Here is a 72,089-nt window from a genome sequence, read left to right as displayed (position 1 = left end):
AGTCAACCGGAAAGTCAACCCGAGAGGGTGAAAAGTGGCCCGAGAAGCCGGAAAGTGAAAAAGGCACGCAAGTCAAGAGAAACTTGAGGGGAATAAATTCCAAAAGGTGGAAATGGCAAAGGAAGCACTGAAATGAAGAAATATTCGGATGAAAGTGTTCGAAACGCGAAGATATACGCGAATCGAACGACGAAACGGGCGTGAAACGCAAAGAAATGGAGAAAAGAAGAGAGAAAAACGCTCTAGAGAGAGAGGGAATGGATTTTCGGCTAAAGGAGGATGTGTAAAATAGGGTTTTGAACCCTATTTTAAAAGACCCGAGGTGAAAAGTCAAATTTGCCCCGATTCAGGCATTTTTGGCCGGTCGGCTACATTTTTGGCCGGTGGAATGTATTGATGGCCGATGGATAGCCGGTGGCCTCCTCTTCCGGCCGGTGAGCCTCCTGCATCCTTGTTTGGGTCAGATCTATAGTTTTGGGTCTTCATAGCTCAAAGAAGTACAAGAAAGTGCATCTCCGACACTCAACCGGCCTCCGTTTTGACATCGGGTCGTGTCTTCTATGCGTGGCACTCGAATTCGTGCAAGGTGTATCCTTTCCGTATCCTTTTGGCTTTTACGAAACTCAAAAGTTTCCCCCATGTGCATCACATGTCAATCGCGCTATCTTGCGCATCTCATTGTATTTTGCATGGATTTCAATCGCGCTATTTTGCGCATCTCATTGCATTTTTCATGCATTCAATCACGCTATCTTGCGTAGACCGCATGTTTTACTTGCGTAGACCGCATGTTTGTTCAATTTCATTAATTGCGTAGACCGCATGTTTGTTCAATTTCATTACTTGCGTAGACCGCATGTTTGTTCAATTTCATTACTTGCGTGGACCGCGTGTTTGTTCAATTTCATTACTTGCGTAGACCGCATGTTTTGCTTGCGTAGACCGCATGTTTGTTCAATTTCATTACTTGCGTAGACCGCATGTTTTGCTTGCGTAGATCGCATATTTGTTCAAATTCATTACTTACGTAGACCGCATGTTTTGCTTGCGTGGACCGCATGTTTGTTCAAATTCCTTACTTGCATAGACCGCATGTTTTGCTTGCATGGACCGCATGTTTGTTGAATTTCATTACTTGCGTAGACCGCATGTTTTGCTTGCGTGGACCGCTTGTTTGTTCAATTTCATTACTTGCGTAGACCGCATGTTTTGCTTGCGTAGACCGCATGTTTGTTCAATTTCGTTACTTGCGTAGACCGCATGTTTTGCTTGCGTAGACCGCATGTTTGTAATCAATTCCCTTACTTGCGTAGACCGCATGTTCTGCTTGCGTAGACCGCATTCTTATGTTCCATTTCATCGCTTGTGTAGACCGCATGCTTATGATCAATTTCGTTGCCTGTGTAGCCCGCGTGCTCCACTTACATCACTGTGCCTCCACGGCATTGTTATGCTTCCCACTTGCTTTGCGTTGTCACGCATCTTCAAGTACGTTAACGTACGCGTATTGTTAATAACATCGTACCTGTTAAGTTGTTTTCTTTGCAGGCACGATATTGTATGTACGGCTCATTTAAGGCTGGTGCAACCAGACGAACCGCATAGGTATGATATACTCCGAGTGAGACATATCGAGAATATTGACGGTCTAGGAGACCTTAAATCCTTGGAAGGTGCAAGACCTTTGACGGTCTAGGAAACCTTAAATCCTTGGAAGGTACAAGACCTTTGGCGCATTGATGTTTACGGTTCGTTTGCATTGTCATGCATGTCTTAAGCCACACATTTTTGCGCATTTCAAGTTCACTTGCATTATTATGCATTTCTCATGAATTTTATTACGGTCTAGGAGACCTTAAATCCTCGGAAGGTGCAAGACCTTTGGCGCATTGATATGCGCAGTCCATTTATATTGTCATATATCTTAAAAGCCGCGCGTTGTCACGCACTTCGAAGTCATGCATTATCATGCATTTGCATTTCAAAAAATAAAAATAAAACAAAAAAATATAATTGCATTGTCATGCATCACCGTAAATAGTTGCATTGTCATGCACCATCGTAAATAGTTGCATTGTCATGCATCATTGTAATATAGTGTACATTGCATTGTAGCTTGCATGCATTCACTGCATCACTTCCATCTATGGCTCGCGCCTTTCCATGATTGAGCTTGGTCTGGTATGTGCCCATACTTTTTACGTTGAAACATAGTTCAGTAGACCGTCCTATGTTAGACACGGCTTGTATGTGTACATGCCTTTCCTAGGCAAGATTTGGTTTGGCCCGCAGGCCATATCCATTGTATCTATTTCCATTCCATTGCATATTTGTAGATATTGCATTGCAATTTGCATGCATTCACTACATCACTTCCATCTATGGCTCGCGCCTTTCCATGATTGAGCTTGGTCTGGTATGTACCCATACTTTTTACGTCGAAACATAGTTCAGTAGACCGTCCTATGTTAGACACGGCTTGTATGTGTACATGCCTTTCCTAGGCAAGATTTGGTTTGGCCCGCAGGCCATATCCATTGTATCTATTTTCATTCCATTGCATATTTGTAGATATTGCATTGTAATTTGCATGCATTCACTGCATCGCCTTTCATCTATGGCTTGCGCCTTTCCATGATTGAGCTTGGTCCGGTATTTACCCATACTTCTCGTGTCGAAGCATAGTTCAGTAGACCGTTCTATGTTAGACGCGGCTTGTACGTGTACATGCCCTTCCTAGGCAAAGATTTGGTTTGGCCTGCGTGCCTTATCCATCGTATCTTTTCCATCCCAGTGCACATTGCATTGTAATTTGCGTGCATTCACTGCATCGCCTTTCATCTATGGCTTGTGCCTTTCCATGTTGAGCTTGGTCCGTTATATGCCCATACTTCTCGTGTCGAAGCATAGTTCAGTGGACCGTTCTATGTTAGACGTGGCTTGTATGCGTGCATGCTTTGCCTAGGCAAGATTTGGTTTGGCTCGCGTGCCATATCCATTGCCATTTCCCCAGCATTTTCATTATATATTACATTGTAGTGTAATTGTTGCATCCAACATTAGGATCGTAGTCCTTTCCTCAGCGGGTCGTTTCCCTACCTTTGTCACCCCCTCAATACTTGTTCTTGTGTCCGTCTACATTACTCATAGTTCAGTTGACCGTTCTATGGTAGACAGACTTGTTACCTCCATCGATCTATTTGACATAGGTGTGGTTTTGAACCGCTCATGATTGGATCATGATTCAATTGCTTTGCATATAGTTTGCATTGTTTCAATTACATCGCATCCCCATTTGCATTGTTTATACATAGTTTTGTATATATTACATATCATCTTGCATTCATTTTGCATGTTATGCATGTTGCTAATAACATCGTACCTGTTGAGTTGTTTTCTTTACAGGCACGATATTGTATGTACGGTTCATTTGAGACTGGTGCAACCAGACGAGCCGCACAAGTATTGTATCCTCCGAGTGAGACGTATCGAGAATTGCATGATTCTCTTACATCCTTTCTGCATTATAGTGTAGTTCGGTGTATGCCAACTTAAAACTGTTGCATGTGTGCTTCATTACAACTTTTCTTTGCATGATCATAAGTTATGCTCGGCTTCGTGCATTGTCTTGCATTTTGCCCCTGCCTTCGAGCGCATACCTTATTTGTCTTGCATGTTTGTCTAAGTCTTCGGCCTTGTCAAAAATGGGTCGTCTCTGGGCTTTGACATTCACTCCCGTCATTGTTATGACTTTCGAGTTCTGTCAAAGAGGGGCAACTGTAGACACCCCATTTTTAACTGTCCTCAAGACTTGGACGTCACCGTTTGAACACCCAGTGATCATCCATGTTTGTGTTCGTTTCGAGTTCCCGGAGGTCTCGGCCACGTGCCTTGCCTCAGGATCTCCGAACTTGACTATTTAGTGTCTGGTTTTGCACCAAACACTTGTGTTTTGCCTTGGAGGGGCAGGGAATACCTTGTGAGGCATCCCCCCATATCACCGGCCATGGCCAGAGGCCACCGGCTGGTGTTTTGTTGCCATCGGCAATGTATATTGCCGGTCGGCATTCTTTGTTGCCGGTCGGTAGTCCATTTTGTCAAAATGGCAATTTTGAGCAGCCGACTACTGTTCATCTGCTTTTGTAGATATTTTAATACAGCTGTCTTGCATTTGGCTCCCCTCCATACACGTGTATGGAGGGATCTCTCTCTTTAGAAGCTTGTCTTGTAAGCTTTACAAGACAAAAAGCTCTATAAAGAGAGGTCTTCTCTCTTGTTGAAGAGGTTAGACATTTTAGACAGCCATTTTAGGGTTTGAGTTCTAGGGTTAGGGTTTGTCTATATCCTAGCTCTATATCTCTCTTCCTCTTGTGTTTAGTGTGTGTGTTTAGGCTCACTATTGCACACAAACACAGAGTGTTACACCTTTTCTTGGTTCTGAAGGACTAGAGGTCTATTCTTGGAGTTTTGGTGCTGGTTTAAGCTCAAGGAAGCAGCTGGTCCACCATTTGTAAAGAAGGTCTTCAAGGGTAAGAAGTTTGTCCCTTTATTCTCCATTTTTGCATTGTATTTTTACCTACCTTGTAACTATTTTTCGGCTTTACATATAACACATAAAAGTTCTGTTTTTAGGCCCTCTAAATAGTTTGTTTAGAGTGTTTTGTGGTTTGAGGTTGTTTGACCCCTTTTAAGCCTTGTAAGGCTCCATTTTGTGCCATTTTGTGTGAGCTCCGAGACCTTGGTGTTTGGGCCTCCTCACCACTGAAATCTTGAGGGATTTCAGAGGTGAGAATGGTGCCTTGAGGTCCCAAGAAGGAGAGGGCCACCTCCTCTCCTTATTGTCCTTGAAAAGGGCCATTTTTGCCTCTTTAATGAGCACCTAGCTAATCCTCATGTTGACCATGCCTTGGCTGTCATTTATGCTTATTTTTCCATGAAATAGCATTGTTGTATGTTGGTTTTGGTACACCATGCATGCTTAGCATACCTACCTTGTAATGCCATGTTTAGGCCTTAACATGCCTTAGGTTGTAAACTATTGTTCTAGCATGTTTTAGGCCTAGCTTTGTGAAGCTTTCTTGTTTATTTTGCCATGTTAAAGGTCTATCCTTAGCCATTTTGGTCGACCATGGCATGCATTATATACCCCCTTTACATTTTTGGCTTGTTGGCCTTAAGTGTGTGCGTGTGTAGCATGCATTACTTGCTTTATTTCAGTGGTTTGACACCATTTGTAGCATCATTTCAGTCCCTTTGACATGCTTGTATGCTTGGCTTGGACACCTCTTTAATGCTTTGAAAGCTTGTGTTATATGCTACATGTTTTGGTCATTGTGTATGCTTTTGAATTCAAGCCATTTAGATGCCATCTAAGTGCTCTTTTGGGCTTTGTTTTACGTGCTAAAACTCTATTTTTGGTCATTTAAGTCTTGCCATGTGTGGTCATATCAAGTGTAGTTCAATACTTCATTAGCTTGCCTTGAATGCTTGGGCCATTTGTTGCATGTTTAGCCTATCTTGTTTGCTTGGTTTGGCACCATGTTCTTGCATGATTTTCAGAGCTTAATGCATGCCCCATGTCCATGATTACTCCCTTTTAACTGTGCTTAAAAGATGCCCTTTGATGCTTAAGTGTTTAGGCCTTAATAAGTGCATGTGTGTATGTGTGTTTGGTCCCATCTTCTTAAGCTTTGGCTACTGTTTTGGACCTAACTTAGAGCCGTCCAATTAGTGTAAGTCTATCCTTTGTATGCCATTCAAGTGCTATTACATTATCTCATGTTTGCATGCTTTGGTTGCATGTGTTGCATGCTTGAAATCATTTGCATTTGGAATGCATTCCCTTGGTCAAATTACTAGCATGTTGCATGATTAGATTACATCTTGCATGCTCTAAGTAGTTTGCATAGTTGTGGCATGCTTGTTTGCCTTGTTGCTTAGGTTGTGTACCTAATGTGCATTTCATGTTTGCATGCTCCCTTTTATACCATGTTGCATGTTAGTTAACATGCTTAGGTTGCATTGAACATGCATGCCTTGTCCCTTGATTTAGTGATAGGGATTGGGCCCTTATGTGTTTGCGTGCATTACATTTGAAATCAAAGTGCACACTTGATTCTTTGGGCCATCACGCATTGAAATGCGCGATTGATGGTCCGAGAACCAAGGACCATATCCCTTTGAGTCGTACACATGATGAGGGATAGGATTGGTGCATACATTGCTTGAATTGCATTGCCATGCTATGCTTTGCCCTCTGCTGCTGTCAATTGCAGGTTCTGCAGACATTATTTGCCGACCGGCAGTGTTCAGTGCCGACCGGCAATCCGTTGGTGGCCGATAGCTTCACCAACAGCCGATGATTACACACTACTGTCGGTGGTCATTCTACTCAGCCGGTGGTGTTCCCAATGTCCAGGGAAGCAATTCTGAGACTTTGGCAGTCTTCAAAGAGGCAGAGCAGGGAAAACAGAGGCAGCCTATGCATGGCAGTGCACTTCCAAGCAAGACCCGAGCATGCGCGCATCGGACCCTCTCCCCGAGGCCCCCCTTTTATTGCTTTTCTTATGCTTAGTTAATTTGTTAATTAATTAGGTGATTTGTAATAATTAATTAGCTTGCGAGTTAGTTAATTTGTATTATTCTTTTGGTCCCTCCGGGGGAGGGCGAATTTCTAATATGTGTGGGTGCATGTATGCATATCTTCCAATCCCATGTCTTTCCTCCCTTTTATTTACCTGCTTATGATGGTAGACTAGGGTATATTTAAATTAGCATAACAGCATGACAGCATGCGTGCATCCATGCATTTGTCTTACACGCACCGGGCTTGGCGCATCACGCTAACTGCATTAGCATTTCAAATCTAACTTGAACACATGATGTTGGTGCATTTCACATGCCACTTCTAAATTAGCCGAGCCTATTCTAGTGACATTTTGTATGCGTTGCATTAGACACTTAACATGGACTTGGGTCGTACATTGATTTGTTAACGAGTTCCCTATTTTGCCTTGGAGTACCTTGTAAGTATTTATGCTTTAGCATACCACATGCGTGTGAGTGTTGCCATAACAGCATGATTACCATGAGGCTAGCTGCTTATGTGATATAAACTGCTTGAATGCCTGTGAATGAAGGTCGGATTGCCTGAGTTGGAATGGCTCATTGAAATCCGTGTTTTAGCCTACTTGCAAATAGCAAATTCCAAAACATTTCTTCAAAACAAACGGATATGCAATGCTTGTTCCCAAATTAGGCAATCTAGTCTATACTTGTTTGCTGTGCGCATAACATAGTAATTCTAGGCTAATAATTGGAATAAGAACACCTAACGTTTTCAAAAACGGATATCACGGTTAGTAGAGGCCGATCTTCGGATCGGGCGAGAGGGGGTGCTCATAGCTGACCTTCCCCAATCGTACCCAAGTTCCCGAGCCGAGGCAACTTTGGTGATGACGGACACGTGGCCTTTGGCACCGAGTCAAGGTTTCCTAAATTCCCCCAAAATAAAATATTTAGGTGGCGACTCTGTATCTGGCAAAGCAGTCCATGTTTGGCACTTCTTTTCAAAAATCTGTTTCTCAAAACGATTTGCCAGATTTGGACTCTTTGGTTCAGATTAAGAACCGTGACACAAATCGAGTCCGAACTATAGCGCGGGGTCCCTCACGGGCGCGTGTCTACAAGCGCGAGCGATTTGTCGCTTTCTTAAAAATTTTCAAAAACAAAATGTTTTACGCGGTCTTGCGAAGACCTGTGTGGAATCGCTCTTGAGATTGTGCAGCTTAGGATCGCTCTCAGCCTCGAGACTTGACTTCTCATTTTCAAACCTTGGACTAGAACTAAAAAAGTTCAAAGGTCAACTACAATGTAAGGCCTGCGTGGCCGGATCCAGAGCAGCTCATGAATTAGAGGCAACAAAGTCAGATCAAGAAGGTTGCGAAGCTAGATCAGGAACACCCCCCGAACTAGGGGCGAAAATGTCCGATGTACTCGAAGAGCCGAAGATGGATCCTTCTGCAAATCGATACAACAGCCACTCTCTTGGATACGGATGGCTTCGAGATCCTAAAACCATTTGGCATGGACTTGTTATACTTTTACCCTTTGAGAGGCTCGCTGGGCCGAAAACCCGGAAAGGGCGACCCAGGCAAAAGTTAGAGCAAGAAAAGTTATATACGAAAAGCAAAAAAAAAAAAAAAAAAAAAAAAAAAGAAAAAACAAAGAAGAAAAGCAAAAAAAAAAAAAAGAAAAAAAAATAAGAAAAGCAAAAAAAGAGAAAAAGAAGAAAAGAGAAAAAAAAAAAAGAAAGAAAAAAGAGAAGAAAAGAAATGAAAAAGAAAGAAGAACAAAGCTCGCAAGGTCGAAAACCCGCGACGGGCGCCTTGGCAAAAGTTAGAGCCTAAAAAGGAAAGGTTAATACCCGAGTGTACCTTAACCCCGAACTACGTGAGGCTTGATTCCCATCTTTGGGATACGTAGGCAAATTCATTCTGAAGTCCAGCCGTAAAACACTTCAAATTCGATTGTGTCCATGCGATGGTTTTGGTCATCTTTGTCTTCTCTGTATCTGAGAGTCTGGTTGTGTTCGTCGCTCTGAGGACTGACTGCAATGCACTGCGGTGCTATCTAAACAAGGGGCAACTTTCCGTTGCCATTCAAAACGCCGCAGTGTCATTTCAAACAAGGGGCAACTTTCCGTTGCCATGCAGTGTCCTTCAGACAAGGGACAATTTTCCATTGCTATGGGTCCGAGGTTATGCATCTCAAGAGTAGGTTCTGTGCTCGTTGAGCAGTGGTCGTTTACAAAAATAGTTTTTGAGAATTTTTACTGAGGTTGACTAATACTCTCGAAAAGTACTCCATTTTTCAAAACTGGACCATTTCTTGGACCCAAAAAAGGAAAACTCTCAGTGCTCATAGCCTAACTTGCATGATTTTAAATTAGAAAATCGAACAAGTGCGTTAATCTAACTCTCATGTTGGTCAAAACTGTTTTAGTAAAAAGCAAAACACAAAAAATGGTCGAAATGATGAACTAGGGGCATAGTTGAGTCAGGTGTTCTGTCTTTTCCCCATTGTCAACATACTTGCCAGAAAGGGCACCATACTTGCCAAGAAGGGCACCATACCTGCCAGAAAAGGGCACCACTGAAGCTATCTGCAAAAGGGCAGAAAGCTCTCGCATCCTCCAAGCAACGAGGTGTCAAGCCAAGTGCGAAGCACGAACTGGAATGGATCAAGATATTCCACTCCCTCATCTGGACAGATCTGATCACGTCCCAAACTCCCCAGCAGAGCATCGTCAACCGATGTCAGCTGCAGATTTGCTACACAGCCAGTTGTAGCACAGCCCCTCTGCGAGAGAAACTCACTAGCCGCGTGCAGAAGAAGAAGAATCTAGCAGAATGCTAGGGGCACAAGCCCACAATTTGCTATTTATCCATCAACCACCCAGGGGAGGGATGAAAAATGAGAGATTGAAGAATAGAGAGATGTGCGCTGAGAGAAAAAGTGAGGAAAGGGCTTTTTCAGAAAAACAGAGCTTGAGGGCCGAGTGATATGAGAATCACAAATAAGAAAAGGGTGGGAAATGATACCTGGAGAAACTGGCTCCTCGCGTACGGAGAGGTCTCTCGTCTTTGTAACACGTCTGTGTGTCGTGTCTCTTGTTTTGTTTGTCTCGATTCTTGCTTTGAGTCGTTCCGAGCGTGTCTCGATGTGTTTAGGTTGTTTTACCTTGTTTTTCCTTTGTTGAGTGGTGTTTAGGTTGTTTACCTTTTGTTTTCTATTGTTGAGTCGTAGTGCGCTGTGTTCAATCATAGGCTCAATACCCCTGTCAAAAACTCATCTCTCAATTTCAAAAATAAAATAGTTTTGTGCTCAAAGTGCTGTGCCATTCTTCACGTTGGTGCAAAACAAGATTCGTTCTTTCATAAAACCGCACGGTTCAACCCAGGTCATGTGAGAACAGTAAAACCAGGACCTATCTGAAGCTATATGGGTTCCAGACTGCAAAGCAAAAGAAAAGAGGGAAAATCGAAGCATCTGAGTGTGTTTCACCTTCAGCAAATTCCGTGATTGTACTCCGTATGTATCTCCTCAGGCCTTGTCACTACTCTGAAGCATGAGTGTATCTCGGCCCCAAGCTTAAGCCTATTCCAAGTCAGAATGGCAATTAAAGCAGCAGCAGATGTTTTCTCTCTCTGGTATGAACAGGGTGTGCCCCTTTTTTGAGCTGAGTGTGTTGTAAACCCCTCCGAAAGGTAAATCAGAGGTCGCGTTTGAATTTGGTCTCGTTAAGGCTTGTATTCCCTTATTCGGCATTTTGTTTTAAATATGCGTTGTCACCCACTTCACTTGCATCGTGATGCACGTTCCAATTGCATTGTTATGCACCCATTTCACTAGCATTGTTATACCTATTCATTGCATTGATTATGCACATCTATCTCGCATTGTTATGCTCTTTCATTGCATTGTTATGCACCAATTCACTTGCAATTATCATTCTTTCTCCTCGCGCATGCGACGGCTTAGACCTCCTTTGGTTTAGAACATATGGAACACATTCCAATGCCCGCATCTTTTATTCTGAAACACCGGGATACGTCCCTACATTTCTCCTTCCTTCCTAAACACTCGGATACGTCCCTATGTTTCTCCCTTCTTTCGAAATACCGGGATTCGTCCCTACGTTTCCCTTTCTCCTTTCTTTCTGAAACACTGGGATAGGTCCCTATGTTTCTCCTTTCTTTCCGAAACACTGGGATACGTCCCTATGTTTCTCCTTTCTTTCCGAAACTCCGGGATACGTCCCTACGTTTCTCTCTTTTCCGAAACACCGGGATACGTCCCTACGTTTCTCTCTTTCTGAAACACCGGGATACGTCCCTATGTTTCTCTTTCCATTCCGAAACAATGGGATATGTCCCTATGTTTCTCCTCCTCTCCAAAACACCGGGATACGTCCCTATGTTTCTTCCCCTTTGTCGAAACACCGGGATACGTCCCTATGTTTCTCCACTTTGTTCGTAACACTAGGATACGTCCCTAATCTTTGGGATACGTCCGTAATCTCCGGGATACGTCCCTAATCTTTGGGATACATCCCTAACCTTTGGGATACGTCCCTAACCCTTGGGATACGTCCTTAACCTTTGGGATACGTCCCTATGTTTCTCCCTCTTCGGTTAAAAGCGTTCGGAATACGTTCCAATGCTCACACCATTCCGAAACACCGGGATACGTCCCTATGTTTCTCCCTCTTCGGTTAAAAATGTTCGGAATACGTTCCAATACTCACGCCATTCTGAAACACCGGGATACATCCCTATGTTTCTCCCTCTTCGGTTAAAAGCGTTTGGAATACGTTCCAATGCTCACACCATTCCGAAACACCGGGATACGTCCCTAGGTTTCTCCCTCTTCGGTTAAAAGTGTTCGGAATTCGTTCCAATGCTCACACCATTCTGAAACACCAGGATACGTCCCTATGTTTCTCCTCCTTCAGTTAAAAGCGTTCAGAATACGTTCCAATGCTTATACCATTCCGAAACACTGGGATAAGTCCCTATGTTTCTCTCTTTGTCCCCTTCCTCACACGATTTCAGCGTGTCTGGAATTTATCTTAGGATGCATGGAGCGCGCTCCTGATTAATTTTCTTTATTCTTCCTCCACTCACGAGTCCAACGTGGTTGGAGTATGTTATCATTTTGCATCTATTGTACTCTCTGTTGCATCGCATCTATCATCTATTATATCCTTTGCACCATATCTGTTTTATCATTCGGTCTAAGGAGACCTTAAATCCTACATCATCATTCGCGTTGTTTTGCGCATCGCACTCGCATTTCTTCGCACTATCTTGTGCACTTGCGGTCTAGGAGACCTTAAATCCTCTAAAGCTGCAATTCCTTTGGTGTTTGTCGTGCCCGAACGACTTCTGGTGGTCTGGTATAGCCACCTGCCTATGCTTGCGGTGAGTTCCTAGGAGACCAACTGAGACGGTGGAAACTAGAGTTCGAATGGCTCTTGCCTAGAACACAAAGGTTCGGGATTTCCGAGACTAAAGTCTGGTTTAAATACCCAGGGGTATATCCTCGGCTTGAAATCTGTATGGCAGCCCCATAGACTGAGATAGCATCTGTATGCACCTCAATTCTGGATACTGATCCAACCTAGTCTGTCACCCTGTTGGAGAATAGGGAAAACTGCGACCGTAGTCAGGGAGAAAAGTAGTACCTACGGTTCAACCAAGGAGAAGCGAAAGATCCCCAGCAGCATGAGGTAAGTCATTGCCAATTGCCCCTGTAAGGTACCTTTACCTCTTAGCTATTACATTGCATTTTAGCCACTACATTACAGTGCATTACATGAATCCTCAATTATCAAACCGGCTTCGCGTAGCGTATAAGTCCAATCTTCAAAATATTTCTGCATATCATTTTGCATCCTGCCCCTGAACTACGCTAGTTTGATTCCTTGCAAAGGGGTACGTAGGCAGCCTGCGGGCGCAACCATTGTTTTGTCTGTACTTTGTTTGTTTGTCCAAAGTCTTCAGCCTTGTCAAAAATGGGTCATCTCTAGGCTTTAACATTCACTCCCGTCACTTCTTAACTTCCGAGTTCTGTCAAAGAAGGACAACTGTAGACACCCCATTTTTGACCGCCTTTAAGACTTGGACGCGACTGATGGTTTTGAAAGATGTGCAGGGCAAAGGTTCAATTTCTTCGGCAAGGAGATAGTCAAAGCTCAACTTCATACCCCTTTTTAGACCAAAACAGTCTTGATCAAAAGATTTTAAATCTTGAAACCCTCTCTTTCAAAAACGTTTTTGAAATAAAGTTTTTACGATGTTCCGAGGCTCGCATTTTGTCAAATGTTGCGCTTTTCGGTAAACCGAGCAAGGAAAAAGTGGAAATGAATGAAAGAGAGATGAAATCTTTAAAAAATCTTTCAAAACACCTTACTTAGGGGTTTGGAGTTGAAGAAAAGAGGAGAAGAGGGAAGAAATCCAGTTGGGGGAGAAAATGGGCATGGACCGTTAAGAAAGAGTCGAACAGCCCTCGCCGAATCAGGCCTATTCATTTGCATACTTGGAATCAAGCTATAAGGCCACCACCGTTGGAAATAAGACTTCCGGAGCTTCATTTTTCACTCAAGAATCTCCTAAATCCAATTCCGGACGGGGGAGATATAGTTGATTGAAGTAGGGCATCACTCCGGTTGGACCGAAATCTGCGCGGCTTCACTGAAAAGGGCATAACTTTTTCCACAGGAGGATATTTAATGTAAGGTTTGTGCCATTGGAAATCTAACTTCCGGGGCTTCAATTTGGACACTTGAACGGCCACCATTGGACCTCCCTACCATTGACCGGCCACCTTTTTTTCTGGCAGACCCATTTTTTGTCCTGAAAAGTAGCAGGCCGGCCAGAAAATGTAGCAGGCCGGCCACTTACCTAGTTGGATGACCTTTTTTTCCCTTTTGAGCTGGCCGGCCATGACCCCCTCCCCAAGTGTGTTCTAGATGTGCAATTTGTTTTCCCCTAGGCCTTATGCCCGAGGGTCAACCTTTTGGGGGGAAATTTGAATTGTTTCCCCCCCCCCCATTTTTCCCCCCTTTCCTTCAATCCTTTGTCTACAAAACCAGCAGCTCCAGCTGCATTTGAAGGGGTTAGAAAAATTGGTCATGAGCCTTATACACAACTCTCCCTCTCCCTCTCTCCCACACCCTTCAAACCCTAAGCCCCTTACACCATTTCTACACTAACCCATAGCACCACTCCTCCTCACTCCATTCTAGTAGATTCAAGGCCATTTCCAGAGGTCAAGGGCTCCCAAACTTGGTCCAAGAGTTGTTGAAGCATTGGTCTTCAACGGTAAGTCTTCTATCCCTCTCTTTGGCCCTATTTTTGCTCAATATATTAGCTCCTCTTGCTTGCATATTTGGGCTCTGACCCTAACTGAAAATAGCATTATTTTGAGTTCCTTTTCATGTTTGTTTAAGGGCCTCTCCATGTTTGAGGCTTCGTTTTTACATTTTCTTCTTTACCTCTCTTGTATACCTCTTTCTTGCATAGTATTTTAGGCCTTTTTTTAAACTATTTTGAGCTTAGTTATAAACTACAAAGTGGCTTATTTTGAGCCCTTATTCAACATTGTTCAAGGGCTCTTCACTGTTTGAGGCTTCCATCTGTCACTTGCCTCTTTATCTCTCTTTTGGCCATATTTTTGCATGCTTTTTTAGCTCCTTGTGCTTGTATTTTTGGGCTCTGGGCCAAACTGTAAATATCCATATTTTGACCCACTCTTCATGTTTAATCAAGGGTATTTCACTGTTTGAGGCTTCCATCTGTCACTTGCCTCTTTATCTCTCTTTTGGCCATATTTTTGCATGCTTATTTAGCTCCTTGTGCTTGTATTTTTGGGCTCTTATCTGAACTGTAAATAGCCATATTTTGACCCACTATTCATGTTTGATCATGGTTCTTTCACTGTTTGAGGCTTCCTTTTTTCTCTTTGTGTTAAAGCTCTCTTTTAGGCCTTATTTTGTATAGTATTTTAAGCTTGCTTATGCACTGTTTTGGGTTTGATCATAAACTGTAAAATACCATGTTTTGGGCTCCTCTTCAACTTTGTTGAAGAGACCTCCTCCATTTAGGGCCAGCAGCTGCTACTTGCTTCTTTATCTCTCTTTCGAGGCCTTTTTTGCATGTTGGTTTAGCCCCATTTGTGCTCACCTTTCGGCCTTGCTTAAAACTGGAAATGTGCTTGTTTTGGGGCTTTCTTGATTCTGTATTCATACTTCATGTTCAAATAATGCATGCTTTGCATAGCCATAGGTCATTCCATGTACCTCATTTCATGTTTCGGGATTCATTTCATGCATCGGGTGCCATGTTTCCATGTTTCGGGGCTGTTTTGTGTCATATTTTAGCGCTGAAATTTTCATGTTTGCATATCATGTTCCATGCCTCGCCATGCTTTGGTAGAGTGGCATTCGTGCCTTAGGTTCAGTCCTCGGTTTGCGTGCACGTGTGCACGCATTTCGAGTATCTCATTTTCATCTAATGGCCTCTTAAGTGAGTGTGGCCGAGGTCCACTCATGTTGGTGTAAGTCCATTATGCATTGTGTATGCCATTTCATTTCATAGCATTGCGTATGCTAGGTTGTATGTTGGCGCATTGTATATGCCATGTTATCTCGTGCATCGTGTATGCCATTTCATAGCATTGTGTATGTTAGGTTGTATCTTAGTTGCATTTCATGCATATCATGCATATTGCATCGTGCTTGGGATAGGAGTTAGCCCGAGCACGGGAAACGAGAGACGTTTCGTACTTCGAGTGACGGAACGTGTCTCAATTCCCTGTCACCGACACTCCGGATTATCCATGATGGAGTTTAGGTCTTGTCGTGTTTTCATGTGCATTCATTTCATATTGAGTCGTGCAATTCGACTCCCCAGCCATCATGCATCGAGATGCGTGATTGGTGGCACGAGGATCGAGGACTACACTTCCTGAAGGGTAGTCATGCATACATATGTGAAAATACTTTGCCATGCCCCTTTCTTGCTCTCTGTTACAGCAAATCAAGAGTCAGCAGCCTTCCGGAGCTTGGCACGCATCCCAAGAACAATTGCAAACAAAGGCTAATTGGGGCATCACAATGGATTTCCGTGCAAGGCAACCCGAACACGCATTATTCATCATCTGAAGAAGAGTCAAGGCAGTCCCTGGCTTACATGCCAGTTTATTGTTTTCTTAGTTAATTTGGTAATTAATTAGGATTTTTGTACATATTTGGACTGTATTATTTATTCGGATTGTATTATTTGGGACTGTATATTATTTTATTCGGACCCTCTGCGCGAGGGCACAACTGTAATAAGTGTGCGTGTGTGTGATGTATGTCTTCCAACCCCACGTCTTTCTCCCTTTTATTTACCCGCTTATGATGGTTAGATTAGGGCATGTTTCAATTAGCATACAGTATGATAGCATGTTTGCATTCATTCATCTGTCTTGCATGCACCGGGCTCAGCGCATCATACTAACTGCATCGTATTTTCAATTCCAAGTTGAATACATGTTAGCTGTAGCATTTCATATGCCATGTTTAGAATAGCCGAGCCTGCTATAGTTGCATTTTTGCATGTGTTGCATTAGGCATTTCTGTATAGTTCGGATCATGCATGGATTTCTAACTTAGCTTCTGTTTTGGCTTGGAGTACTCGGTAAGTTCTTATGCTTTAGCATCCTTGCATGTGTGTGAGTGACTGCCATGATAGCATGCTTACCATGAGGCTAATTGCTTATGTGATATAACTGCCTGAATGCCTGTGGGTGATGGTTGGGTTATTTGGATTGGAACAATTCATCAAATGTGTGTTTTAAGCCCACTAGATAGTGGCAAAATCATGTTTTTCTAAGCCCACCCGAGGGTGGCAAATCCACGTCTTAGCCTACTTGCGGGTAGCACCATCAAACCATTTTCAAAATAAACAAACATGAAATGTTTTGTTCCAATTCAGACGATCCAGTCTATACTTGTATGCTGTGCGCATCACATAGTAAATCTAGGCTAATAACCGAAATAAGAACGCATAAAGTTTTCAAAACTAGATATCATGGTTAGTAGAGGCCGATCTTTGATCGGGCGAGCGGGGGTGCTCACGAAGTGACCTTCCCCAATCGTACCCAAGTTCCCGAGCCGAGGCAACTTTGGTAATGACGGACACATGGCCTTAGGCAAACGAGCCAGGGTTTCCTAAATTTCCCCAAAATAAAATATTTAGGTGGCGACTCTGTATCTGGCAAAGCAGTCCATGTTTGGCACTTCTTTCAAAAATCTGTTTTCTCAAAACGATTTGCCGGATTTGGACTCTTTGGTTCAAACTTAGAACCGTGACAATTTTAGAGTCCTGAACTGTAGTGAGACCAATATCGAACGGAACGGGGGACTCATCCCTCCCGGGGGCGTTCGGGGACGTCTACATATGTATGTTGTTTTGTTTATCGAGTTATATGTTGTTTCGTTTATTGAGTGGTATGTATGTTGTGTTGTTTATCGAGTTATATATTGCATTGTTTGTATTTCAGCTGTTGGTCGATTCGTTACCCGATTAAGATTTTGTTTCAATCAAGAGTGCTCTTGGCCAATTCGATTCCATGTCCATTTCATGCTATATGGTACTCATGATGCAAAATACAACACTTTTTCATAAAAACTGCTTTTATTCCGATCATGGTTGTTTTTACAAAAAAGATGAGGGCAAGTTTTTAAAAACAAATAAAACTTGTCTGACGCAAATAAAACAAGTTTTTAAAAACAAATACAATGTGCTAATGCTACCAATAAAAAGAAACTAAGAAAAAGTACAAAAAATTAGCACCAGTAGTCTTCGGCTCGAGAGGCCCTCTTCGTCCTCTTCCTCGAAGTAGAGGACTCTGGGGCACTGTCTCCATCAGCGCGGCTGTCTGAATCTGTCCCAGAACCCGAGCCAGCATCATCTCCGCTCTCTGCCTCAGAGCTTGCCTCGGCATCGCCTCTACTCTCGGAACTCGAGTCGACGTCATCATCTCCACTATTAGATGACTCTGAATGCTGACTCGCTGCCTCCTCATAGTTGCTCGTCTCAGCATCATTATCACTCAGAATGGGCTCTGAAGGACCGCTCTCGACTCGAGTGCCCCTAGCTCTGCCTCGGCCGCGTACTGGAGCATGTCTCTCTCTCTCTCTCGCTCCTTCTCTCTCTCTCTCTCCCCCCTCCCTGCTACTGGAGGAGGTACGACTGGTGCTGCAGCTATCGCTGGTGCCATTGGTAAAGGAGGATCTGAAAAAACAATTGTCACATATTAGTTACAGTATGTGTATTAGATGCAAGCATGATGTGTAGAATGAGTGTATGCAGAAATCAGATATAGTGTATGAATATAGTGTGTGAGTGCAGTGTGTCAGATGCAGTGTATCAGTGCAGTTTGGTAAGTTTTCAGTTGAAATGTTAGTGTTAGTGTGTTAGTGGAAATTTGATGTCTGGAGTGCAAACTAAAGAACTTATCGGGATACTGTGGAGACTGAGTAGCGTCTCCCTCCTCTGTACCATCCCCATCAACAAGGCTGTCAACTCGAGAGAGCGCCTCCTGTGTACTCGATGGAGGCCTGCAAATGTATTTGGATGATTAGTAGCTGCAATGAACATATCTGAAATGAAATGTGGGGTGCGAAATGTAAAGTGTGGTTCATACCTGAGTCTGGCTTCTAACCCCGACAAGCTCGTATTCAGCCGCTGCAGGCTCAATCAGGACCTGGTAAGCCTTCCTGGTATGCCTTCAGCATGTCAACGCAGTCAGAAGCTCTGGCCAACCGGTCCTCTGCCCCTCTCGAGAAGTCCCTCTACCACGAGCCCTGCTCGCCCGGGTCACTCTAGGTCTCTCTCTCACAGCAGGAGCTCTCATCTCCTCACCTCCACGAACACCGGTCAGGGACGGCATCAGATGTGTTTGGATGAAGGCCGCATAATCACCCTCTACTCAGAAATAGTCAATATCCAGACCTACCATAAACTCGATGACCTCCTCAATAGATTGGCCATCTGCTGATTGGATGGACTATGGCAGAGCCATCGGGATGATCGGGTTAGGCAGGCCCATAATCTAGCGCACGAAGCGCTCGCCTAAGAATCAGGCCCGGCAGACTAGGCCCTTGAGTAGAATGCAGTAGCGGGAGGGGCCTAGGCTCCAGCATACTCGTCCCGAATCCCCGTTGGCATCACGGCCCATGGCTGCCACATGATCTACAAATAGAATTTGTATAGATTATTAGTTGTTGTCAGTTGCTAAATATGTGAATCAGAACAGTTTTAAAGCAAAAATGACTGTGCCTTAGGTTACCTCATGGGTAGCCACCATGTCGAAGTAATGCCTGAAGAATGTGAAGGGCTCACGGGTTCTACGATCGAGCTGGCCGTCATATCTCCGTGAGTAGGGGACTGAAGATGAACATCAGAAAGCCCTTTGCATACTACTCTGTCTCATTTATTGTCTCGGGCTCGGTCCCTCTAAATCGCTCTGCAAACCAGGTGTATCTGACCATGTCTATCCAATATATAGGTGGATGTGCTCCTAGCAGCTCGAACCAGGCCACCGTCTACTCTTCCATGTTTGTATCGAGACGGATCGGATCGTCCCTTACGTCTAAGCCGATGATCATGGCAAAGTGTAGGGAGTCATCGTCATCTCCCATGTGGTGGAAAAGTGGAAGGAGTTGGTGGTGTCCCACCACCTCTCCATGAGCGCTCCTAGGAAAGGACGGCTTGCAACAACCCGAGTCAGGCCAAAGCAAAAAAGGCTAAAGCCAACCTCGTCAATGATGTCGCGAACTCCAACGGGGAACTCGTCGTACCAGACCTGGGCGATCATAGCACTTTACCCTCTGAAGGAGCAAGACTCACCATGTGGCAGAGAACAGATGCAATAGTGATGAAAGAATAAATGGATTAGATAAAGCAATGATGATAGTATAGTCGAACAAAAGGCAGTGCAAGAAATACAACTAAAGAAAGGCAGAAATGCATGAAAACAATGTCCATACCTCAACGGCAATGGTTGACAGGTGAGAAGCCAGCTCCCTCAGCAAGAGATCATTTGGTGCACCGCGAGCAAACTCAGTGAAGCGTCTAATGCCTCCAGCAGGCAATATATGTGTTTGGGGGTGATATCTCCCTGGATCGAAAGGTCGTACCCTCAGCGGTAGCAACTCTGGCTTGGCCTCAGGCTTGAACTCTGCTTCAAGGTCAGCCTCAAGGTCAGCTGCTGGCTCTACTACCTCGGAAATGGGTGGAGATGCAGGTGGAACCTCCGGAGGAGCTCCGTCATGAGGAATCTCTTCCGCCATCTGAAAATGGGTGCGAAGTAGGTGAAAAAGTGAAGAAAAATGCCGAAAAGAGGGTAAACTTGGAAAAAGTAAACCCTAGGAGAGAGAAAATGGAAGAAAAAGTCAAAGCTCAGGAAAAGGCACAAAACCCAAGAGAAACTCGAGGGGAACAAGCCTCAAGTGGTGAAACTCTAACAAAAAGCATCGAAATCAAATTTCAATCTGTTCAAAGTGATGGAAACAAAGAGGGTTTAGCGAATCAACTTTGCGTGAGGCATTGGAAAACGAGTAGAAAGCGCGGATCTAGAGAGAAGAAGTGCCTAGAGAGAGAAGGGGAGTAATTTCGAGCATGAGGAAGTGAGGAAATGAAGTGTGGAGGTGTGTATTTAAAGACCCAAGCCAAACGGTCAAATTTGCCCCGCACGACCATTGATGGCCGGTATGGGGCCGACAAGGCTCACCAATGGCTGGCACCTGGCCAGCAGCCTCCTCTTGTGGCTGGCCGGTGGCTGGTGGCCTTCCTTGGGGTCCTGATGCTGTTTTGTATCCTTGGTTTCCAAGAAGTGTAGGGATAGTTCATTGTTTGGTTCAGATTGTCTCTACAGAAGTTCAAAACTGTGTTTTCAATGCACGATGTTCGTCACTTTTCAACATGAACGAAGTGTATCCTTTAACCATATGGTAACTCTTTCAAGAGGTAAATCGGAAGTTGCCGTTGAATTTGTTTCTGTCAAATTATGCTTTTGTACCTTGCGTAGAATATGCATTTCACATACGTTGTTGCATAAGAAATGCATTTCACATATATTGCATGCGTGTCTTGCATTCGTTATGAATCATGCATAGAATATGCTTCCGCTCTTGAATCATGCATAGAATATGCTTTTGTTTTTGTTTCTCGCATAGAACATGCCATTAACATTGTATCTCGGTTGTTTGTTTTGCATAGAACATGCATTCTTAATGTATCACACTTGTTAAGTTTCTTTTTTATACAAGCAAACGATATTCTATGTACGGTTCATTCAGAGGAGTTCCGGATAAAATCATTCGTGCCATATTCAGATCACATCCATTTTACAACTGGATTGAAACACAGTGTGTTGAGCCCATTGTTCTAACACATTGGCATTGTTTTGATTTCGCGTGTCTTTGAGTAGAATCCTTGTTTTGACTCCTACTTTTGCGATTTGTTTGTTCTTGGTCAATCGCCAATCCCTTCCTCTTCTCGCGTGTGATGTGTTAGGATTGCAAATCGGTTAAAAACATTCGGGTGCGCCCGGTGTTCACACCACCCTTCCTCCTCTTGCATGTGATGCGTTAGGATTCCAAATTGGTTAAATACATTTGGGTGCGCCTGGTGTTCACACCACTCTTTCTCCTCTCGCGTGTGATGCGTTAGGATTGCAAATCGGTTAAAAACATTCAGGTGCGCCCGGTGTTCACACCACCCTTCCTTCTCTCGCGTGTGACACGTTAGGATTGCAAATCAGTTAAAAACATTCAGGTCCGCCCGGTGTTCACACCACCCCTTCCTCCTCTCGCGTGTGACGCGTTAGGATTGCAAATCGGTTAAAAACATTCGGGTCCGCCCGGTGTTCACACCACCCCTTCCTCCTCTCGCGTGTGACGCGTTAGGATTGAAAATCGGTTAAAAACATTCGGGTGCGCCCGATGTTCACACCATCGTTCCTCCTCTCGCGTGTGATGCGTTAGGATTGCAAATCGATTAAAAACGTTCGGGTGCGCTCGGTGTTCACACCATCCTTCCTCTTCTCACCTGTGACACGTTAGGAATGCAAATCAGTTAAAAACATTCGGGTGCGCCCAGTGTTCACACCACCCTTCCTCCTCTCGCGTGTGACGCTTTAGGATTGTAAATTGGTTAAAAACATTTGGGTGCGCCCGGTGTTCACATCACCCTTCCCCCTCTCATGTGTGATACGTTAGGATTGCAAATCAGTTAAAAACATTCGGGTGCGCCCGGTGTTCACACCACCCTTTCCTCCTCGCGCATGCAACGCATTAGGATCTCGGTTGAGACCTTGGGTGCACCCAATGGTTCCGTCACCATTTGCCTTTCCTGCACGGTGCGTAGTTAAGCTTGCATAATTTTCTTGCATCCTTTCTGCGTGAAATGTGGTTTGGCTCGTGATTCCCATGCATGGCATGTCTATTTACTTACTTCATTGCATTTGCATTCAAATGTTTCATTGCACAACCTCATTGCATGATCATAAGTTATGCTCTTGCATTATGCATATCATTTGCATTTTGCCCCAAAATTGCGTTGGTTTGATTCCTTGCAAGGGGATATGTAGGCAACCTGTGGGCGCAACCATTCTGTTTTCTATTTTGATTTTTTGTCCAAGTCTTACGGCCTTGTCAAAATGGGTCGTCTTCGGCCTTTGACATTCACTCACGTCATTTCATGACTCCGAGTTCTGTCAAAGAGGAGCAACTGTAGACACCCCATTTTTGACTGTCCTTACGACTTGGACGTTGTTTCAGGTACACCTGGCGATGAGTCTGTTTGCTCGCCAAGTGCTCGAGGTCCTTGGCGAAACACCATAACTTTGAGCCTTTCCAACCCTGCATCCTTTTTCTCTCATTTTTGGACCATGCCTTGGTCTTTCCAGCCTATAACCTCTAATGGCCTACCGGCCATCCCTAGAGGCTATCAGCCATCACTTTTAGGCTGCCGGCCACTAGTTTATTTTGCAGATATTTTATGCCAACTGTTTGCACAAATGCATGCATCTGTCCACATGTGGAGGGCTCGATCTCCTTGAGGACATTTCATGTTTTCTATATATAGAGACCCCCTCTCCCTTGTAGCAACGTTAGAAAAATTTGAACTCAAAAATTTTCCTCTCTCTCTACAAATTCTCTACACTTTTGCCTACAATTCCTACACTTTTGTTTACACCTCCTTAACCAAAGTTGATCACCTTTGAGCTGAGGTTCCTGGAGGCCTTCTTGGAGCTCTTGAAGTTGGTTTTGGCTTGAATTGTTGCTTGGAATTACTCTTTGCTTCAAGAGGTATAATACTTGCCTTATTAGCTTACTTTGCATACTTGTTTTTTCTATCTTTTCCCATTGTTTTTGGGTTGTTTTTGCGCTATAAAAAATCTGTCCTTGTGGGCTGAAATTTGTGGTTTTCGGCCATTTAAAGGTAGGGGTGATTCACCATTCTTTGTACTTTACTTGTAAGGCCTTTCCACTTTTGTTTCCCACTTTCAAACTATCTTTTTTAGGGCTTTTGAACATTGAATTCCAGAGTATTTTCAGTGGTAAAAATCAAGTTTTGAAGTCCAAATTTGGAAGGATTAGCCTCCCCTCCTTGTGTCTTGTTTGCTATCCTAGTTGGTGCCATGTGTTAGCTTATTTTTTTAGCTTGTTGTAGCTTAATTCCAGTATGTTTTAGGCTCTATTTTGGACTATTTTAACTCTATTTTGGGTTGTTTAGGTCATTTGAATATTGTATTGCATACTTGTGGTGTAAGTGTCGTCACAAGTTTGGTGTTTTAGGCCTTTAGACACCACTTGTTTGAGTTGATTGCATGTTTTTAGTGCTTTTCATGCTTAATTTCAATACTAATCATCTCTGTAACCTCCCTCCATTCTTGACTTTTTGCTTTCTTTGAGGGTTGTTTAAGCTTGAGATTGAAGGTCATGCTTAATGGTTTAATCCTCTTTTGAGGGTTCATTATCAATGGCATTACACTTCTCTCTTGCCTTAAACTACCCCTTGTTTGACACTTCCTTCTCTTTTAGAGGACTTACTCACCCACAAACTTAACTGGATTAAAGAATGGTTGGTAAAGTAAAATGAGTAACTAAAAATTTGGGACTAAAAGTGAGCAAGATAATGTTTGGTTGTGTTCAATCGGACGTTAATTGAACACATGGAACTTGGACCATTTCATACTTGCTAGTGATGAAATGATCCAAGCCTCCAAGGTCTACTCCTTCCCTTGATCATTCATGAAAGAGATGAGGCTTGTGTCTTGTTTTGCATTTATTGAGCTTGCACATCTTAAGTCACAAGTCATCATACAATGAAATTGTTTGAATTGGTGGTTTGTAGCTTAAGTTTCATCACTCCTTGGATTTTCTCATGAAAATGAGGGGTGAGTTGTGCAAACAATCCTTGAAAATACCATATATATGCTCTGTTTGTCCTCTGTTGCAGCAAGATGAACCTGTGCATCAGTGGCCGGCAGGCCACTTTCCACAGTCGACAGGTGGTCGGTAGACCACTATCCATGGCCGGCAGGTAGCCAGCCATCTTTACCAGTGGCCGGCTGGCCACTGATGAAAATCTCAGCAGAATGTTGGTAAGGTAGAGCAAAATTGTTTTGGAAGTGTTCAATTGTGCAAACAGAGACATTCGGGAGCCAAACAGTGGTCTTTTTGGGTAGAAATTGAGCATGTGCATGCATATCTCTCATTTCCTGATGAAAAGTAGATAATTGCTTAGTTTAATTTAGTTTACTTTCACTTGTGTTGTAATTATTTAATTAGTTAGCTTATTAGCTAGTTAATTCAAGTGTTGTAATAATTAGTTAATTAGTTTAGCTATTTATTCGGTTTGTAATAATTAGCTTAATTAGCTTAACTTAGTTAGCTAGTTAGTTTATTCATTCGGACTCTCCGTCTTGAGAGCGTAATGTAATAATGTGTACGTCTTCCAACCCCACGTCTTTCTTCCTTTTATTTACTTGCCTACGATGGTTAGTTTAGGAGCATCACGTTTCAATTAGCATACCTTATGCTTCCATCTATTCATCTTATATTGTATGCACCAAGGCTCGGTTCATCATTCAAACTACATTGCCGTTTCAATAATTCTTTAAATACGTGTTTAACCACATGTTATTAAATCGATTCATATGCCATATTAGTAGCCGAGCCTATTAACTACATTCTTTGTATGTGTTACATTAGTCATCTTGCATAGTTAGGAATCATGCATTTTTCTAACTCTTTTGTTTTATCTTAGCTTGGAGTACTAGGTGAGTTTTAGTTCTTTAGCATACTTGCATGAGTGTGAGTGATTGCCATGACTAGCATGCTTACCATAAGGCTAAGTGCTTACTCGCTATAATTGCATGAATGCCTGTGGATGAAGGCTTGTTGTTTGAATTGGAATGATTCAACAAATGTACATTTAAGCCCACTATGTCTAGTGGCAAATTTGCAAACTTGAAGCCCACTCTGTTAAGTGGCAAAATCAAACTCTTTTTGAAAAACAAACATGAAATTGAATTGTTCCAATTCGGGCAAACTAGTCTATTCCTTGTGTGCGCATATCACATAGTAATGCTAGCCTAATAAATCGGAACAAGAGCATATAATGTTGATAAAAATCATATCATGATTAGTAGAGACCGATCTTTGATCGGCCAAGCGGGGGTACTCAAATGTATTCATGACCTTTCCCTCTCGTACCCAAGTTCCCGAGCCGAGGCAACTTTGATGATGACGGACACGTGGCCTTTGGCACAAGTCATGGGTTTCCTAGATTTTCCCAAAACAAAAATATTTAGGTGGCGACTCTGTATCTGGCAAAGCAGTGCAATTTTGGCATTTTTTATTCAAAATTGATTTTTCAAAAGATTTGTCAAATTTGGACTCTTTGGTGTTTATCAATTTCACATTGTACTTGTGAAATTAGATTCAGAACCGCGGGAGTCCGAACTGTAGGGCTTCTTCCGAGATTCCGAAAGAGGGCGCGAAAAAGCCGAACTACAACTTTTAAAAATATTCCTTGTGGCAAAATGTTTCATTAATTTTCTTATTAGTTTCATTTATTTAAAGAAAAAACCTTTGACCAAAATATTATTGATTTTCTTATTGGTTATTAAAAAATATTATACTTACAATCTATCTCTGAGTATTTGTTCAAAATCAAATAACATAACGTTAGAAAATTTTAAATTTTTAATACATATTTAAAAATATATATATATATATATATATATATATATATAAAAGTGTGTAAGAATATGTAAAATGTGTATTAAAATTTTAATTTTTGACCATTATTTAATTTTTAACAATTCGTAGCCTAGTTTTTTTTTTTATTAAATATAACCAATAAGAAAATCAATAATAATTTGGAGAAAGTTTTTTGGAGAAATTATTTTAAAAAAAAATCCTAGGATTTGATCCTTATAATAAAATCATAATATTTTGATTTGTTTTCAATCTAAACAGTTTATCTATCTACATTAAGTAAAACTAAACTGTTTATCTATTGATATTTTAAATATTTTATGTATACCTACATCAAGTTTAATCACTAAAATACACTTTTTATGTCAGTTTTATTTAATAAAAATAGACAAATAATTTATATTAAAAAAATAATGGTTTAAATTAAAAAAAAAAACCACAAGATTTATTTTATTACCATGGTCAAACTCTAAGGTTTTTTTTTTTTCTTTTTGTGATTTCTCCAATTTTGTTTTTTTAAACTGCAACCAAACTTTGTCCCAAGAGATATTTTTAAAAGTCCAATACCATTCTATACACACACACACACACACACAAAAACAAAACAAAACAAAACAAAACAAACCAAAGACTCAAAGTAGTGCACTACACTTGAAATTTGGGGAAAAACTCAAAAAAAGAGGGAAGAAGGGTGGGTGGGTGAATAGGTGAATAGGTGAAAAGACTAAAAAAATGAGAGAAAGAGAGAGAGATATATTTTGGAGGGAAAAACAAAAGTAAAGAAATCATCTTGACCCTTCAATTGTTAGATGAAATAATCTGAACCGTTGATTCAAAATGTATCTCTAATACATTTTGAGACATTTTTAAAAACCGTCCTGCCATATTATATAGATTGTATCGGCAAAATATGGACTAATTTTTTTGTAATATTTTTGTCTTTTCTTAGTTCAATATGTTTTGAATGTTAAAATGACTCTACAGTGTGAATTTGAATTTGAATTTGTGTGAGCCCGCACAATAACAACATCGAACAATCGAAAATTTCTCTCTAGAAAATGACCGTTGCTAAAGCTCTCCGATCTGACGAAGAATGCGATGATGGCTACTCAACGAAGGAGTCTGATCTCCTCAACCACAACAAGAAGAAGATTAAAAGTGCAACACAGTAGCTAGTTGATGATAACATGGCTAAAAGTCAATTGGAGAAGGGTTCAGAGGATGTTCAAAATCCCATTCAGTGTGAGCAACAGTCGAATGAAGACCCATCTAACCCACCAGGTGAAGATCCACCCACAGTTCAGATGGAAATTATGGAGGTAAACAGGGAATCAACTAGATCTTTCAAGCAAGCACTCCTCCGTTCGAGATTCAACGAAAACCGAAATAAAAAAATTTTTGATTGCGATGTAGAGGAGCTCTTCTTCAACGAGGAGGATGCAACTACCGATCAGAGGTTGGAGCAAGATAATGAGGTTATGGAGGAAGCCAGAGATGGGATACCCAAAGTAAAGATACCACCAAGCCTCCTGAAGAAAGTGCGTGAGCCATGGAAAAAGTGCTTAATCGTGAGGCTATTGGGGAAAACCATAGGGTACAAATTGTTCATGACCAAGATGACCAAGATTTGGGGGCTCCAAGCGGACTTTAAAGTCATAGACATTGGGAACGGATTCTTCATAGTTAAGTTTGACATGGCTGATGACTACACCAAGGTATACACTAGAGGACCATGGATTGTAATGGATCACTATGTCACATTGCGGAAATGGCAACAAGATTTCAAATCGGACGAAGCGAAAGAGGATACTACCGTGATATGGGTGAGATTTCCTAATCTCCCCATTGAGTACTACAATGAGAAAATCCTCTACCACATCGCAAAAGTTATTGGAGTTCCACTCAAGATCGATATTAACACAGCCATGGCAGCGAGAGGCAAATATGCACAAGTTTGCATCGAAATGGACCTAAAAAAGCCCCTAATCTCTCACTTCTCTATAGGTAAACACACTTATGGAGTTGAATATGAACATTTACACTCACTATGTTTTTCTTGTGGCAGGATTGGTCACCAGAGAGAGGCATGCAGTGATAAACCTATTCCGGCGACGGTGCAAGAAGGCCAGACACTGAATGGAGTTAGAGTTGGAAGCCAAAGCAATGAAAGCCCAATCAGTTCTGGACCAAACCCAAGTGGGAAAGAGCATAAAGATAAGGTAGGCCCAGGGAATTATGGGCCATGGATGACTGTTCCAAGCCAACGAAGAAAATCAAAAGGCCCAATTGTGCATAGAGGTGCTAATACCCAACAACATAATAGATTTGAGATTCTACGTGAGGAAGGGGACCAGCCAGGCCCCAAAGCCTAAGTTAGCAAGGAAAAAGGAAAAGGAAAAGTCTATGTAGATGGGGACTTTCGGTATAAGGCCAGAACACCAGCAAAAAGACTGAGATAATTTGCCTTGGTATGGCTACTGAAAAGAAAGGTGAGGAAGCTTGAATGGGAAATATAGGTGGCACTGACATGAAGATACAAGATCAAGCAACAGCAAGGGGAGAGTGTGAGACATCAAATCCACAGAGCAGTAAACACCATTTCTCTACCACCACAAACCACCCACCCACTCACCTAACCAACCTTACCTCACATTCCATAAATTTTGCTACTCAAATAAACTCTAGAACCAAATTCTGAGTTCCCCCTGATAAAAATGAAGGAGGAATGAGAGAACTACCCTACGAAGAAGCACATGCTATATCATAATAGAGTCTTGGTGTGCCTATCCCCAGGGAAAGAAGTGTTTCACCTCATCACCTCAGAATGGTGGAACGAGGCAGTAAAGTTGAGTCTTCAACTATGGAGATAGGTGGATGCAAACCAGGATATGCATTACCTATCAATGACACCACAAAAGTCGATGGAAGATAGTTTCAAAGCCATCAGAGGCTACTTGGCATTAGATAGCCAAGCACCTTTACCACAAACAAACTATACCATCTATGGATTTACTCAGTTGGAATTGCAGAGGAGCGGGGAACAAAAAGTTTAAAAGGAGTATGAGGGATTTAGTTCAGATCCATAAACCAAACCCGGTTGTCCTTATGGAAACTAAAGTCGAGTTCAAGGCTATGGGTTTGTTCTTCAATGGTATGGGCTTTACAACTTCAACTTATGTAGACCCAATTGGCTGTAGTAGGGGTATTTGGATGATTTGGAACCCAAACATAGTAAATGTTAGAGTGGTGGAAGCCAGCTCCTAGCAAATCGCTGTTACCATCTCTAGGTAGGACTACCCAGACTGGCTACTCTCAACTGTATATGCAAGTCCAAACAGCAGCCTGAGAGAAGAGTTATGGGATCACTTGGAGGAAGTTGCTCGTCATATGACTCAACCTTGGTTAGTTGCTGGTGACTTTAATGACTTCACCACACCTAATGAAGAACGAAGTCTATAAGGTAACCTGAACTAGTCCTTGAGTCAAGATCAAAGAAGGAGCAGGAAATTCAATGCAAGGGTTAATAATTGCAAGCTCATGGATCTGGGGTGTTCAGGTCCTAGGCTGACTTGGTCTAACAACAGAAAAGGCTGGGCAAATACTATGGTAAGGTTGGATAGAGCTTTGTGCAATATAGAGTGGAGAACCAGTTTCCCAGATGGAGCAGTTCAGAATCTCCCTCGCACCTACTCAGACCACTCCCCTATGATGGTGTTTACTCAAGGTAAGTTTCCCTTTAATCTCACTTGTAAACCTTTTAAATTCATGGTGGCTTGGATTACTCATGAGGATTTCGTAAATGTTATTGATAATAGTTGGACCAAGAATCATGTCTCCCTGAGTAATAACCTCTAGAACCTAGCTCAAGCAGCTAGTGTTTGGAACAAATAGGTCTTTGGCAATATCTTTAAAAGGAAGAGATGGTTACTTAGGAGGATATAAGGCATTCAAAAATCCCAGGCCAACATCTATTCTCATAATCATCATGCTCTTGAGCTAGATCTTATCGATAAATATAATAAAGTGCTTTACTAGGAAGAGCATCTGTGGTTTCAAAAATCTAGATCTAACTGGATTACGCAAGGTGAGAGGAACACAAAATTTTTCCAGCTTACCACTATCACCAAAAGGAAAAAGAGAAAGATTGAAATGCAAAGAAATGATAGTGGGGGTTGGTGTGATCAACCTAACCAACTCAAGAATCTGATTGCCAGTTATTTTGTTAATCTTTTTAGCTATTCCCCTACCACCTCTCTTGATCACTGGAATAATTTGGTGGTTTGCAAGGTGACTCAGGAGTTCAACTCCAAACTTACTAAAAGTATTACTAATGAGGAGGTTTGGCAGGCAGTGAAGAGTATTCATGCTTTTAAGGCCCCTGGGAGCCTCTGATATTTACAAAACTCTTATTGCTTTGATTCCTAAAATTGACAACTCTGAGAGAATTCAACAATTTAGACCCATCAGCCTTTGCAATGTGTCTTACAAAATTATTTCCAAAATCATTGTGAGTAGGATTAGACCCTTTTTGAATAACATTGTTAGACCTAACCAATGTATCTTTATCCCTGGTAGAAGTACTAGTGACAACATAATTATTTTCCAAGAGATCATCCATACTTTGAATCACAAAAAGGATAAGAAGGGGGGTATGATTTTTAAAATTGATTTGGAAAAAGCTTATGATAACATCTCTTGGGATTTCCTCAAACAAGCCCTTTTTGAATTTAATTTTGATGTTAACCTTATTGATCTCGTCATGAGTTGTGTTACTAGTGTTAGCACTACTATTATTTGGGATGGTGAACCTCTTCAAGAATTTAAACCTCACAGAGGTTTGCGGCAATGAGATCCTCTCTCTCCTTACCTTTTTGTGTTGTGTATGGAGAAGCTATCCAATATGATTAGCCTCCAAGCTGAGAACAAGCTTTGGAAAGGGATTGAGGTCACTAGAGGTGGTCCTTCAATCACTCACCTTTTCTTTGCTGATGACCTCATGCTTTTTGGGCAGGCTACTATGTCAAATTGCAACACTATAATGAAAATTATAGATCAGTCTTGTGAAATCTCTGGATTGAAAATTAATTCCCATAAGTCCAAGCTGTATGTTTCACCTAACATTGAGAGCAGGACAGCCAGAGATTTGAGTAATAAATGTAGCATTCCTCTCACTACTGAATTAGGGAAATACTTGGGTGTTCCCCTAATTCATGGGAGGGTTACCATGAGACACTTTAATGATCTCCTTGGCAAAATGCAAAGAAGATTGGCTAGGTGGCAGGCTAATGTGTTATCTTTGGCTAGTAGAGCCACAATGATTCAGCCAGTGACTTCTGCTATTCCTTCTTACACTATGCAAACTATGCTTGTTCCTAAAAATGTGAGCAATGAAATTGATAAGTGAACCGGAATTTCCTTTGGGGTGATACCTTGGAAAAGAAAAAAATTCATCTTGTTAATTGGGATATGGTGTGCAGAATGAAAAGGAATGGGTGTCTTGGTATAAAAAAATCTAGAGACCAAAATTTAGCCCTACTTTCTAAGTTGGGATGGAATATGGTCAGCAGACAGGAAGGCTTGTGGTGTGAGGTTCTTAGAAAAAAAATATCTTAAAAATACTTCTTTGCGGGATTGACCTAAAGGGAGGCAAGCATCTCATCTTTGGAAAGGCATCATGTGTACTAAAAACACTCTCAGAAAAGGTATTAAATGGTCTGTAGGTGATGGCCAAACTGTTATGTGGAAAGATTGGTGGTATGGTGACAGATCCTTTGAAGAATCTATTTCCAGCCCTAACCTTGCTAGTTCCACTGACGATCCTAGGTGTGCTAAGATTAGAAAACTAATGGGAGATGATGAAACTTGGGATGATCAGTATGTTGACAGCATACTACCATCTTCCATTGTTTCTCTAATTCTAAACACTATCCCTCCTGATAGCTCCTGTTTGGATTCTCCTATGTGGACAGGGGCCCCTGATGGGTGTTTACAGTTTCCTCTACCTATGATCTTATTCAAGGGCATCCTCATATGGATGAAGATTGGACATGGGTGTGGAAGCTTAGGCTCCCACAAAAACTTAAAGCTTTCTTATGGACTTTACTCCATGGAAAGTTGCTTACTAACCATATGAGAATGAAGAGAGGCCTTACCAATGATCCTACTTGTCCCTACTGTAGTGGGTCTAAGGACATTAGTCACCTGTTTGGGGACTGCTATAAAGCTAAGGAAGTGTGGTTTACTACTTTTGGCAAGAAGTGGTATTTGAGTATGGTTGGGAAACTTTGGAGGGATTGGCTCATGAGTAATGCTAAAAACAAATCTCATTTCACTACAGACATCTCTTCGTACACTGTTTTTATTGTGGCTTTATGAAAAATTTGGAAAAATAGAAATTCTTTTGTGTTTGATAGTAAATCTACTTCTAACCAAGAGAGTGTCAAGTTCATTTTAGATTACTCTACAGAGATCCACCAAGCTTTCCTCAACTCAATCCTTAATCCTAGACCCTCTTACGGACTTATTCGTTGGTGTTTACCTCCTGCATGTCGGATTAAATTAAATACAGATGGCTGTAGGAAAGCTGGAGGAGAAGGAGGCTTTGGAGGTCTACTGTGGGACGAACGAGGAGCTTGGGTTTGCGGCTATTACGGCAGACTGCAAATGGGAACCAGCCTTGAAGCGGAATTACGGGTAGTGTATAAAGGCCTCAGTGTTATTTTACAAAAAGGATTATCCAATGTTCTGATAGAAACAGATGCAACACAAGTTGTGAAGCTACTGGAGGAAGAAACTGTGGCCAATTGCCCCTTCAGAAATTTAGTGGATGATGCAAAAATTCTGATAAGAGGCTGCGAATGCACAATCCAACACATTTGGAAAGAAGGTAATCTCTGTGCGGATGCACTAGCCAAATTCGGAGTAGAACAACCTGAAGATATGCTGGTGGTGAATGAACCACCAGCTGAAATTAGAAGTTTGCTAGTGAGGGACATGATTGGTTTATCCTCTAAACGGGCTTAGCCCTTTGTTTGTGTTTTTCCCTTCCGATGTAACCAAAAAAAAAAAAATTGTGCAAGTTAAATTTTGATGTGGTGATTTTGCTATGAGAGAAAAATAAATAAATAAATAACCCTTACAGTTTAAACAAAATATTCTTTTGTTGAAAATTTCATTTAACGTAAAATTTTAAACTAATAATCAATGTGGAAACAACAGAACATGAAGTTGTACTTTTAGCAGTTGTATTAAAAAACGCAACTATAAAGCAGGATGTCGTTTTTTGAAAATGTCGACAAAAAACTGGTATTAGCAACTATTAAATGTCAGAAACTTATGACGATGGTTTTAAAGCGTTTTAAGAAATGTCACTATAAGTTTTTTCAGCATTTTGAACTGTTTGTAAAGCCAAATTTTTCTATAGTTAAATATGATTAAATAATTAATTTTTCTTTTAATTCCATGCTTTTCCGTCAGTGTGCTTATAATTAAGGTACAAACCAAGTCTATCGATATTAACTAATCCTCACAAAACAAAAACAAAAACAAAAACAAAAACAAAAAAAAAAGGGATTGTTGTTGTTTCGACGTTACTTGTCTTCATTGTACCCATAACTTGAAAATTTTAACATGGCACTGCTAACCTGTTAATGGTGTGTTTTTGTCTTGTCCGAATTCGGTTGAAAATCCAACTGATTATTGTATTTATCAAAACGCCATTTGCACTTTGTGAATGGGCTTGTCTATTTTTTAAATCTTTTAGGCGGCAACGATCTATTGGATATTATCTTTATGTTTTGGAAATTGGAGTTTAATAACAAAGTGAGTAGATCAAGAAATACAATATAGAAAACATTTCCCTTTCTTTAATTATAGACATGTATATCATCTGATTACTTGAGTCCTATACGTGACTTCATTAGGTATAACTATTTTCTAGCTAACTATTATTATTAATAATTTGTAAAAAAAAAAAAGTATTACGGAAAATTCTACCACCCAATGTGAACCCCAAATTCAAAGCTCTACCTTCTTCTATTTCTTTTTTTAATGTTCAAATTTTGAGCGGGAGCCTTTATTGACACAATTTCGCCCTTCTATAGTAAAATTTTCACAATTTATGGTATATTCGAAACTAAAAAGTTAGAATTTTGAAAAACATTCAACTTTTTGGTAGTGGTGGATTTCCGAAAACCTCCCATTGTTGGTGTTATTAGTCACAGTGGTGGTGGTGGTGGTGGTGGTAGTGGATTTCCGAAAACCTCCCGTTGTTGGTGTTATTAGTCACAGTGGTGGTGGTGGCTTTCAAAAACCACTACAACATATAAGAGTTTTAAAGACCAAATATTTTAATTTTTAAATGTGAAAATTTTGTTACAAAAGATATTTAGGGACAAATTTCTACCATCGTGAGGATAGTCGCTAAAAGGTCGTCCCGAAAAATAAAAAATAAGGCTTTTAGTGATAAAATTTTGAAAATGTCACTAATAACTAGACTTTTAGAGACAAAATAATTTAGTCTCAAAATGGTTTATTTTTTTGGACAAAAACTTTGGTCCCAAATAGATAATAATTCATCACTAATGTCCAATATTTGTTGCTAAAAATATAATAACGACATTTTTCGCAACAAAAATATTTGGTCCCTATAAATTAATTTTGTCCCTAAATTTTGGTCTCCAAAACCTTAATTTTTTGTAGTGAACTTTACATTTTTGGTGGTGGTCGTCGTAGTTGTTTTTGGTTTGAGACGATGGTTGTAGATAGTGATGGAGGTTGTGGCTAGGGGCGAAGCCAAGATTTCTCCGGTAGGGGGGCCATTTTATCAAAGCGAAGGTATAGGATAAATCTACTGAGCCGTCGATAGATCCATTGAAATTTTATTGATTAAATCATTATTAAATATTATTCAATAGAAGTCAATTCGACCAATAAAATTATAAGAATTTAGTCTTAATTAAATATTATTTGTATGAATTTTATGGTTAAGGAGGTCAACATGTAAGAATTCATAGATAAACGTTAAGGTAATATTTAGCAATAGTTAAAAAAAATCTTAATATAATTAATTTATTATACAATATCCATATGTACATAAAGTTTTATAAGTGATTCTATTAAATACATTATAGAAACTCACAAATAAACTATATTGTTTTTAACAAGGACCGGATTAAAATTTTTCAATAATGTTACAATTTTTTTTTTTTTTTTTTTTTTGGAACTACAATAATATTAGAATGACCATCTTTTTTTACCACAATTTGTTTATTACTTTAACCATTCATATTTGATACTAATATAGTACGGAAGCATAAGAGGATAAATAATACATAATAACATACGACCACCATAATATTATTGTAAGTGTTTTATTTGAAAGGTAACTCTACTATATTAGGGTCTTTACAATTTTTTATTTTTTATTTTTTATTTTTTGAGTGTTATATTGAAATTTGGGGGGAGGAGGCGGGCATTATGTAATATATAATAATAAAAAATTGGCAAAAACATACATATAAAATGAAAATTTTGTAGAAGGTTGGAGGGACCAAGACCCCCCTGCCTTCGCCTCTGGTCGTGGAAATGACAGTGGTAACAAAGGTGGTGGTAGTAGAGGTGAAATATCTTTGTTCAAACTTGAAATGATGATAATTTTATATTCATTTGTCTATGTTGGATGAGTGTTTTTTTTTTCCCCACATATTTTTCAAGATCTAGACAATGGCCACATTAGTTTTGTAAAAATACATTGTTTTATCGCTCAATTGTAAAAAAAATAAAAAATAAAAAAATATATTGTTTTAGCCCCAATGAAAATAAGTTATCTATTGAAAACCTCTTAGGTGGTTGTGTTTGGAAAACATATTTAACTAACAAAGAAATTTCTCTATTTAATAAAATAATTTTTATGTAATTTTCTTTTTATTTTCTATTTGACAAAAAAAAAATTAAAAAAAATTGCTATTCTAGCTGCAATAAAGAATAAAATAAATAGTTGTTTTAACTCAAACAAAGAAATTTCACTACTACAGATTTTTATGGTGGTTGATGGTTGTATGGACTATTTCAATAGAAATTAAAAAATATAAAAATTTCTATGATCAATGAAGTTTCTCTTTCTGCAAAAGCCTATCTTATTTATTTCATTGTCTAGTAATATTGTCAGTGGTGATGTTGGTGGTCGTTAAATTTCTCAGTCTAGTATTAGAGAAGTTTCTAGTTCACAGAGAAATTTCTCTATTGCAAAGTGAAATTAGGAGTATAACAGATAAATGTCTTCATTCAACCAACAAAGTGAACATAAAAGAATTATGGCGCTCAATCTGTAAAAGACCATAAATTTGCACTTGTTTGCCTATTCTTTTGATAACTCAATATCCGATTCACTAGATCAACTAATTCGGGAGACCAATCCCACTATCCACCAGCAAAGAACCCAATTAAAGCTTGATAGAGTCTTGTATGAATTGCCTCAAAAAAAAATTTGCACTTAGAAAGTTTTGAACTTGAAACCTTAGAGGAAGCATATCCTAATCAAGCCTATGGCCTTGGACATGTTGTTATAAACTAGCATAGATAGCTTGGGTAAAAGTGGACATTTGTCAGGTCGGACCGAGTTCGGGCCAGACAGACACTATATAATAAAAGGCTTTGTATTTGCCCAAGTCCAGGCTGGCCCTAATATTAGCCTCTAGATCTACCCAAGCTTGGCCCAAAAATAGTTATAAATCCTAAGTCCAGCCATCGGGTAATATGTTAAAAAAAAATTAAAATATTTCATAATTAAATTCAATTACACATTATATTTCTTAAATGAAAGGGCCATTTTTTGATAAGTCCTATTTATAACTGTTTTGTTCCATAAAACCCAAACTGTTTCTGAATATTCCATTAGGTCCATTAATTGTTAAAGGACGAAATAACCTCTCCGCCTCTCCCGCGTGAAACCGATTCTGCCAAAACCCATTCCTATTCGAAATATTCAATCCACAAAATTTCCAAAACAAAAACTCAATCGACGAAATGATACTGATATTGCATCCAGTAACCCTAGATTCCTCTTCGTCTCACCACTACGAAGCTTCACATCGGAAGGAGGGTGCTTCGTCGTTCGAAGATTCTTGTCGCCCCATTGAGTTTATTTTATCCACTGAGTGTGATCCATACCCACCAACCATGACGAACAAAAGTAAGGAATACCATTCCTTCTTCTGCTTCTCAATCATAATGTCATCAAACATAGATGTTTTCGGGATTAATTTTGTAAAAATATATGTAAACATTCACATTGGCCTCTAACTGTTGTAGTTTTCGGGATTTGTTTTTGCACACATGAATGATGTGAACATTCACATTACTATTGATTACTGGGTAAATTTAGAATAGTGCACACTGATGTGAACATTCACATCATGTGAATGTTCACATTAATGTCAGAACCCCCAAACTTCACTCAATACTGTGATGGCGTATGATGTAAACATTCACATTGTGACATCAATGCACAAGTTGTTTGTGTTATTGGGTGTAGTTTGGCGTTGTTGGTTCCCCCCTTTGATTTTTAGAAAATTATAACATAACGTGATCACCCATGTAAGCATTCACATTGCCTAGTAACTGTTGTCGTGTTCGAAATTTATTTCTCAAACATGGATGATGTGAACATTCACATTACTATTGATTACTGGGTAAGTTTAGGGTAGTGCACACTGATGTGAACATTCACATCATGTGAATGTTCACATTAATGTCAGAAACCCCAAACTTCACTCAATACTGTGATGGCGTATGATGTAAACATTCACATTGTGACATCAATGCCCAAGTTGTTTGTGTTATTGGGTGTAGTTTGGCGTTGTTGGTTCCCCCCTTTGATTTTTAGCAAATTATAACATAATGTGATCACCCATGTAAACATTCACATTGCCCAATAACTGTTGTCGTGTTCGAAATTTATTTCTCAAACATGGATGATGTGAACATTCACATTACTATTGATTACTGGGTAAATTTAGAGTAGTGCACACTGATGTGAACATTCACATCATGTGAATGTTCACATTAATGTCAGAAACCCCAAACTTCACTCAATACTGTGATGGCGTATGATGTAAACATTCACATTGTGACATCAATGCCCAAGTTGTTTGTGTTATTGGGTGTAGTTTGGCGCTGTTGGTTCCCTCCTTTGATTTTTAGAAAATTATAACATAACGTGATCACCCATGTAAGCATTCACATTGCCCAGTAACTGTTGTCGTGTTCGAAATTTATTTCTCAAACATGGATGATGTGAACATTCACATTACTATTGATTACTGGGTAAGTTTGCATGTATGCATGCGTCAAGCTATTCTTTTCTACATCCGGAGAAACAATTGGATGGGTTTTCTACTCATACATGGACCCATTACACAAGATGATCGAGTATGAGATTGACATTGATATATATACTGATAATCAAATCATCCACACAGAGCCTCATTACGCATGCATCGAAGTCAAATGAGAACTACACAATCTTTACATAATACGAATGAACTCCCCTCCACATAACCACGTAAAATGCATATAATTGAAAAAACAGAGCATTCAATCCATATAAATCCAAAAACAGAGCATCTGATCCATTAGACGAATGAAACCATAAACTGAACATGTATTCATAACCAAATTGATACTAACCTTGATCATGCAATCCTACAATCGTACAGAAAGTTGAAAAAAACTGATTTGAAGTAGTTATAATCCGGCAAATGTAACAACCGAACACCCTCCTCTTCGTCGTCTTCACTCGCAAACCACAGAACCAGACACCAACAACAAGGATGAAACCCTGGCACAACCAATCCTTGCAACGAGCATGCAAAACATAAACGTAACTCTCGGAATTGGATTGATGATGAAAAGCGTAAAATAGAAACTGCCAAACTGCATGAACGAAGAAACAGGCACCTATTACGTATTAACACTGTACGTATATATATACAGGGGCAAAATAGTCCAAATAATTATATTAAATTAGAAAAATGGACTTTATGGAATATCCAGAAAAGTTTATGGGACTAATTAGGTTATAATATACTTTAGTGGACCTAATGGGTTATAACAACTCTAGAATGGATTTATCAATAAAAATCTCATAAATATACTAACATGATTATAAATTGAAAGATTTTGTATATAAATTAAAGAATTTCTTAAATAAATCCAATCACACATCACTATAAATGTGAGTTTCAATAAATTCAATAAAGATAAAATCTAGATCTCAAGAAAAAAAAAATAGTATATAATAGTTTATTTATTTATTTAATAGCGGGCTGGGTTGGGTTGAAAGTATAAATTTCAAACCCAACTTATTAATTTATCGGGTTAAAAATGTTGGCCTAATCCAGACTTATGGACTGAAACAATCTTTTCAAACTCTTAAAAAATAAGATTGGACCGAGCGTGTTGAGCGGCCAATGGGCCGATATCCACCCCTAAGCTTGGGCATATTATTTTCGGCAAAAGGAAAAGTTTGTTTCATGCTGGGAAATTATAATTTTTTGTTGATTTTATTTTTGTTTTTATCTCAGCACAGTTTTTAATCTTTCATTACTGCTTCATATTCGTATTAAATAAATATTTAGTAAAAACTAGAATAAATATTAAGTTTGTTGATTTTAATTTTTTAGCATGTTAGGATTTTTTTTCTTCTTCTTTTTTTTTTTTTTTTTTTGGTCTAATTTTTATCTCTAAAACTGTAAGATTTTGATAATAAAATTCAGAGCATAAATATTAAGTTTGTTGATTTAAATTTTTTAGCATGTCAGGGTTTTTTTTTTCTTCTTTTTTTTTTTTTGGGTCTAATTTTTATCTCTAAAATTGTAAGATTTTGATAATAAAATTCAGAGCATAAATATTAAGTTTGTTGATTTTAATTTTTTAGCATGTTAGGGTTTTTTTTTTCTTCTTCTTCTTTTTTTTTTTTTTGGGTCTAATTTTTATCTCTAAAATTGTAAGATTTTGATAATAAAATTCAGAGCATAAATATTAAGTGTGTTGATTTTAATTTTTTAGCATGTTAGGGTTTTTTTCTTCTTCTTCTTCTTCTTCTTCTTCTTCTTTTTGTTTTTTTTTTTTTTGTCTAATTTTTATCTCTAAAATTGTAAGATTTTGATAATAAAATTCAGAGCATTTTGACCATAAATAAGACGGGTTCTTCTAAAAAATTAAGAATTTTTTGTAAGTATGAAGTTGTTAGATTTCTAAAGGCAAGTTTGGCAACCCTTGAAAAATTCAAAAAGTTAAAAAGTTATTCAAAAAGTTAAAAAGTTATCACTATTTATCAAAAAAAATATTAAAAAATTAATTTTTCACACATCAATTCATACAGCCGTACAACTCATCAAGTGACCCGTGAAGCTCTGTGCTGCATTTGAAAGGAAAAATTGCACAATTTGGTGCAATTTTCACACATTGTTGTTTGGCCCATGGGGGCCCATCACGGGTCCTGTTTTGATAATCTGACCGTTTCAATGTGTAGAACTCGTCGAGTCCTATATGTCTGTAAAAAATCACATTGATCGGATATCGATAACTATATGATCAAATCAGTTTTGTATAAAAAAAATGGATGGTGTTATAATTAACGATTAAAAAAAACACATCTGATCAGATAGCTATCGATATCCGATTAACGTGATTTTTTATAAGCATATAGTATTCAACGAGTTCTACGCATTGAACGGTTCAGATTATCAAAATGGGACCTGTGATGGCCCCCACGGGCCGAACAAAACCGTTCAGTGCAATGCCCGCAAATTAGACAATAATTTCTTACCATCAATTCAATCCCTCAAATTGTAGGACTGTTGACTTTTCATTTCTAATCTTCTCCTACACACTTCTTTATACAATTTTTTAATATACATTTTTTCATAAAAAAGTCAAAAAGTTAACCCAAACATCCATATTTTTTTCCTCAACTTTTTAGTCCAAAAAATACACTTATTTAGGACATCCTAAACAACCCCTAAATTTTGGTTGAAATTTTTATGCAAACACTGAAATCTTCGAGAAATTTCACCGCCTTCGCTGAGAAATTTTGCCAATTTTTTAACATAATTTTATATTGATCACATGTCTTGTTTAATCAACTAGAACAAAATATTTTAATTATATCAATTTTATAAAACAAATATGTGTCCCAATTACATCCAATATTAAAACTCAAAAGTCCAATTGCGTATCTGTACGTGGTTGTCTATTTTGCGAATTGTTTAACCAAAAAATATATGGGCTGGGCTTCCCTCCAGTCGGTCCGACTGGAGGGTACTGTTGGACTCGTATGAGCATATCACGAGTTTTGTTTTAATAATTTGAATCGTTTAATATATAGGTTTCGTCGAGTGCTATATGTTTATAAAAATTACATTGATCAAATATTGATAACTATCTTATCGTATCCGATTTCTGTCAACCGTTTATTTTTTTCACCGTATATTTTTTTTATACAAAACTGATTTGATCACGTAGCTATCGATATCCGATCAACATAATTTCTTACAAATATATAGTACTCGACGAGTTTTACACATTGACGGTTTAGATTGTCGAAACAGGACTCATAGTAGACTCTGCCTAACTGTACCCTTTAATCAGATCACTGACATGAGAGAAGCCAGTCCCAAAATATATATATAAATATAAATTATGAAAGAACAATTTTTTTGTTTAATAATTTGCGTAGCAGACAAGTTACGTGGAATAGTGTTTTTTTTTTTTTGGGGGGGGGGGAGGGGGAATGGGATTCCATAGTAGACTTTCGAAAATAATTATAAATAAGTGGTAACCTTTATACATGTTAGTTATTAAAATTACAGTAAGTTATCAATAAGTCTCACTACAGGAATTAACACTTTTGCCGACCAAAAAATTGGTCGCTAAAAGCCCATTTTTGGTCGGTAAAAGTTATCCGCGACCAATTTTTTTGGTCACTACTTTGGTCGCCAATTGAGGGTCGGCAAAAATAATTCGCGACCAAAATTTTGGTTGGTCGGGAAAAGTCGGATTTGCCGACCAAATTTTTGGTCGCAAAATATATCATTACCGCGACTAATTCATTTAGTCGCTAAAACACTTTGGTCGCGAAAAGTGAAATTTTCCCGACCAAAAATTTTGGTCACCAATCGTGACATTCCGCGACCAAAAAATTTTGGTCGCCAATCGTGACATTCCGCGACCAAAAAGTTTGGTCGCCAATTGTGACATTCCACGACTAAAAAAAGTTTTGGTCGCCATTTGTTACTTTTCGCGACTAAAACTTTTGGTCGGCAAAAGTGAGTTTCCACGACCAAGAGCTGTTTTGGTCGGCAATAGATGTATTTTTTGCGACCAAAACTCTTGGTCGGCAATTGTCATTTTTTGCGAAAAAAAATTATTTATTTGTCGCGACTAATAAATTGGTTGCCAAAGCAGGAAAACAATACACCTGTAATTCCTAAATATTCATTCAATCCATAATAAACCTATAATTTTAAAGTATCATTCAAATTAACTGAATCATTAACATTCGACACAATACAACTATTCAAGTTTTCATTCACAAGTCACATCCATCTACCATAACAAATTGAAACATAACTATTTGTTATTCATGCGCAGCTATCAACAAATAAAACTACTAATTTTGTTATCCATACACATCCATCCAATAATATTTAATCCTCCCAAAAATGCTTATACTGTCAAGTAGTCTTGTACAATTTAGCTTCGTGCACGAGATCATCCATCATCCATCATCCATCTATACCAAAGAAAATGAGAAATAATGTTAGGCTTGTTTTTAATGAAAATATTTGAAATGGGTAATTAAATTAGAAATTTCAGAGAATCGTAAGTTCAAATCAAAATTTCTAACTCATTTGCAGGTAATTAAATTGTCAATTTCAGAATATAAGCTGCTAATTACAAATTTGAAATGGGTATTAACAGATTGGACAATGAAACCTTTTTTTACACAGAGAAAAGTGCAAGGTTCATATATCGTCATGGCAAACACAATCAAGCTTGACAAGCATATACAGACATAGAAGACTACTACAATGTTGAAAACAATCTTCCTCTTATTTATGGTTTTCTCTATTTTTTCGTTTCTTTTCTTTTCTTTTTCTTTGTTTATGGTTTATTTGTTTCTCCTTATGTAGTTACTTCAAAAGAATGTTATATAACAAAATTCAGGATCACTTCCATCTTTCAAATCCAAGTAACTTACATATTTGACGTTGCTTTTGAGAATCCATAAACATGGATCTTTGGCAAGGTAATTTCTCTCTACTTGGGCTTTGTTCTAAATATTCCCCTGAATAGATCTGCAATAATTGGGCAAAATATTGAGAGAGAGAACAATTGAATGCTAGTGTCTGCAATTTTGAAAATCGCAACATATTCTGTGGTTTCCGTTATCTACTCCATTCCTTGTATAACTCCAACACCTTCTCCACTCTTTTCTATATGACATTCAGGTAATAATTTTGAATGACTAAATTACTGATCATAGCGATTTCTTTGAGTCTTTAAACTGTTGCCATCCAAGTGCCACATGCTGATGGAACTTAACTTTTTACAATCCTAAGAGAAATGCATAATGAAGACTGTTCACTGAATATAATCTTACTTCCTCATAAGAGGTCTCCAATAAACACATCTCAAAAATCCTTTTTTCAAAGTGATTATGAAGGAGTTAACCAGAGCCAAAGTAGGCCATAGCAAAGTACCTTACTCAGCTAGCCAGAATAAGAATCCTATACCTAATGTTGTAATGCTATTCCCAGGGCTTCTGTCCCATGATAAATTCACAAGAAACGTTAGCCACCTTGAAACTATATCACATCATATGTCCTATTTAAAATTTAATACATCAATTTCTAAGTCCAAGGATAGAACTCAATAAGTAATTATTACCATCTAAATCCTTCACAATATATCACCTAGTAAGTAGCATTTAAAATGGTAGCACAGTAAAATGGAAAAGCTATACGAGCAACTCTCAATATTTAATTTCAGAATACAAAACTTCACTGCTGAAAGAAGAAGAGAATTTATGCTCTATCAGAATAATTACATACCTAGATACTCTGCAGTGTCATTTGGCAAATTCATAACCACTTGTGTGATGGATTGAGCTTTTTGACTTGCAAACATAGCATCAATGAACCTCCTTCCATCCATGTTAAAAACCTAGACATACAAAAACAAAATAATTAAGCCCACATGATACAACTTCGTCGAATGCAAGTTGCAGATATATAAATATACACACTTTCTAAATTGAAAAATGAATCTATGAAAACCATTAAACAATAATTGCATGACAAGCTAAATTCATACTTCTATCTTCCTCTCAAGTTTGTTGAGGACACAATTCCTTTCCAGATATTCAACCGCAAAGGGGTTTAAATCATTAGCAAATACATGTTTCACTTTTCTTGCTGATGGTCGGCTAATGAATTTTGATAGGTCTCTCTGAAAGACATTTGTCATGATTGTCAAAATAACCCAAACAGCAGAAAAAAGATGTCCTGTACAGATATCAAGGTTAAAAAGGACCTTATGCATTGGGTGGTCATGACCATCCTACATGAGCAAATGGCTTAGCAATAAGAAAAATTATAACCAAGTATTTCTTTAGCTTTGTGAAGGCATGAAAAATTGAAAATGAAACCAAGAAGTTTCTATAATAAGCAAATTTCCAAAAGGCATCTGCCACACGCCAAGAGAAGCATGCTTGAATTTCTTATGCATCAGCTAAAGGATACAACAAAGCATCTTGGAAATATACAGTCTGAGTGGTCAATAATGTTTCTTCAAGACCCATCTGCATTGCGTAAGCTTTATCACAGTCTACAGCTGGAAGCGCTAATAAATCAGTGGACCTAAGCATAAAATTCCCATGATAAGATGTGAACCTCACACCTAACAATAACAACAAAATAAAATTTAGCTTCCAATATCCAAATAGTATTCAAGAAAACATAATTAGAAAGTTGAAATGAGAGAGAGAGAGAGAGAGAGAGAGAGAGAGAGAGAGAATAAGAACACCATGACATCAAACATGAAAAAGATGAACCCATTTGAGGTAGATAGCACCTGCCTTAACCCCTTATTTTACCACAGATTGAAAGCAAAATTTTTGACATAATTAAAATTCAAATTCCTACCCAAAAAATGCCCCACTAAACAAGCCTCCCACCTTTCTACACTTTCCCTCCTAGGGAGGTCAACCACAATGGTAGAATCAGAAGAAGAAGGGGGGAAATAACTAAGTTTGACAGATGACCTCTGATTCGTGGAAGAATTCTTCAAGAACTACAAATCAAAAGAATTAAATTGTAAATAACCTGAAAATTTGATACATGATTAGAGGTTAAGCTGAACTGGTGTATAGTACAATCATACTCTGTTCAGGGGTTTCATATTTCTTAATCACGCCTTTTGGGTCGAACAGATGCATGTTGCTTGTGCTGATAGTTGTGGTGAGTTTAAATTTCTTTAGCAAGCCCTCTTGCTTTGCCATGATCAAGTTCTCCTCGGACATAATAACTTCAAAGTGTACGGTGGTGTCATCGTTGTGCTCTCTGTAATCCTGCAACCATTAAAATCTATCGTGAGACTCCAAACACCTCACATACTACAACTTAATAATGTACTAAGAAATCAGTTCAAGAAATCAAACTTAATTATACCTTGATAAATGGGTCTTGATTTTATCATTTCCTGTCATAATTGATTCAAGAAATTCTTTATAATCTTGAGTCCATTGTCGTATAGGCAGCTCATGTGTATCAAAACATAAATCACTAACGAATTAGCATTTTCTGGTATATCAAAAACATTTCATAACCAGACAGACATCCCTACTCTTTCCAAATCCTTTTGTTGCTCATCAAACTTGATACATATGAAGAAATCAGAATGATAATAGGACACATTCTCATGTGTAACACATCACTTCTAAGCAGAGAAAAGAATGAATTACTACCATCATTTGCCTGCTTAAATAACAAAGGCCGAATTCGAGTGACTGCATATTTGTTGAAGGATTATGAAAAGCAATGGCAGAAAACTAACTAGACACTGTTACCTTATGCTCATACTTGAAGAAGGTAAAAAAAATTGAATGGGAACAAACCCATAAAGATAAACAAAACCTAAAGGCTCCTTTTGGTACCTCACACCTAAGTGTGCACCTTTTAAAACACTACATCTAATGATTCAGCCCATATCCAAATCTATCCATTCTTCCCAAACCCCACATCTTAGAATTTTGTATAACTATAATAACCACCATTTTTTTGTGATGGGATAGTGGTTCTGGCAACTGTCTCAGAGTTGATTATTCATATGCACCAATTTGTAGCAGGAAATATGATAAGATGATGACTATTCAGATATTTTGGTGGCACGGTGACACTAGGAGATTACATATGATCCTGCTGTGATATTTTCACTTGGATACTATTTGTCTCTCGAAAAAAAAATCATTTGAATAGTATGTATAGTCATGATAATCAAATTTGATCCGCACTTAGTTCACCACATCAGGTAGGATAGGCTTTAAAAGGTGTATCAATAAATTTTTTGGCGTTTCTGATCAAGCAAGGCATCATGGATGTAAAATGAGATTAGCATCAAAGATGAATAAAAATTCAAAAGGCAAGAAATAATCTTCAGTTTCAACTAACTCTAGCCCTTGCATGAAGTTCACATTAATAGGACTATATAAACATAACCGGCAACACAAGTGATGTATAAAGTTGATTGTTGAATGATATGAGACAATCTGTATTGTATTTTGAGAAAAGATCTAGAAGAGTCATGACTGCCTTGGAATTAAATTCTTCAATAAACATTGCTTCCTCCACAGATAGATCAATAAACATAATCTCAATATATGCAACCATACCCCTCCGTCAAAATTAAATCCTCAGCTTAAAAGCAATTATTAACAGATAAAAGGCCATTGTTTATGTAAAAAATCTGCTATGCTAGCCAGAAAAAATCCACAAATGTTGCCATAAAAGGATGACTCCTTTTCAAACCATCCCTCTCACAGATACCAATAACTGCCAATACCACAATACTAAGTACAAAGTACTAACCTCCTCATCCCCCCGGCCTTGAGAATTCTGATCCATAGTTGTTAGTTCTTGATGGGATGAGAATTGAACATAAACATTCCTTCCCCTAAATTCACAACAAAAAAATTGAACCATAATCAAAACCTCCGGATTGAATCAAGAAAAAAGGATTGCTACCTTGAAACCATTCGGAAGCAAAGGAAATTTACAAGAAATGTGGAATCCACTTATTCCCGAAACAGAAACAAATGTTTCTTATATCTTGATACCTTATGCTTGGCTGAACATTTGTGTAGAACTGCAGTGCATTAACAGCTGAAGGAATATCTTGCATTTGGAGGAGTGCCTGCAGCCATGGCATGCATGTACACAAACTTTTTAGTTCTTGAGTTTCGGATCAATTTCAAACATAATAAATCTAGCCTCTCTCTACCATATAGCAAGCAAACATACCTGATTCTTGGCGCGAAGCATCACAACCTTGGTTACGACCCCAAATTGCTGGAATAGCTGATGTAAGTCATTCTAGCGTAAAATCGCAACCTGTGTTAGAATATTTATACATAGATAACATGAAGGGGAAAAAAATCTACAACTAAAAATTCACACTCACACTTGAACAAGTAAAGCTGTGAACCAATTATCCCATTGTCAAATTGTGCAACCAAATGTGGGATAAATGGGTACCATGGATAACTAATCCAATCCCTCTCTTTTAACCAGCAACCAAATGTGCCCAAACGATTATAAAACTTTGATTGCACTTTTTGTAAGTCACCTCCATCTTCTTTGCAGCTTTTTTCAAAGTTAAATTTGATAGGAGGCAAGTTTGCTTCTAAACTTAAATAGTAATGCCACAATCACACCCATTTCCACACTCCAACACACACCCATAGGGAGAGTGAGTGTGTGAGTCCTACATACATGCACGTGTGTCCCACACACTCACTCTCTCTATGCAATGTGTAAATGGATGTGATTGTATTTAAATGCAGATGACAGACATTAGTAAGACCCAAGAGAAAAGCAGGATATAATCATGTTTTTCTCCTCATATTATAAAATTAAATATAAAAAGACAAATAGAAACTTTACATCAAAACTTGCATTAGAATACCAGTTTAGATTCCATGTATATTAATGGAATGGATAAAACAAGTTGGATGAGTCATTTGGGAACCACACACACAATTTGGGAGTACCATGCAGAAGAAAAAACAAAAGTTCTTATTTCCAAAGAGAAAAGCTTAAAACATCATCTACTTACATATTTACTGGCACAGAGAGAGAGAGAGAGAGAGAGAGAGAGAAGTACCTCAGAAATTTCATGCCCCACATTGCGTACATGAATGACTTTGGAAGGCTCTGTCATTTTAAATGACCCTGAAAATAACCCAAATAGTATGATGATCATACCGGACTGTCCCAAATCTAACAGACTTAGGTTTAAACAAAAACAAGTACCAACGTATTGTAATGCACCTAGAAACAAATATATACACTTTACCCGCTCTCAACTATTGTCTGTAAAGTGACACTTTGAACTAAAAAATAACAACACTTGAGTAATCAAACCACATACAAATGTTATGTCTTTAATCTTTCCGCACCTGAAATCAAAGCAAGCAATACAGACTAAATTACTCTACCCATTAGCTAAACCAGGAATATTCATACAATTTGTTTGGACCGATATGGCCATGGGATTGGACTAATAATCCAACGAAATGCATAATCCCATGTTTGGCTAAGAGATTTGTGGTCCGAACTAATAGAGAGGTGAAGTGAGACCTAGATGAGAAAGAGGAACAGGAGGGGGAGAGAGACGCCGGTGATCGTCTGAACTAGACTGCGTGCCCTAGATACATCTGTGTGCGTCTCCCATCCATCAAGCAGACGATATCAAAGCCACGTGTTCAATTTTATTTAATTATTTTTAGAATTTTTTATTAATATTTTATTTTTTAATATTTAAAATTTTATTTTTATAAAAAATTAACTTAAAAAAAAAAACTTTAAGGATAAAGAAATATGAAAAACAAAAAATTCAAATCAAAATCAATACATAAATTACTTAAAATTTTCGTCTTATAATTTAAATTTATTTTATATATAAACCCCACACTACATAAATTTAATGAGAATCACACGATCCCATTCGAAATAAATTCGGAGAAGTGAAAGGTGGGTGTCTAGTATTATTCTTCTACGTACACTTGCATTTACATGTGGGTGTCTAGTATTATTCATATGTAATAGATGATATGGTACATAAGGATCTATATTTAACATGTGAAACAAACAGTTCTACATTTTAATAACTAACTAGTATGCCTTTCTTTTTAACTGAATTACATAGCCTATTTTGATTAATTAGTCCTAGAGGGTTTGATGCAATTGAAAATGGATGAGAATCCTTACTATAAGTGGGATTCCTGTGTATTAAGTATGATTTTTTTAGCAACTTTTTTAGTTTCTCATAGAAAATCGCTGTTAATAATAAAGATATCATAAACAGCTAACAGGGATTTGAGCCAGCCTCAAATATTTTTAGCAAAGGCTATTGAGTGAGTTAAGACAAGCTTCAACTTAATTTATAAAGCTATTTGGCTGTGGTGAGTTTCAACCCTGTAAAATCATATTGAGTATTATCTCATTGTGAAAATACAAATATTCTTTCCTCTTGCTTGATGAAAAACTTAATTTATGCTATCTGATTGGTTTGGTTATCCTTAGAAAATCCTATTTAGTATTATTCCATTGTGAAAATACTAATATTCTTTCATCTTGTTTGAAAACTTAATTCTGTGCTATTTAATTGGGATTTGTTAGCGATATTACTACTCACTTTGTGAGTGTCTTTTCTATTTCTCCTTGAACTATAAATAAAAGTTTATGTATCCTCTAAACCATGAGATCTCAAAACCCACAAAACCTTTCATTCTCAACAATAATCAATCAAGAAATTGACCAAAATGGAATCAATTCATCAGAGCTCAAATCCCTCTCTCTGTACTAAAATTTGCCGCATTATATATAGAGAGAGAGAGGGAGAGAGACCAAGGGCAAAGGCTAGAGAGGGAGACAGCGAGAAATAGAGAGAGACAGACAGACAGACAGACGGAGAGTGAGAGAGAACCTGTGAGGATCCGGCGGTGGCGCTAGAGGTGGCGGTGGAGCTAGCAATGGCGTGCGACGCTGGTCTGCGATGAGGTGAGATTGGGTGAGGATCCCCCAGAAATGAGGAGTCCATTAGACAGAGGGCGATGGCGATTTGCAGCGGTGGCGTTCAGTGTGCACGATGCAGAGATTCAGTGTGCAGAGATGCAGCGGTGGCGTACGCTGCTTGCCATTCAGTGTGCACGATGCAGAGATGTTCATCTCTCTCCTACTTCGGTGAGCTAGAGAGCGTGGGCACCCATTGAGAGAGAGAACATAGAGAGAGGGAGAGGGCGGACCAATAGAGAGACACAGATTAGGGCTTTTTTTAGATAGAGATAAGGGAGATTAGGGCTTTTATTTTTTTTTCCGAAATTCAATTCCAGCCCCACGTTTCAAATTTCCCTCCCAAGTTTTTGGCGACCAAAAGATTATATTAGTCGCAAAAAAGGTACCCTTCGCCGACAAACTTTTTTAGTTGTCAAATCTCACTCAATGGCGACTAAAATATTAGTCGCTAAAAGTACTAATTTAGCGACTAATTTTTTTTGGTTGTTGAAAATAAGATTTTGGCGACCAAATTTTTGGTCGCCAAAAAAAATGTCACCTTCCGCGACCAAATTTGTAGTTGGTAGCCAAAAGCATACCACTTTCTGCGACCAACTCTTTTTTTGGTCTCCAAAATATAATCTTTTGCGACCAATAATATTTGGTCGCCAAAAAAAATGATCATTCGCGACTAATTAATATTTGGTCACCAAATGTCATTTTTTTGCGACCAAAATTTTTTTGGTCGGCAAAAGTGGTCGCAAAATGTGTAAATTCTTGTAGTGTCTTAATAGTTTGATTTAATTTTTATTAAATTTTATTGAAAATAAGTGTTAGTAAAATCGTCTGTAAAACTAATTTTTTGCGACGATTTTTTTTTATGTCGCTAAAAATTGACAATAAGTGACTTTTTTTGTTACGATTTTTATAAAATGTCGCTAAAACTTATAACTCGTAACGTTTTTTTGTGACGAATTTTTCAAACTGTCGTTGAAAATTAAAAATTAATGACTTTTTGTGACTTTTTTGAAACTGTCGCTAAAACTTATAATTAATGATATTTTTTGTGAAAAAATTTTCAAACTGTTACTGAAAATTAACAATTAGTGATATCTTTTAATAGTTTTTGATGAAAAAATCATTAATTATCATAAGACTTATTGGATAATAAGCCTACTTATTAAAACCTACACGTAAATCTCTATTAAAATTATAAACTATTTTATAAATGTGTAATAATTTTTTTGATTGTACCACTGTTCCATGATTTCTACTATTTTCTGGGGGGATCCAGTTGTGTCTCTGCGGATTGGATTGGGTTGGATTGGATTGGACTGTACAGCGTTAGCTTTGTACATTTATTTCTGAGCTCGTTTAGGATGTGAGTTGACTTTTTGACTTTTTTTATTTTTTGACTATTTTAGTTTAGGGTTAAAAAGTCTCGTTTGGGATAGGTTTTTTGACTTTTTTGACTTTTGTGAGAGAAAAAATAAAATGATTATGGATTGAATGTGACTTTTTATCCTATTTGATTAAAATAATTTATTTTGTCTTATATGACTATTTTAGTCCCAATGAGGCATCCCAAACGAACACTAAAGAAATAGATTTAGTTTTCAAATAATAGTTATTGTTCATTATTTTGTAAACAAATATCATAAACTAACGTGTCTACAGTTATTTGATCAATTGATTTTTTTCGTTTATGATTTACATAATGTGGTCTAAAAAATTAACGATTTGAGTTATTAAGATAACCAACAATGATAGAGACCACTAATTTTGGAGCTCTAAAATATCACTAATGACATGGCACTTAATAAAAAAAGAAAAAAAATACAACACCAATGTCAAAACATCAAATCATTCATGGTGGAACTCACTGCCACATCATTAGTGACAGCACTAATTAGTGTTCTCACTCATTTTCCTAAGATAAAACTTATGGTAGGTCTTACAAGCCCAAACAGTCTGGTCCAATATACTTTGTGAATGGAGAACAATCACAACTCTTTCTTCTTTTTTTTTTTTTTTTTGGAGGGGGGGGTGTAGACTGACTAAAAGATTTTATTAAGAAGATGGTACACCAATAAATCCTATTGACTTTTTTGATGCACTCAAAAATCTTATTCAATTTTAATTGTTATTACAAATTTTTATTTTTTATTTTTTAATAGCGTTTTCATGAAAAGTTCACTAGGGATTGTTTAGAATGATCTAAATAAGTATATTTTTTGACTTTTTATGAAAAGATGTGCAAAAAAGTAGAGAGATAATATGACCAAAATAAGTGCACTTATATCAATCATGCCAAATAACCCCTAATTGTTAGTTTTGAGAGGTAATTGAAAAATTCGTTACAAAAAAACGTCACTAATTATTTTTTAGAAACAAATTTACAAATTCGTCACAAACAAACTAAAATATCACTAATTGTCAGTTTTTAACAACAGATTCATAAAATTGTTACAAAAGTCTTTTTTAGCGACCATTTTGACAAAATCAACTTTTAACGATGAATTGATTGGAATTTTTGGTCTATACAAACACTTATGGAACTTAATGGTGCACATGTTATTATAATAGGGCCTGTGAGTAATTTTTTTTTTTTTCCTATGCGAGGGTTAGTAACATTAAAATAAGAATAATGCTATATGTATCAATTGGTTTACCAGTTAGTGTACTAACGGATGATATGACATGATTTTACAGGTTTTGGTATTTGTAATTTGTATAATAGCTGGAGTCATAATTTTAAAATGATAATGTCGTAATATTTGTTGGTATACTAATTAATAAATTAATTGGTGCATGTAATATCGCTGTTAAAATAATGTACAAATTAACATGACAATTAAATTGTTCTTATCATTTATTTTCAGTTGATCCATTTAAAAGAAAATATTTATTGCATACTACATTGATTTGTAAAATAAATTATAGAATTTTTTTATGTATCATTTCTTTAAGTAAAATATTAATTAAGTCAACAGTCACTACAAAAAATTAAAGTTTAGCGACCAAAATTTAGGGACAAAATTATTTTTTAGGGACCAAATATTTTTGTTGTGAAAAGTGTCATTATTATGTTTTTAGCAATGAAAATTGGACATTAGTGATAAATTATTATCTTTTTGGGACCAAATTTTTTATCTCAAAAAATAAATTATTTTGAGAACAAATTATTTTGTCCCTAAAACTATATTTATTAGTGACATTTTTAAAATTTTGTCGCTAAAAGCTTTATTTTTAACTTTTCGAAATGATCTTTTGACGACTATCCTCACAACGATAGAAATTGGTCCCTAAATGTCTTTTGTAACAAAATTTTTACTTTTAGAGACTAAAAAATTTGATTTCTAAAACTCTTATATGTTGTAGTAAGTAGACTAAACACCGACACAAGGTAGTGATTAAAAATAGTCACTTTGTTGTAACTAATTCAATTTTTGTTTGGTAACTTTATAGTTTATTTAACTGTTTTTAACCTAAGTGATCTTTATGTATTTATTTTTCTCTAAATTGAATTTGTTATATTTAAACAAGATTGTATTTTTATTTTTTTTGAGTTCTTGCGAGGACTATTTTATGTTTTGATCTATGTAAGTAAATTATACTATATAATTTTAGAGGGTATGTATGCAAACAAAATTTGTATGGGTTTTAACAAAATAATTATTTACCATTTTACCCCTTTTTTGGAGTTCTTTTTTTTTTTAATAAATATTCTAAAAAATTGAACTATTTATCAAAGTAACCCATTTTTCAAATTATTTATCAAACTAACCTACTTTTTAAAAACACAAGTTGAAAATGCAAGTTCATCGTGAAATCACATGTTCAAAATATGATTTTATGGTGAAATCGCATTTTGAAGATCTGATTCTATATTGATTTGACTTAATGATGTACAGATGTTGGTTATGTCAATATGAAATTGCATGTTTAAGATAAAATTTCACTACAAAATCGTATTTTGAACATGTAATTTTAAAAAGGGAGTTAATTTGATAAATAATTTGAAAAGTTAATTATTTGCTTAAATGGTTTAATTTTTTAGAATAGTTACAGAGAAAATAATGAAAAGAATTATTTTAGCTTATCCACGAATGAGGTAGAGATCATATATATAATAAATTCATGATACAATTTAGGAAACGATATAAATAAGGAAATAATATTAAATCAATAATTGACACAATCACAGATTATACACATATAATACTAAAAATAAAAAGATTCCCTAATTTCTATATTCAACAAAATCTCCCCTTTTTTTGTGTGAATTTGTAAAAAGGACCCCATTTCAAGACCTCAGGTCTCATTATCACCAACTCTAGATAAGTCATACACAATTTGTAAATTATACTTATCTCCCTCAAGATTTAAAATAGCTGGCTATTGCTGCTTATAATTGAAATAGCTGGGGCAGTGGTGCTGCTGCATTTGTTGGAAGAGCAATTGGTTTTGCGGCCTCTTGTTTGTTTGTAACTTGTTTTTTATTGGCTTTGTTTTCCCTCTTTTCTGTTGGCTTCTCATCAACATTTTAGCTTGACCTCTAATATACAATTGGGTGTCCTTTTGAGTGTGAACCTAGTTAGGAATAAAGGTATACTATGATACTCTTTGCTCTTGCTTTCCTTTTTACTGATGTCTATATGTATTATATTGATTTCATAAATAAAATTCTTTTTTGTTGATCAAAAAAAGATTTAAAAAATACAGTTAATTATATACTGTTGACATAATTACACTAATATCTATTTTTGTATGGATAAAACAACCAAAACTAACACCAATGATGGTAGAAACTAAAATAAACGGTTTTAGTAGAAAAGAGACAGTAAAATTATTTTTTCATCATACAACTAATGAATTATTGATTAAAAATAGACTAAGTATTATATAAATTAAAACCTTAAAAGACGTCAGTATAATTATGTTAAAAGTATTGAGTTAACTGTATTTTTTTTCAAGTAGGTAAGTGTAATTTACCCTAATTATATTTATTATTCTTTTTAGTAGCTCCTTGTTTTCATCCTCTTTATAAAAACTTGTTGCCATCATCAAGAACACAATTTCTTTCTTTGTGTGTGTGTGTGTGTGAAGCCAATTCCAATTATCATATCCGATGTTGGCCTCCAGTAGAGAACGCAGGTCACAAAACTCAACCCCAGCGGTGACCCTTACATCTGCACAGAAGCAACTTCAGTTCCAAAAATTCAAAAGAATCAAACAATCTGAATTTCAGCCACAGGCAACAACAAATAAACAATGGAAAAGAGACAGGAGTCAAGAAGAGTTGCCAAAAAAATTTCTAGGGTTGTGTTTGGCAAGCTATGGTGGTTCTTCTGTATCCTACTCTGTCCTCCCACTCATATCAATTGGTTCGTCAGACCAATCCTTGCAATTAGAAGAAATTCAATTCCCTTCTAGTGATGATGGTGACTGCTTTGGGATGGCTTGTGGAGTTGTTGGGTCAAACTTATATTTTCTTGCTGGCCAGAGGAGAGAGAAGGAATCTTCATATTCAGGCACCAAAGGCAAACATGCAGCTCCCTTACCCAGGTATGTCTATCAAAAAAAGAAAATGATTTAGAAAGAAAATTGTTATGCAAAATTTATTACAAAAAAATAATTTGACAGTCGTATTTTTAAAAATAAAAGTCAATCATTCTGGATAAGTTTTTCCTTTGAGTGTTTTTTTGGTTTGTATGGCACTACTTATAGAAGAAAGGAAAATGTTAGGAGACTCTTCCCTATTTTGTTTTTGCTAACTATTTCTTCATAGTTAATATACAAATTGATATATGACCTTAATGCAACAATTAGCATATAGCGATCCCGGGTTTACCCTTGTTGTATAGTGATCCGAACATGTGTCCGTGGATGTTGGTGGTTGATTATTATCTTGTTTACATCTTTTTTTTTACTACATATTTGAGTTATAGGATGTGTTGGGCGGTTTTGTTTCAGGTTGGTTGAGTTTAGAAGCCAAAACTAGTTGCCCAGATTTTGACCTGTACGCTCGAGCGGAGGTGTTGGCGCTCGAGCGGGGAATACACCCATCCAGTATTTGTTGTGCAGTGTTGTACGCTCGAGCGTAGGTTTGGCAGCTCGAGCGTAGGTCTGTTTCTGCAAAAGTGCTGAGCGAGTGCATTCTGCGCTCGAGCGGGAGGTTGGCCGCTCGAGCGTAAGTCTGTGAGTGGCCGCTCGAGCGGGGTGTTTTACGCTCGAGCGGAGACCTGGGTTAAAGACCCGAAGTTGTGACTTTCCAAATCACTTTTTCACTTTCTCTTCTCTCTCTTACTTTTCCAAAATCACCATTGTTGAGCCTCTCACTCTAGACTCTACCTTCTCTCTAGGTTTTGATCTAGTAGGAGTGATTTGCTCACCTTTGGCCTTTACAAAAAAGTTGTTGATCGTCGAGGGCTTCATTTTAATTTGAAAATCTCGGGTTTTGGAGCACGTTGAGTTTTGTCTTCTTCTCCCTTGGAGCTCCGAATTTGAGGTAGGGATAACCTACTCCTCTCTATGGGTTTTGTCTTTAAATTTTGGTATTTTGAGATGTTGGGCTTGGTTTGGTAATTTTGTGAAAGATTGGGACTTTTGTGTAATTTTATAAAAGTTGGGGTTTTATTCATAATAAAACTAGATGCATGTTTGGCATAGAAAAATGGAATGATTGTTGAATCATTGATGAAAATGGGACCTAAGGGTTGAAATGGTAATTGTGGAAAATGGCCTAATTACATTGTTTAATTAATTGGGATAATTAATTGGTGAGAAATGAGGAAAAGAAATGTTGATTGAATATCCATTTGTGCATTTATTTTCTGTTTTAGAAATAACTGCTTTGGGCTATCGGTGGAGGATAGTCGGGATTATTGTAGACAATGCATGATGATTAAGTAAACGGAAACTAATCAATGGAATGTGTCATGGAACTTGACAGTTGATAGAATACATTAATTGTATGTATTGTGTGATTGTATATAGAACCAATGTGTTTATATACGTTATGTGTAGAGGAGGAGATAGGGGATGTACTCCGCGGTTTAGGGGAAGATAGGGGATGTACCTCTAAACCGGATAGGTATTGGGAGGAGATAGGGGATGAACTCCGTAGACAGAGCTCATATGCTTGTCTAGAGAAGTGATGATAGAGCTCATATGCTTATCTTTGTGAAGTGTGGATACAGCTTGTATGCTTATCTGTGGATATTGTTGATATACATATCTGTTGTGAAGTGTGGATACAGCTTGTATGCTTATCTGTGGATATTGTTGGTATACATATCTGTTGAGAATGTGAGATATAGTTTTTATACATATCTGTGGAAATGATGATAGAGCTAGTATGCTTATCTGTTGTTAAAAGGAAAATGAAAAGTAATTGGGACTTGTAAGTCGTTGACATAAATATGTTATTTATGTGACTGTATCAGTGTTGACCAACTATCAATTGCTAATGTTTTAGTCATTGTCCATGGTTGGTTTAGTGTATTTCTACTGGGCTGTGGCTCACCCTGTATGGGAATATCATTTTCAGGTGCAGGAAGCATGCCACCTCCAAGGACATAGCTGGGAGGCTAGTGGCGGGCATAGTTTTGTCGTTTTACTTTTGATGTATTACATGTAATTTCAAGCCAAGGGCTTAATGTGTAAACGAGTTAGAACTCTTTGTTGTAACCAAGTGTTAACTTGGAAAGCTGTAAGCCCGTAGGGCATTTTGTTATGAGGTTAACATGTAATACTTATGTCTTGGAATTCTAATGAATGAAAGGAATGCGGTTAGTTTAAATGTAAATTCATGTCTTATCTGATGGGTTTATTGTTATTATTTTGAGGGCGTTACAACTTGGTATCAGAGCGTACCGGGTTCGAATACTTTGGGTACGTGGGAAGTGATTAGTATCACAATGGGTTTGTCTCGCTTGATAGAGATTTAGATATAGTATCATATGCTATGGGCTTAAGTGATAACATGTTTATGTGACTATGTGGGTATGGGATTTAATTTCTGGGATATTGATTGGATCCTTGAGTTTCTGGGAGTCTTGTTGGAAAAGCACTTGATCAATGCTGTTTCTAACCGGAACTCTAGTAACGCCTTGGGACTATCATTATCCGGAAATGAAATTCGTAAGTGCTTATGTGTTTATGTGCTTATGTGGAGTGAATTACACTTGTCCATGCATTAGGACGTGAGTGTTTAGTTTCGGCACACCTATGAATGTGCTAACGTTCTGTGTTACCTTTATTAGGATGTCAGGACGAGGAAGAGGTGCTAGGCGTGGTAGACCTGCGAGGCAGGAAGTACCGTTACAGGGTGAGATTCCGGCAGTACAGGAGGAAGTTGGGCAGGCCAATGTGGCCGAGCCAGTGGGTCAGCAGGCTATGGGTGCCTTGGCCAGAGAGATAGCAGGAGCTTTGGGTATTCTTAGAGCTGGGAACCAGGCAGCTGAGGCAGGGCCTTCTTTCTTGAAGAGGGAGTTCTTCCGGTGTAATCCGGACGAGTTTATCGGGGATCCTAAAGAGCCGCTTAAGGCAGATGAATGGCTCGAACAGACAACGAAGACGTTTGAGATGCTTGGCATCGAGGACGGAGCACTGAAAGTGACCTTGGCATCCTTCCAGCTGAAGGGAGATGCGGGTCAATGGTGGAAGTACGAGAAAGCTCGTGTTGGTGGTACTTGGGAGGCGTTTATAAATGCTTTTCAGGAGAGGTTTTTGTCTGCAGTAGCAAGGGAGAAGCTGAGAGATCAGTTTAGCCGGCTTAATCAGCAGGGCTTGTCGGTGGCCGAGTTTGAGGCTACTTTTACCAGTCTGTCTAGGTTTGCACCTGAACTGGTGGCGTCTGAGGAACGCCGTTGCTATGATTTTGAGCGGAAGTTGAGGCGGGGCCTCAAGTTGAGAGTTGGTGGGTCTTATATCCGAGAGTATAGACACCTAGTGGACGCTGCAGCTCATATGGAGCTTATGATGCAGGAGGAGGATGAGGGTCAGAGAGGCTCCAAGAGGAGCCAGGATAGTCAGAGTGATGGCAGGAGACAGAAGGGTAATAACCCTCAGCAGTCTCAGGGTGCAGTCTCTAGATCGACCTTTCCAGTGCCTAGTGTAGGCTCGGGGAGAGGCAGTCAGGGAGAATTCACTTGTTACAAGTGTGGCCAGCTGGGTCACAAGGTTTCGGTTTGCCCGCAGAAGGGTGGGAGTCAGAAAGCTGCTTCTTCTTCAGCTAGACCGCCGAGTCAGAGTTTGGGCAGGGGGCAGCTCTTGACTTGTTATCAGTGTGGACAACCTGGGCACATGAAGAGGTTTTGCCCACAGTTGAGTGCCACTTCGGGAGCGTCTGGTTCTAGGCAGACGCAGGGTTTTCAGCCAGCTCAGTCTGTGCAGGCCTCGAGGGCCAATCCGGGAGTTTCGTCATCCCAGTCTGTGCAGCAGTCTTTTGCTCCGAGAGGCGAGCAGGTAGACCAGGGGCCTACAGGGCGCGTGTATGCTGTTACCGCGCAGGATTTAGTACCGGCTCCATCAGTAGTGATAGGTACTTTTCTGTTTTGCAACTCGGTTGCTAATGTGTTGATAGACACGGGTGCATCTCATTCTTTTGTATCTGCTGCATTTGCATCTGTTTTGGAATTGGAGTTAGCACAGTTAGCATCTCCTATTTGTGAGGTATCGCCTTTGGGTGGTGAGTTGATTCTGAAACAGGGTGTTAGAGGATGTGATATAGAGGTCGCCGACTATAGGCTTCCTTTTCCGTTTGTTGTCATGCCCATGAAGGGTTTTGATGTTATTTTGGGTATGGACTGGTTATCGTCATACCGGGCTGTTATTGATTGCTACCGCCAGAGGGTTACATTATGTACCTTGAGCGGGGAGTGGTTCCATTTCTTGGGAGACCGGGTTGGTAGTGTTTTGCCACCGGGGTATGATTCGCGAGGGCGAAGTGAGCTTAGTGGTCTACTTGCTAGCTTTGAGAGTTGTAAGTGTGATGAGACACTGATTGTGTTGCCGAGGGTGGTTTGTGAGTATTCGGATGTTTTTCCCGAAGATCTTGTTAGTTTGCCACCTCACCGAGAGATAGAGTTCTCTATTGATTTAGTGCCTGGTACGGCGCCGATTTCTATGGCACCTTACCGTTTTGCTCCAGCAGAATTGGTTGAGTTGAAAGTTCAGCTCCAGGAATTGCTCGATAAGGGCTTTGTTCGCCCTAGTGTTTCACCGTGGGGAGCGCCGGCCCTCTTTGTTAAAAAGAAAGATGGTGCCTTGAGATTGTGTATAGACTACCGGAAGTTGAATCGGGCTACGGTTAAAAATAAGTACCCTATGCCCCGTATAGATGATTTGTTTGACCAGTTGAAGGGTTCCCGTTGTTTCTCTAAGATAGACTTGAGATCGGGTTACCATCAGTTGAGGGTCAGGGAGGAAGATATTCCTAAGACGGCATTCCGTACGCGGTATGGCCATTATGAGTTTCTGGTGATGCCATTTGGGCTTACCAATGCACCGGCAGTCTTTATGGACTTGATGAACCGGATTTTCCGGGAGTTCTTAGACCGATTTGTGGTTGTTTTCGTGGACGACATCCTTATCTATTCGTCTTCTGAGGAGGAGCACGAGGCACACTTGAGAGTGGTGCTTGAGTTACTTAGAGCCCATAGGCTGTATGCCAAGTTTGGGAAGTGTGAGTTCTGGCTGAGGGAAGTCAAATTCTTAGGCCACGTGGTATCCGGAGAAGGGGTGTCTGTTGATACATCCAAGGTTGAGGCAGTGCAAGATTGGGCACAGCCTAAGAGTGTGTTCGAGATCCGCAGTTTTCTGGGATTAGCTGGGTATTACCGTCGGTTTGTGAAAGATTTCTCCAGGTTAGCGTCACTGTTGACTAGACTGACTAGGAAGGGAGTCAAGTTTGTGTGGAGTGAGACTTGTGAAAAGTCGTTCCAAGAGTTGAAAGTTAGATTGACCACCGCTCCGGTGTTGATTATTCCGGAGAGAGGGTTGGGTTATGCGGTTTATTGTGATGCCTCACGAGAGGGTTTGGGTTGTGTGTTGATGCAGGAGGGGAAAGTGGTAGCTTACGGCTCACGTCAGTTGAAAATACACGAGAAAAATTACCCCACGCACGACCTAGAGTTAGCAGCAGTGATCTTTGCCTTGAAAATCTGGAGGCACTACCTTTATGGTGAGAGGTTCGAGGTATTCTCGGATCATAAGAGTTTGAAGTATCTGTTTACACAGAGAGACTTGAATCTGAGGCAGAGGAGATGGATGGAGTTCATCGAGGATTATGATTTTGAGTTGCATTATCATCCGGGAAAGGCCAATGTTGTGGCCGATGCCCTTAGTAGGAAAACCATTAGTGATGTAGCTTGTATAGCCATCCGGGAATGGGAGATGTTGGGAGCACTGGGCGAGTTTGATTTGCTACTGGGCGAATCTGTCGAGGCTGCGGCCTTGTTTTCTGTTGTTGCGCAGCCTACACTTGTGATTAGAGTGTTAGAGGCACAGAGAGGTGACCTTGAGGTAGAATCCCTCCGAGAGAAGATCTCCAGTGGGAAAGTTGAGAAGGGTTTGACGGTGTATCCCGACCTGAGTGTGAGATACCGAGACCGTTTGTTTGTACCGGAGTCTTGCCGAGAGGAAGTACTCCGAGAGTTTCATCATTCGCGCCTTGCGGTGCATCCGGGAGGTACTAAGATGTATCAGGATTTGGGTCGCCAGTTTTGGGGGCGGGGTATGAAAAGAGATGTGGCTGTTTTCGTATCGAAATGCCTTACTTGCTAGCAGGTGAAGGCCGAGCATCAGAGGCCAGCGGGTTTGTTGCAACCCTTGCCTATTGCCGAGTGGAAGTGGGAGCATGTCACTATGGACTTCATTGTAGGTCTTCCGAGGACTCAACGGGGTAGTGATGCTATTTGGGTGGTTGTAGACCGGTTGACTAAGTCAGCGCACTTCATTCCTATGCGCGTGAGAGATTCGGTGGATCATCTTGCCGATTTGTATATTCGGGACGTAGTGCGATTGCACGGGGTCCCAGTGACAATCATCTCAGATAGAGATCCTCGTTTTACTGCTAGGTTGTGGCAGAGTTTGCAGAGTGCCTTGGGCACTAAGTTGACCTTTAGTACGGCTTATCATCCTCAGACTGACGGGCAGTCCGAGCGTACTATTCAGATCCTCGAGGATATGCTTCGGGGTTGTGTCCTGGACTTCAGTGGGACGTGGGAGAGGCACTTGCCATTGGTAGAGTTTGCCTACAACAACAGTTTTCAGTCTAGCATCGGTATGGCACCGTTTGAGGCCTTGTATGGCCGACCGTGTAGGTCTCCAGTTTGTTGGGCCGAGGTGGGTGATGCACCTTTGTTGGGTCCGGAGTTGGTTAGGGAGACGACGGAGAAAGTTGAGCTTATCCGTAGGAGGCTTGTTACAGCCCAGAGTCGGCAGAAATCTTATGCTGACCGTAGGAGGAGGCCTTTGGCGTTTGAGGTAGGTGATCATGTCTTTCTGAAGATATCACCTAGACGAGGCCTGATGAGGTTTGGGAAGAGTGGGAAGTTATCCCCTCGGTTTATTGGTCCTTTTGAGATCCTTGAGAGGATTTGTGAGGTTGCTTATCGATTAGCCTTACCACCGCAGTTGTCCGGAGTGCATGACGTGTTTCATGTGAGTATGCTTCGGAAGTATGAGCCAGATCCATCACATGTGTTGGATTGGACTGATTTAGAGGTAGATGAGGATGCCTCGTATGAGGAGAGACCGGTACGGGTCTTGGATAGGCGGGATCAGGTCCTGCGTGGCAAGACCATTCCTTTGGTGAAAGTCTTGTGGAAACATCACGGAGTGGAGGAAGCCACTTGGGAACGTGAGTTGGAAGTCCGAGAGAAATATCCGGACTTGTTTGTTGATATGTGATCTTGTAGTTAAATTTTGTATTTTGTTGAACTTAAGAGCTTTTATATATGTCTTAAGTTGTGAAACATTGAGAATGTTTTGGTTTATTGGAAGTATGTTTTGGGAACTTGCCTCATATGGCAGTTGAATGTAACATTGTATATGTTGAATATATATTGTTGGAATTGGAAAGATAATGCATAATGTTGATGCATGTCGGGAGTACATATGTTGTTTACATATTGTGATATGTCTCTTGTTAAAGGGATGGAATAACCGGTAATGGGTCGAATTGTTGAATGTTCAAGTGTAACATTGTTTAAAATGAAAGAACACCCGTTTTTGCAAACTTGTGCTTAATTTCGGGGACGAAATTCTTTAAGGGGGGGAGGTTATAGCGATCCCGGGTTTACCCTTGTTGTATAGTGATCCGAACATGTGTCCGTGGATGTTGGTGGTTGACTATTATCTTGTTTACATCTTTTTTTTACTACATATTTGAGTTATAGGATGTGTTGGGCGGTTTTGTTTCAGGTTGGTTGAGTTTAGAAGCCAAAACTAGTTGCCCAGATTTTGACCTGTACGCTCGAGCGGAGGTGTTGGCGCTCGAGCGGGGAATACACCCATCCAGTATTTGTTGTGCAGTGTTGTACGCTCGAGCGTAGGTTTGGCAGCTCGAGCGTAGGTCTGTTTCTGCAAAAGTGCTGAGCGAGTGCATTCTGCGCTCGAGCGGGAGGTTGGCCGCTCGAGCGTAAGTCTGTGAGTGGCCGCTCGAGCGGGGTGTTTTACGCTCGAGCGGAGACCTGGGTTAAAGACCCGAAGTTGTGACTTTCCAAATCACTTTTTCACTTTCTCTTCTCTCTCTTACTTTTCCAAAATCACCATTGTTGAGCCTCTCACTCTAGACTCTACCTTCTCTCTAGGTTTTGATCTAGTAGGAGTGATTTGCTCACCTTTGGCCTTTACAAAAAAGTTGTTGATCGTCGAGGGCTTCATTTTAATCTGAAAATCTCGGGTTTTGGAGCACGTTGAGTTTTGTCTTCTTCTCCCTTGGAGCTCCGAATTTGAGGTAGGGATAACCTACTCCTCTCTATGGGTTTTGTCTTTAAATTTTGGTATTTTGAGATGTTGGGCTTGGTTTGGTAATTTTGTGAAAGATTGGGACTTTTGTGTAATTTTACAAAAGTTGGGGTTTTATTCATAATAAAACTAGATGCATGTTTGGCATAGAAAAATGGAATGATTGTTGAATCATTGATGAAAATGGGACCTAAGGGTTGAAATGGTAATTGTGGAAAATGGCCTAATTACATTGTTTAATTAATTGGGATAATTAATTGGTGAGAAATGAGGAAAAGAAATGTTGATTGAATATCCATTTGTGCATTTATTTTCTGTTTTAGAAATAACTGCTTTGGGCTATCGGTGGAGGATAGTCGGGATTGTTGTAGACAATGCATGATGATTAAGTAAACGGAAACTAATCAATGGAATGTGTCATGGAACTTGACAGTTGATAGAATACATTAATTGTATGTATTGTGTGATTGTATATAGAACCAATGTGTTTATATACGTTATGTGTAGAGGAGGAGATAGGGGATGTACTCCGCGGTTTAGGGGAAGATAGGGGATGTACCTCTAAACCGGATAGGTATTGGGAGGAGATAGGGGATGAACTCCGTAGACAGAGCTCATATGCTTGTCTAGAGAAGTGATGATAGAGCTCATATGCTTATCTTTGTGAAGTGTGGATACAGCTTGTATGCTTATCTGTGGATATTGTTGATATACATATCTGTTGTGAAGTGTGGATACAGCTTGTATGCTTATCTGTGGATATTGTTGGTATACATATCTGTTGAGAATGTGAGATATAGTTTTTATACATATCTGTGGAAATGATGATAGAGCTAGTATGCTTATCTGTTGTTAAAAGGAAAATGAAAAGTAATTGGGACTTGTAAGTCGTTGACATAAATATGTTATTTATGTGACTGTATCAGTGTTGACCAACTATCAATTGCTAATGTTTTAGTCATTGTCCATGGTTGGTTTAGTGTATTTCTACTGGGCTGTGGCTCACCCTGTATGGGAATATCATTTTCAGGTGCAGGAAGCATGCCACCTCCAAGGACATAGCTGGGAGGCTAGTGGCGGGCATAGTTTTGTCGTTTTACTTTTGATGTATTACATGTAATTTCAAGCCAAGGGCTTAATGTGTAAACGAGTTAGAACTCTTTGTTGTAACCAAGTGTTAACTTGGAAAGCTGTAAGCCCGTAGGGCATTTTGTTATGAGGTTAACATGTAATACTTATGTCTTGGAATTCTAATGAATGAAAGGAATGCGGTTAGTTTAAATGTAAATTCATGTCTTATCTGATGGGTTTATTGTTATTATTTTGAGGGCGTTACATAGCATCTCCAATGTGATGACTAAATTTATATATTAACCTACAAAATTGAGAAATTTTGAATTGAATTTGTGTACCAAGTGACTCTCCCCCACTCTTCAACTCCAGATGTGCTTATCTCTCTCTCAATCTTCTTCTTTGTTGTGGTTCTCCATCTTCTGTTCTTTTCCTTTTCTTGCTTCAATTTTTCCTTCTTTTTTTTTGGTTTGATTTTGTCTTCAATTTAATTCTCATTTTCAGTTTTTTTTTATCTCTTATCCATATCTATTACAAAACTTCTTCTACTTTAGTTCATCATCTTATTTCTATGTTTTCGCTCTCTCTCTCTCTCTCTCTCTCCCCCTAAAAACCCCTCTCTCTCTAAAACCTCCACCCCCGGCCTCTCTCTTGGCCGGCTGGCCGAGATTCCTCTTGTGTTTGTCTATGGTTTTTTCCTTTTAATAAACTTGAATCCCCCACAGTTTTGCCACCCAGATGTGCTTTGTTTTGGTGTTGTTGATCTTTGTATTTGGTGTTTGGGTGCATGTAGTTGGACGTTCATGGGGCTTTCATATTGAGAAAAGTTATGAATCATGAAATTTTTTTCATGAAAATGATCATGAAAAAGTTATGATCTTTGGATTACCTTGATTAGTGTGTGGTGCTTTATTGGAAATGTAATTCAAGGGTCACAAAGTTTTCATAATTATTTTCATAAAAGATTTTTCATGATACCTAACATTACTGTTTCATATTATATCTACCAATCTCGGGGGTTTTCGTATGGAGGAGTGTTGTATTCCACGTGGGGTGTTTGGAACAGGGGTTAAAGTAGAGAAGGTCGGTGTTGGGTCGGCATAGAGGACGATCCAGATTTGGGTAGGATATTCATTCGGGCGCTTCTATGCGAGTGGGAGTTTTGAGGGGTGAACTCCGTTCAGATCTATATATGGAGGTGTTTTGGCGCTTTGGAGGGAAACATGGGTGTCTAAGATGATCCAGATTTGTTTAGGAACTTCATCTGGGCACTCCTATGCGAATGATCCAGGTTGTTTTAGAGCTTCATTCAGGCGCTCCTTTGCAAGTGGGAGTTTGAGGGTGAGCTCTATTCAGATCTATGGAGGTCGGCGTGTTGTTTCAGCTAAAAGAAGGGCATTCGGATCTTTGGGTTGTGTGGGTTGATTCGTGGGGATTCATGTTTTGTATTTTTGGAGTTACGTCGTTAATTTTTTTTTTTTCCTTTTTTGTGTTTATTGTTTTCTTGATTTTTTTTGTTTTTAAATCGTGAGACTGAGGGGTTGGTTATATGAGTACAAGTAGCAGTAATAGAGATAGTTTGTACTTTTCAAATCTCTATCAACGTATGTCATCTTCTTGCACCTTTAATTATATATTTTTTTATAAAATTTTTACTTTATTGATAAAAAAAAAATCATATTTCTATGTTTCAATATTTTTCTTCTTTTTCTTTTTCTTCAAGAATTGAATAATCAACTTAAGGAGAATGTGATAGGGTTACTTGTTTTGAGCTTCGCTTCAACTTGGCTCCAAATCCTATAGATGGTTAAAATTTCAAAATTGATGATATTTGCAAGCATCCTAGTAAATTTTATTTAAACGAGTTCACAAAAAATAAATAAATAAATAACCCTAAAATTGAGTTCAATTGGAGAACTATGAGATTTAAAGCATCAAACATCCACTACAATAAATAAGAGTTTTAGAGACCAAATGTTTTGGTCTCTAAAAATAAAAATTTTGTTGCAAAAGATATTTGGAGATCAATTTCTATTGTCATGAGGATAATCGCTAAAAGGTCATCCTAAAAAGTCTAAAACAAGGCTTTTAGCCACAAAATTTTGAAAATGTCACTAATAAATAGACTTTTAAGGACAAAATAATTTGGTCTCAAAATGGTTTATTTTTTGAAACAAAAAATTTGGTCCTAAAAGAATAATAATTCATCACTAATGTCTAATTTTTATTGCTAAAATTATAATAACGACACTTCTCACAACAGAAACATTTAGTTCCTAAAAAATAATTTTATCCTCAAATTTTGATCTCTAAAACTTTAATTTTTTTGTAGTGATCTTAATTTTAAAGATTGCCAACAATTTTTGAGTTGTGCAAAGTGCTAGTAAAAATAGGATGATGGATAAGTTTTCGACAAACTATCTAGTCACGTATCCTCATATTTTGTACATAATATATTTTTGTAATCATATGGGTTGAATAATTGAATAAAAATATCTAATAATATGATATTTTTCATATTTTGTGTTAATGAGAATTGATATTGCATTTATTACAAAATATTTGGTTACCCCCAAGGTTAGAATCATGTGTCGGTGTTGGCAACAATTTAAACTATAAAAATATCACGGGTTAATCCATTTTAGAAAGTCCACGGTGAATGCCCTAACCCATCCATTGGAGAGAAAAAACAAATGCAAAACATTTTACCAACTGAATTATAACATTTATGACACTTGGACCCATTGGAGATGTAGTAAGAACTGTCATTAAACTTGATATATATATATATATATAATGTATAAAATATAAAAAAAATTTACAATATATAAAAAGTAATATATTTGGAAAAACTACATATACGTCCTACTTTTCCTTCAAAGTACCAGGAAATCCTATAAATATTTAGAGTAAATTATAAATACATCTTTGAAGTTTGCTTAAAATACGAATTGCCCCTGTGGTTTGAAAAATAACAAATACCTCATTGTCAAAATTTTTTATTTAACAGAATTAATTGAAAAAATGAAATTTCTAACTATTCACCTATACAATAATAAAATTATCTAAATTATTAATTGAAATAAAATTTTAACATTATTAAAAACTTTTAATTAACTTGATGATTTATTAATAAAAGGGCCTATTTGTTATGAAATTAGAAACCTTAGGTGGCATAATGTAATTTCTAAAACTACAGAGGATAATTTGTAATTGAAGTAAATCTCAGGAAGTGTGTTCGTAATTTACCCTAATATTTATTATGAGCAACAATTTCAAATTTTGGAAAAAAAAAAATCCAAAGTACGTCTTAAATGCAATAAAACTTCATTTAATCATCTCTTATAACATAATCACAATTATATAAATCATTAAAATAGATACTAAAACATTACATGGAAATAGCTAGTAAATAATTTGTTCAAAATATTTTGCAATATAGAATCCTAGTGGAAATTAATTTGCCAAAACATTAAAATTTAAAATCACATTTTTTTTTTCTTAGCATTATGAAACTAGTATTTGAAAAAAGTAAAACCATAAAAGATGGCTAGTTTTTTTTCTTTAATTTGAAAAACTATAAAATTTATTTTGAAAACTATATAGTTCAAAGGATTTTTTTTTTTTTTGATCGGCAAAAAAAATCTTTATTGATGAAACATACAAAGTATGATTAGATACATCAATAAAGAGGAGCTTAGAGCTAACACGAAGCTCCAAGCGCCAGTTGGTGAGAAACCAACAAAAAGAAAAACAAAAGTTGCTGCCAAAAAACCAAAAAACCAGATAGGAGCCTGTAGGGCATTCAACCCATTGGCAATCAACCCATGTGCATTCAACCCATTGACATTCCTCCCAATGACCTAACACATTGTGCATTCAACCCATTGACATTCCTCCATGACTGGACTAGCAAAATGAACAAACTTGGAAGTCTATAAAGAGGCTCATTATGTCTTCGATCCCTGCCCTATATCAGAAATGCACAACCCCATAGTAAACCAGCACACTATACTGAAGCAAACAATAGACTGCCAGGTCCTGAACCGGACTCCATTCACCGCCACTTCTGATACATGACCTATTGAATTCCCAGAACCTAAGCTCCCACGACTGATTCCATGGCCTGCACCTTCTGAGACCCATATACTATTGAAATACAATCCATTGCAACACTGCATCAACACTGCAAAACTTTGCTGCAGCACTTGCTAAGGACCACCACTCAGCTCCAAATTCAGAACAGAACAAAACTTCACTGTAGCCCACATACACAGACCCAGCACATTGCAACACTGCAGCAACACATCAAAAGCCTGCAAACCTGGAGAACAAACAAACCAGAGACCCATTAGTGCAGAGTATAGCTAACAGCAACACAGACTGCAAACCATCAAAACCAGACCAAAACGGAGTTGCAGAACTACACCCAGCAAACCAACACAAACCAAACTGCGACCCTGGCAGCACAGGTGAAGCAGATACACATACAGAAAGCAGATTGGCAGAGCAGGAGCAGAAGATTAAACAGAACAACTCAGGTAAGGCAGATTAATGACACAGCAAATCAAAGCGGACTCCACAAAAATATCAACCAACCCACGCTCAGCAAGAACATTATGAGACACCCCTGTATGCATCTCCCAAGCAAGATCTAATGTGCTCCAAATTAAAGATGAAATCATGCACTGAGAACCTGCAATCCTTATATACCTCCTTAAACCAAAAGGCCATCCTAACCTTAACCATATCAGAAACACCCTCCCCACTTGGGGCAACATCTCGAAATAAGCATTCATTGCGATGGTTCCATAGAGACCACATAACAACCATAGGAAGAGCTTTCCACATCAACCTCGCCTTTTTCGTAAACCTCACCCCTGCCCACCAGTCAAGAACAGCCTCTACTAAATCTGGCAAAGCACCTTGGACATCCCACCATTTAAGAATTGCAGACCACACACTCCAAGCCACTTGGCATGACAATAGCACATGGTTAATTGTCTCAGCCCCAGATTTGCACAGGCAACATACTGAGGAGTCATTAGCATGAAGTACACCAATCCTGGTAAGAAATTCTGAAGTCTTTAATTTTCCTTTCCAAGCAAGCCATCCAAAAAATTGAACTTTGGGTGGGATGTGTTTTACCCAAATTCTTTTGCTGGTTGGACTGAAGCTACCGAAGCCAGCTGCTAAAAATCTGTACACTGATTCAACAGAAAAACTCCCTGTTTTTGAGGCCATCCAAACTAGTGTATCTTCTTCAGAGTTCCTAATAACTGAGCCTGCCTCTAGGTGGTTTTTCAATCTGGTTACCTCCGGACTTTCCCAATCATACAGCTCCCTTCTAAAGTGGAACACCCATTCACCAGCAGCCGCTTTCCTTTCCAGCATAGCAGCTAGAGTCTCACCCTTTTCACCTACCAACCTATACAATAGTGGGAATTCATCTTTGAGACATAAATTGTTACACCATTTATCCACCCAAAATTTAACTCTATGGTCATTCCCCACTTTCACCTTACAGTTATTCAAAAAGAATTCCAGCAAACTGCCACTCTGATCAGATCCTGATAATATGTCATTCCATATTTTAGAGAGCCTGCTAATGGGGCTAGCAGGAGGGCTCCAGCTCCCCTCATCTAACCGATATTTACTACAAATGACCCTCCTCCACAAAGCTTTGTTCTCAACCCCAAACCTCCACTTCCATTTCAACAAAAGGCAATCATTAACCACCTTAACTCTCCTCACCCCCAAACCCCCTTGCTCCACTGGTTTAGCTACTTCCTTCCATTTTACCAAGTGAACCTTCCTCTTCAATTCAGATCCACCCCAGAGGAAAGAAGCCTGAATCTTATCCAGAGCTCTGGCTACCCCTTGAGGCAATTTATACAATGACAAATAGTAAATGGGCAGAGAGGATAGAACAGATTTAATTAACGTAAGTCTCCCAGCAAAAGAGAGTAATCTCCTTTTCCAGCCTGATAATTTGCTTCTGAACTTGTCCAATACGGGGCTCCATGATGCTTTCCTACTTGGGTTAGCACCCAATGGGAGTCCAAGGTACTGAAGTGGCAGAGTTCTCACTTTGCAATTTAACACTAAAGCAAATTCCATCATCTCCTCCTTTGGAACACACACACCACTAACTATACTTTTGTGGTAGTTTATCTTTAGGCCTGAAAGCATCTCAAAACACCTCAGAATCTTCTTAAGATTTCGCACCTCCCGAACATTGGCTGATAAAAACATTTCTCAATAATTTTAGGCCATGCATTCTTAATAATTTTAGAACATTTCTCAATTTTCTAAGATATATACATAGACAAAATTAACATAAATTTAGAAACACAGACTAAATTGAAATTGGACTTACAGTCTAGAGACCAAATTGTTTAAATTAAAATAACACAGACCAAAGTGAGTTGAATTTAAAAAAATAATAATAAAATAAGGCAGAAAAGTGTAATTAACGCAAAAATTATTTACATCAATAACACCAATATTTATAGGATGAAGAAAAATCATTATATAGTCTCAAATTACTATTCACATTGTTTATGTAATGCTACAAATAAGGAACTGCAAAATACGTTTTATGGGTCCTACATTGTCTCTCACGTATTTAATAAAGACAAGTTACGTAAAATTTTCTATACACAATACTCGGCCACTACTGAATAAGAAAAATAATATCCACTAATTCAATCATATCCCATAATTTATGGAGCAATACACAAATCATTTATTAATTGACACAATGAATAATTTCTTCAGGTATAGTCTATATGAGTACAACCCAAAGGTCTTCATACTTGACCTTGCAAATTCTGAAACCAATGTGGCATCTCAAGTTG

At 38.5% G+C, this 72,089-nt stretch overlaps 2 protein-coding genes across 9 annotated transcripts; both read right to left on the bottom strand.

The window, feature by feature from the left end:
* Positions 1-43,962: 43,962 nt before the first annotated feature.
* LOC145798488 (protein transport protein SEC24 A-like) lies at positions 43,963-45,775 on the bottom strand. 2 transcript variants are annotated; one of them, XR_014339397.1, is made up of 5 exons: positions 45,580-45,775; positions 45,293-45,479; positions 45,087-45,202; positions 44,225-44,809; positions 43,963-44,074 (listed from the first exon to the last, which is right to left on the bottom strand). XR_014339397.1 is itself a non-coding variant. In XM_082886207.1 (5 exons), exons 2-4 carry the CDS (start codon positions 45,308-45,310, stop codon positions 44,631-44,633), a joined length of 345 nt encoding a protein of 114 aa, XP_082742333.1. In that variant the 5' UTR covers positions 45,311-45,479; positions 45,580-45,775; the 3' UTR covers positions 43,963-44,074; positions 44,225-44,630. The 2 variants fall into 2 exon arrangements, 1 of the variants encoding a protein (XP_082742333.1); XM_082886207.1 differs by having other exon boundaries at positions 45,055-45,202.
* Positions 45,776-46,070: 295 nt separating this feature from the next.
* Positions 46,071-50,435, bottom strand: LOC114296280 (polypyrimidine tract-binding protein homolog 3-like). Of its 7 annotated transcripts, none has more exons than XM_082886204.1 (5): positions 50,114-50,432; positions 48,290-48,357; positions 47,428-47,499; positions 47,244-47,320; positions 46,071-47,080 (listed from the first exon to the last, which is right to left on the bottom strand). In XM_082886204.1, the coding sequence occupies exons 2-5, from the start codon at positions 48,344-48,346 to the stop codon at positions 46,930-46,932; spliced, it is 357 nt and encodes a 118-aa protein (XP_082742330.1). In that variant the 5' UTR covers positions 48,347-48,357; positions 50,114-50,432; the 3' UTR covers positions 46,071-46,929. The 7 variants fall into 7 exon arrangements, 4 of the variants coding, with proteins under 4 accessions (XP_082742330.1, XP_082742331.1, XP_082742332.1 ...); XM_082886205.1 differs by lacking the exon at positions 50,114-50,432 and adding an exon at positions 48,766-48,867; XM_082886206.1 differs by lacking the exon at positions 50,114-50,432 and adding an exon at positions 48,482-48,584.
* Positions 50,436-72,089: the final 21,654 nt, after the last annotated feature.

This window comes from Camellia sinensis, chromosome 9 (genome assembly GCF_055761805.1).
Source record: "Camellia sinensis isolate YWXY chromosome 9, ASM5576180v1, whole genome shotgun sequence".
NCBI lineage: Eukaryota > Viridiplantae > Streptophyta > Magnoliopsida > Ericales > Theaceae > Camellia > Camellia sinensis.
The sequence above is the reverse complement of the archived record's forward strand: the minus strand, read 5'-3'. Positions and strand labels throughout refer to the sequence as shown.

Bases quoted from the DNA above. Each gene is read 5' to 3' on its own strand.
- LOC145798488 (XM_082886207.1), bottom strand. The intron at 44,810-45,054 runs GTAGGAATTTGA...TGTTATTGTTAG, and splicing joins TTTAGTGGGGCATTTTTTGG to GTGTGAGGTTCACATCTTAT.
- LOC114296280 (XM_082886203.1), bottom strand. From the start codon at position 50,227: ATGGACTCCTCATTTCTGGGGGATCCTCACCCAATCTCACCTCATCGC. The intron at 47,321-47,427 runs GTATGTTTGCTT...CCATGGCTGCAG, and splicing joins TGCTTCGCGCCAAGAATCAG to GCACTCCTCCAAATGCAAGA. The intron at 47,081-47,243 runs GTATCAAGATAT...TTGTGAATTTAG, and splicing joins AATGTTCAGCCAAGCATAAG to GGGAAGGAATGTTTATGTTC.